Source organism: Erigeron canadensis, chromosome 1 (assembly GCF_010389155.1).
Source record: "Erigeron canadensis isolate Cc75 chromosome 1, C_canadensis_v1, whole genome shotgun sequence".
In the NCBI taxonomy this organism is placed as follows: domain Eukaryota; kingdom Viridiplantae; phylum Streptophyta; class Magnoliopsida; order Asterales; family Asteraceae; genus Erigeron; species Erigeron canadensis.
The window spans coordinates 1,796,255-1,868,343 of record NC_057761.1 but is presented as its reverse complement, the minus strand read 5'-3'; the positions used below and the strand labels follow the sequence as shown (position 1 = coordinate 1,868,343).

Here is a 72,089-nt window from a genome sequence, read left to right as displayed (position 1 = left end):
AAATATATACGGCTGGAGTCGGTGTTTTTGTTGACTTTATTATACCTACCAAACCAACAAAATGAACTAATTTAAATAGTATTCATGATTTCCCAACTTTCACACCTTGCAACACATTTTCATTTTTATAGCATTATTTTTTGTTCTATTTATATAGATGATATATCCTTATCATATATTTGTATATATATATATACTTTCTTGAAAACATTGCAATATTTTTTTTACTAGTTTCATGCAGACAAAAATGTGAATGAATAACATGCCATTATTTTGTTTTAAATCTTGAACACCTATCTAGTCTCAAGCTAAACAAACTTGCTTCCAAGATGGAGAAATGGGCACATACACTATCGATTTTCATCGTTCTGATCGTACTTCTACAACTAGTATCACAAATAGATGGTGAAGCCAGAACCCGAATTATTAAAATGAGTTGTGATCACGAAAGAGAGAACAATCAAACACAATTCATACCAAACTTTGTCCAGATGATGGGAGTCATTGGAACCATAATGCGAAGCTCACTTAACGGAACAGCACTTGTGGGTACAGGAGCCGATAGTAACTATGGGCTCGCCCAATGTTACGGTGATCTAACTTTTGAAGATTGCATCTTGTGTTATGCTGAAGCTCGTACGGTTCTTCCCAGTTGCTTTCCCAACAATGGTGGACGAATTTTTCTTGATGGTTGCTTTATGAGAGTTCAGAACTATAGCTTTTATAAGGAGTATACAGGGCCTAATGACACTTTTATTTGTGGCAATACGACAACGAAAAGTGGATTGTTTCAAGATACGGTTAAGCAGGCAGTGTCAAATGCTGTGACGTATATATCAAGAAACAATGAATACTTTGCTAGGGAACAAATGCTAGTGTCTGGTAGTGGGAACGAGTCGGTGTATGTTCTTGCAGACTGCTGGAAGACTTTGAGCCCGAGCTCTTGTAGGGCGTGTTTGGAAAATGCATCTGCGACAATATCAAAATGCTTTCCCTGGTCAGAGGGCCGTGTACTGAACACCGGATGTTTCATGCGGTACTCTGATACCAATTTTCTCAACCCTATACCGGTTGCAAGCACTGGCAATAGAGGTAACAATAATTAGTTCGTTACATTAAATCAAAGTATAGGGTTATTGCTCATTTCTTGATTTGAGATGACAAAATAGATGGGTTGGGTAACAAGTCAAGTTTCCCTTTTTATGGGTTTAAAACGGGCCGGATTGGGTTGACTGGGAACAGTTGTCCAATGTTCTATAATTAATTTCTAATAATTATTTAAATTTTCTAAATGAGATACATTTAGAAAATTTGTATTGTATCAATTATGATGTACTGTAATAATTTGACTAAGATTTCTTGGGACGTTTTTCGATTAAACTAAACCTTTTAGGATTGTTCGATCCATTTGATGCCTGTCATTTTTGTATATGTTAGAGCGAATAAATACCCTAACTTGACCCATATGCAAATAAATGGACCTCTAGCTTTGATAATCGTCATTACTATGATTATAAATTTTGATCACTTAACTGGATATTGTTTTCACTTTGATTATTCGATTGTTTTGTTGAATATGTTAAACTCGTATGAGTCACGAGTCGACTCGTACGAGTCGAGTCAAAATGAAGTAAAAACGAGGCGACTCGGTGGATGACTCGTATTTGGTCCAGACTCGTAACATGAATCGTTTTGTGTGGTGCGAGTCGGTCCGAGTCGTGTTCCGAGTCACGAGTCACAAAATAATTTATTATTTTTTGAAATTTTTATATTTATAAACTTATTTTTAACTTAATATATAATATAATACTATTTTTCTACAATAAAATATAGATTATCAAATATCCTGACTCTTACGATTCGAGTCACGTTTCGAGTCACGAGTCAAAAATTAGGATTTCGAGTCGAGTCGAAAACAACGAGTCGACAACTATGGTCACGAGTTAAAAGTTTGTAATGCCCTAGATAGATTCACATTAGCTATAAAGTCACACATCTACTTGTAAGGGTAAGGAGACTCTTTCAATTTGTTCATTTTTAGGAATAAGTTTCAAATTACACACTTCAGCAAAGTACAAGCTTTCTATATATCATAATTTGTATTTTCTTATTTATGGTCTTTGCAGGAAAGATAATAGCTATTGTTGTTTCAATTGTTAGTTCTGTGGCGGTTCTCACAGTTGCTTTGATGATTACTTTATATATCTGGAAACACAGATATGTACAGAAGAAGAGAAAAGGTAGAAGGCGTTTTACTCTAGTCTGGTTCTTATTTTAGAATGTCAAGTATATATCATTATGGAACTGTCTAAACGTTAGTAACATACAGTATCTACAAAGTTGGTGTGACAAACAAAAAATAATGATTACATAACATTTTTAGGTTCTTATGATGCCAAGAAACTGGCAAAGATGCTTAAAGACAGTAGCTTGAACTTCAAATACTCGACTCTTGAGAAAGCCACAGAAAACTGGGATGAGTCTAATAAGCTTGGGCAAGGAGGATTTGGGACTGTCTATAAGGTAACATTTTTGTGCATGATGAGTACAGCTGGGTCATTTCCGTTTAAACTAAATATTCGTTATTCCAGTCCAAGTCAAGGCTCTTCAGATAATCTTTTGGTTCCATACACATTATAGTAACAAGGGAACAGCTTGAGCAAATCCCGTTCAATTCTTGATAAAATTCAAGATCGACTTTTGCTGTTCACCCTTTTGGTAGCTAACGCAAACTATCATACTTTCAGGGGGTCCTTAAAGATGGACGAGAAATAGCTGTAAAGAGGCTCTTCTTCAACAACAGATTCAGAGCAGCTGATTTCTATAATGAAGTTAACATGATTAGCAGTGTTGAACACAAAAATCTGGTCAGACTGTTAGGATGCAGCTGTTCAGGACCTGAAAGCATTCTTGTATATGAATATTTACCCAACATGAGTCTTGATCGCTTCATTTTCGGTATGTTTATTGCTGGTGAATAAATGACATTCCTTATTCTGAGATCATGAAGCCGATTTACATATGATTGTTATTCTAAATTTTGCAGATGCAATTAAAGGCAAGGCCCTAAACTGGGGAAAGAGATATGATATCATCATTGGTACAGCAGAAGGCCTGGTTTACCTTCATGAGAATACCAAAAACAGGATAATTCACAGGGATATTAAAGCTGCTAATATCTTATTAGACTTGAGGCTTCGAGCTAAAATAGCTGACTTTGGGTTGGCCAGATCTTTTCAAGATGATAAGAGCCACATCAGCACCGCCATTGCGGGAACACTGTAAGTACCTTATATTCCTCATTTAGATCAACAAAATCGCAGGGCAATTTATTCTTTCTTTTTATATCAACAGGGGATACATGGCACCCGAGTACCTTGCCCATGGTCAGTTGACTGAAAAGGCTGATGTCTATAGCTTTGGCGTGTTATTGTTGGAGATCGTCACTGGTATGGAAAACAACAAAAGCAAGACCATGGAATATACCGACAGCTTAGTTGCTATTGTAAGTATTACAAATATTTTTACTTTTATGTTTTAGTTTTCAAGTTACAACTACACAGGTGCTCACTTTTGCACCAAATTAAGTTATTTGAAGTGAGTATTCAAGTATGGCCGGAGGTCCTTCTGAAAGTAGTCTCTCTACCCTCGGGTATCCTTGGGTAGAGGTAAGACTGTCTACATCCCACCTCCCCATGCTTATGTTGGGATTGAGTACAGTTGTTGTAGTATTCATGTTGTAATACTTTTGGATGAAACAGGCATGGAGACATTTCCAGGAAGATACGGTGCATGAAATTGTCGATCCAAACCTTATGATGCATCTTTATCCTAATAGCAATCAGCAAAAAGAGGCTATCAAAGTGGTACAAGTGGGACTTCTTTGCAGCCAAGAAGATCCATCTTTAAGGCCATCCATGTCAACGGTACTTATAATGTTAGCAAAAGATGACGAACCTCTTCCTACCCCCTCAAATCCCCCTTTTATAGACGAGAAAACCATGGAACTCAACGAAATCACACAAAAGTTGCATTATTATTTTAACCGGGAGGATTCTGGTTCAGTTGCCACTGTTGATCACACTCAATTTTTCCCAAGGTAATGTTAGTCATGAAAAATCAACAAACCACATTTAGGATGCAAAAGCGTTGAAAGCAACCAACATGGTTGTAATCAGAAAGTAGTGCAGAGATCTTGTCTACGAAAGGAGGTTCACAATTCTTTGTATTCTATCTCAAATTTTGATTTGCTTACATTTCTTCACATTATTTGTGTGTCCGAGCTTTCGGTTTGTAGAAAAGGATACTGACCGCGTTTCTGAAGACATGGAATATATAGGTATTATTTTTTGTATATTGTATAAGAAGATAAGGCCATTAGTATAATTCCTAGCTCAAAAATGACTATGATGTCAGTATGTCACGGTAGCTATGGATCAGTGTTGTCTTTATGAATCCACTGCATACATAACTATAAGGTTATATTAGTGCAGATGTTCTTCAAATCGATATTTTTGTTTTGAAGGCTTGAAAATGGTTAGTTACTCGTAATATATCCATGAACTATTAAGGTTATATTAGTGCAGATGTTCAGTGTGGCCATGAATCCATACACTTCAAAGACTGTAAATATAAATTTGTTTCGTACATTTATCTTAGAAACGTATGTTCGATATATAATAGCCATAAAAGTCGAAATGTGAGCTCACAAATGTTTGTTTTCTATAAGTTTCAAATTTGTTTTTAAGAAAAAAAAAATAATAAAATTCATGGGCTTTTATAGGAGATTCAAACTTGTATTTTCAACTAAATGGGCTAAGTCTTGACGGAAAACAAAATAATAATATTGATTTTATTGGCCCAGGTGTATAGAGCCTTTCAAAAGAATTGGGCTTAGTCTCAATTATATTTTAAACCAAAACATAAATATTTTCTATTTTCTTTCAGTTTAAAATTGCATAAACCAATGTAAATAATCGTGAATACAAAATCTTTCTAGTTAAGTAAGATTTTTTAACAAGTATGTTTTTTAATCATTTAATTGAAAAAGAAAATCTTTTATAATAACTTACGGAGACATGTTTTAGAACATATTAAATGAAAAATTAAATGAACAGTGTTATTTAAGATGACACCAACTAGATAATTTTCATAGTTGGTCAGGGCATTTTTTATCAACTACCTTTGTTTCTAAGAAAATGAAGATAACCAATAAACTCATCAAACGGCATATTAAATTACATCTCTCTTATTACAAATCTAGACCATCCATCTCCTCATACTTAGACCATCATATTCCGTCCTTTCTTATTGGTTAAGTGGGCAAAAAATAGTATGATGAAAGCAAGATTATCGACAAGGATGATATTATTATAGTATTTAAAGGAGTTCTACCTAATAATAGAATAGTTACTATATAAAGCAAATGATCCTTATTCAATCTAGTCATTTTGCTCATCACTTTAATTCAATCTAGTCATTTTGCTCATCACTTTACTTAATCACTTACTGATATACCAAAAATATTTTTTATAAAATAATGTACAACATCTATCATTTATTTTAAAAAATAACTACACTACCATCTTTTATATTACATCAATAATCTATATTAGTCGTCACTGTTGCTATCACTACCACTACAAACAGTACAAAATGAAATGGAGGACCACCCGATCTTCCAAATAAAAAATATTTTGGTTATTTGTATCGAATTGATTGAACTAATGCCCTGTAGGCATTTGCAAAATGTGTAAAAGGAAGTCGTATATTTTTAATAAAAACTGAAAAATCGTGTTAGAAATGGAAAGTTTTAACACATTAAATGTTTATTAGTTGCAAGATTAAGATATTAAAATACATTAAGATGAATTAATTGTTTTTAACAAGTGACTATATAAGACACTAGTAGGAAAAATCCAACAAAAACAAGACATAATTCGTACGTACATGCGAGATATGAGAAGAGGCGAGACATAGACAATTTTGCTTATATCCAAAGGTACAATGCCTGGGAAAAAAAAAAATATGAGAATATAAAAGCATAAACGGTTGCCAAGTTGCACTAGAAATGTAGGACAACGCAAAGAAGTAGAAGCACTCACACATAGTGTGAAGACTTTTTAACAATGGTTTCTTTTGACTAGTTACCAATTTAACATTAATAGGAAGATTTCAAAGGTCCAAAGTAAACTTGAATAATCACGTTGACAATCAAAACCAAAATTTCAACGTTTATGCTAGGAGTAATAAGTATTTAGGATTTCTTAAATGTTTTCTTAGGATAAAAAAACAAACTTATAATTTATAACCATTTTAAAATCGTTTTATATATTGTTCCCCCATCTAGAAGTCCGGTTAGAAAATAACTCTTGAAGAACTTGTTATTATTTTATAACGAACTCTACTGTATATATTGTTACCAGATGCATGCCTGCACATAACGACGATGATGATAACAGCGGCGGTATGTGGTGATGTGATGGTAAATGTAAAGGTAATTGATGTGATAGGGGTAGTGTAATTATTTTAAGCGGCGGTATGTGGTGATGTGATGGTAAATGTAAAGGTAATTGATGTGATAAGGGTAGTGTAATTATTTTAAGGGTTGTGACATATTTGATATAGGTATATCAAGTGAAAATGTTTAAATAAATTAAATAAGAGTAAAATAATTTAGGTATATCAACGGTTTTGTTTTTTTAAAGAAGGATGGGGGAAGGGGGTGGTGAAGGAGTGCTGTTTTATATAAAAACAAAAATTGAGCAATGCTAAACTTAAAAAAAAAAAATATTATGACTAAGATTATAAAATGATGTGACAAGATTCAAGTAAAAAAAATAATAATAAAGAACCAAATATCAAATTAAATCTATCCGAATATATATGACATCCATATGCGGTGTCGTGTCAGTAAGAGCAGCCATGAAAATTCAAGTATCTAGGCCAATATGGAAAAAAAGGCCTTAGCTCATACGAATATAAGCAATTTTTGTTTATCAATGAGTTTATAACAATAATAAAATTATAATATTTATAGTTTAGCCATTAACTAATTATTGGAATCAAATGTATCTATATATAACACATTATATTTATACATATGTAATACATTTCGAGTTCTGATGTCTAATTTTCAATATACAGATTTTTGATTCGAGTACATAGAATGTTAAAACTTAATAGTTAAATAAATACAATGAACACGAGTTTTAATTTTTAAGTTAAATAACTTATCGACCAATTATAATTCTCGATTTCCTCAAGTTGATTTTTGGTTCAATTTTGACTCTAATTTACATTTTTTTCCATTACCAATTTACACTTTTTAATCAATAATTCTAATATAATAAATGAAAAACATAACTAATATAATATAATAACAGATAATATATATCCTAATAGTATGTTTTATCCTATAAATATAAAACTAATTAATTAAATATAAATAAATTTCAATGAAAAATTAAGATTTTAAAAATAATTGTACTATCATTTTTTTTAAAATAGTTTTTTATATGATGCATATAAGAAAAAAAAACATGTAAAATTGTCATATTTATTAAAAAAAATCTATAATGTTGTCATATTTTAATTGAAATATTAGAAGTCTCCGGAGCTACTACAACCTTTTGATTTCCCGCTTTTCTTTTGTATTTAATAAAAACAAATTAACGTGCACAATATTAGATAATATCTTATATGTTAATATATTTTATAGATTTTTTATATATTTATAGACATGGCGAATAAATTCTAAAAAACTTGTTTTATAGTTAGGAAGAGTCTTGAATAGAGTTTAGATAATATAACACTGAGATGACACTTGAGAAGTTTCAAAAAGTTTTCTTCTATGCCTAAGACACGCTAAAATACTATATAGTAGTACTCAAAAATATTGAAAATCAGAAAAGGTGGCTGGTAGGAATTCACTGTTAATTCACAGACAAATGGCAAGTTAGAAAAAATATATATATATATATGTATTGAACTTGTAATACACTCCAAAATAGAGTATTAAAAACGTTAAACAATGTCATATTTCTCGAAGATCCAAAACAAAATTTATATAAGTAGATGGTGTAGTAATTAATTTGTATGTCAATATACTCGGTATTTTTGATCTCTAATAAGAAAAAAGATTTTATTTAATAAAGACGTAAAGGTTATAGTAAAAGTGCATTTAATAGTTATATATATATATATATATATATGGGAAAATGGAATATAAGGTTGTCCGACACCTAAGCTTAGGTGTGGAACCCCTCACATACTAATATTTTATTATTTCCTGTTTAATGAATAAATGTTTGGGCCTCCATGATTTTTATGGTTTAAAAAATTAATATGTGAGTGTCCGGCATTTAAGCTTAGGTACCTAACAGCCTTATATATCCTCATCCTATATATATATATATTGAACCTGTAATACACTCCAAAATAGAGTATTAAAAACGTTAAACAATGTCATATTTCTCGAAGATCCAAAACAAAACTTATACAAGTAGATGGTGTGGTAATTAATTTGTATGTTAATATACTCGGTATTTTTTATCTCTAAGAAGAAAAAAGATTTTATTAAACAAAGACTTAAAAGTGCATTCAATACTTAAAGGGTGGACTTTTAATATGAATGGTATAAATTATTTATAAGGGAAATGATTAATCCTCCTAATCAATTAGCTTAATAATCATCCTATAAGATGATGACATGTGGAAAAATCAGGGGCAAGATTAGAAAAGAGAATTAGTGGATACCACATGTCATCTTCTTAATGTATTAGGAGGATTATTAGGCTATTTGGTTAGTATCATTTATCATTTTCTTATTTATAAATATCAAAGTTTCCTTAGAATTTTCTTTAAAAATTACTCTCCCTGTCTCACTAAATGTGTATTATTTTATATTTTCAAAGTTTTTCTTTCTTAACTTTGACCTTAAATATCTTTTAATATATTATATAATACTTGATAAAAGTTATACAAAATAAAAACACATCTAAAACTCAATCAATTTATATAACTTTCATTGAGTATTATATAACACAAAAAAAAATAAAAAATTATTGAGTTAATTGCAAGATTGGTCCCTGTAGTTTGTATATTTTAGCAAGGGGGTCCCTATTCGATAATCATTGCAATTGGGGTCTCTATTTTGGAGAATTTTTTGCAAAATTGGTCCTAATTTGACAAATCCGTTAAAGATGGTCATCAAGTGTGCACGTGTGGGGGTATTTATGTACTTTCCACCCCACAAGGACCCCTATTGCTAAAAAGGAAAAACCACAGGGACTAATCTTGCGAGTAACTCTTCTTTATTTATACTATATTATATACCAAATTCACCTTTCACCTTTCAACTTTCAACATTCAATATCAACAATGTACACTTTATAATGCATGATGTACCATACATCAATGCATGCAACTTTATCTCTCTTCTATAAATCATTTTATTCCTCTAATTTTTTCAAAATCTTTTATCTCAAAAACCATACATCGATAATTTATAAAAACTATTTAGTTGTTCTTAAAATTTCATGCTCTTTCATTAGAGATGTTATTCGATATACTTTTGACGAATTTTTAAATCCGAGGGCGGAGCCCGTACGACTAAGGCATTCGGCTATGACACTCTATGATATATCACCTCCTATGACCTATCAGCCTCACCATCTCACCGCCGCAACACGCGAGTATATGCTCTCGTGTATAATAAAAGAAGATTGTTGATCTAATCACTTCTTAACAATCAAAAAAGTTTAGTTAACCTGTAACACCCTACTTTACAAAAATGTGAATTTCCAAAAATTTTAAATAATAAATCAAATTCCGTTAATAAAATGCAGAAGCGACTTTTCAAAATCCCAAATGACCCTTAACGGAATCTTAAAACATCATAATTTTCTCATAAAGGTGTTACTGACAAAGTATCATCACAGTAATTCTCATGAAATTCACAATCCACATATTAAATGCCAAACGACTAAGTAACGAGTCTACTAAAATAAAGAAAACTAAGGGTAACTAAAGCCATCATCCACTAGCTCCATTTATTAGCTACCCCACTCTCGATCAAGCCATCAAATGATCAATCAACGCCTAACCTGAGGGCACAACACAATTTCACAAAACAAGTGTCAGCTTTTAAAGCTGAGTAAGATAACAGGTTAGTAAAACAAAAAGATTGCCAGTTAAAATCATTTCAATAAAAGCGTCTCATGCAAATATATAGGCACAATTACACATATCAACAAATACTACTCAAATAGGATAATCAAATCCTACAATGTGCCTAGCAATCCTCAAATACTACTTTAGTTCCTTAACTACTTAGCTACTTAACTACTTAAGTATTCAAGGTTATGCAATTTAACTACTTAACAACAAAGATTTTGTGTGTAGGCGGTCATAAGACCTCACTGGGAACCTCACACCCGACATGATGGGTAACCTTTCAGGGGTCCATCAGCGTCGTTATGGAAAGGCATAACCAATCCACGAGTAATCCGCAAACTACTATAAAGGCCAATCACACCCAACGAAATTACTCAGCTACTTAAAAGATTGACCCCATCGGGAACAGTATACGTCGCCTCCGAATGGGCTACTTAACACAAATGATCCACGAGACCAAATGTGGGTTAAGCTTAACACTTGCTACTCAGTGCTCGAGACTTTGCACATAAAGAATGCTACTCAATGCTACTTATTTTCATTAGCTGCTTGATTATATTCTCCTTTAAAATTGCTACTAATTTTCACATATCAACATTAGGGCCCTTAACGTACACGTGACATGGCAACTTAGTTAAGTCTAGTGTACTATGTGTACAAGTCACAAATAATCTCATATCTACTAAAGCAACTCAATCACAAGCTACATTAAACAACAATACAACAATAAGCTCGTATCTACTAAAGCATGCATAAACAATGTCCCAATAAACCTCCCATATACAACCCATACCCAATATAAGCATGAGATATTATAACTTCATATTTGGGAGTAATTATTAAAACTAGGTTTTGTTGTGTCCTCAGATGTCAAAATAAGTTATCTTACCTCAATAGGATAATTTAACCTGTTACCTCTTCAATGTCCAAACACCTTCAGGTGATCTTGCCTAGCAACAACGTCGATATTGTGAATCTAATTTACAACAAAAACCTTGATCTCTCTCGGCAGCTATATTACTCTAGGGGTTTTATTATTACTTTTGTATTTGTACGTAATTAACGTAGATGAGCTGTATACAAAGTCGGTCACCTAAAGCCCATGATAGAACAAGCCCACTAAAAGCCGTATAGTCAGTACATTTTTCATCTAGTCACCTTTTCACACCACTAATTGACATAGTTAAGCTCACACTCATATTTATTTAAATAAGTATTCTTCTAGGCTTCTTCTTTTAATATCATTTAGTTTCTTTAGCACTAACAGTTACAATGACATATAATCAGATACTTAAATACATCAATTATTGGTCAAATGCACACAAAACACGCTTAGTAGCAAATTGTAAGAAAAACTTTTAATAATTTACATCTATAACATATAACTACCAAATAGACAAGTTATTTTACTAGCTACAAAATCAAATAAAAAAATAAAAGATTTCAGGATGTTACAATTCTTTTCTCCTTAAAAAGATTCTGTCCTCAGAATCACCTGTCAGCTAAACAAAGGAGGACATCTTCTCGTAACTTAATCTCTGTTATCCCATGACAATGTCTACTTGCATTTAAGCTTTTATTTAGCCACGTATCCCTCAAAACATACAAAAATGTAACTTAAAATGAATTTTTTTTCCTCCGCAAATTTAAGACACCATTATCCTAAACTTCCTTACTACTTATCACACTACTAAATAGTATTAGCAATTTCTACTTTAAATTGATAAATAGACATACTAGTAGGTACACTCATAAAGTAAATCAAAAGCTACCGGCACACAGCTCACACGAAATAATGCAATCTATCAACTAATAAGCACATTATTATTATTTACCTAGTCATTCACATCAGCTTCATAAGCAAGCATGTTAAAGGCACGAGCTTTAGTTTTGGGACGATCATCCTTCTTCTCATCATTCTTCAACTGTGGGCAATCTGCTTTCACATGTCCTGTCTGCTTACACTGATGGCAACGAGCTTCTTTTGTGCAATCTTTAGAGAAGTGACCCAACTTGGTACAATTTCCACAACGAGTAGTTTGAACGGTACACGGTCCAGAATGCTTAGACTTGCAACGATCACACCAAGTTCCCAACTGCTTATTGTCATAACTCTTTGAAGACCCATCCTTGAACTTTTTAGATAGACCAGAACCAGAAGACCCATCATATTTCTTTTTATTACCTAAAGAAGTATCTCTCCTATCATGAGGCTTCATATCATGCTCAATGGATTTAGCCATCTCAATCGCGTCTCTAAGAGTCTTTTGCATCCTAACCATCGGACGATAATCAACAGGAAGACCTGAAACATACCTATTCACCTGTGATATATCACTAGGACATAGGTGCTTACAAAAACGAAGCTTTTCTACAAAACTCCGAGAATAATCAGCAATGGTTTTATCGCCCTTTTTCAAAGCAATAAACTCCGATTCCATAGCTTGCGTTTCCCAATTGGTACAAAACTCCTTCTTAAACAACTCCACAAATGACTCCCAAGTCAAGCTAGCAATAAAACGGGAGCCTCGTGGCTGAATACGAGTATCCCACCAATCAAGTGCATCATTGTCCAACATTTTAGCAGCAAGCACAACTTTCTTATTTTCAGGGTAGCCACTCGCCTCGAAAGTCATTTCTATCTGTCGGATCCATCTCATACTAGCAATGGGACCAGTAATTCCAGTAAAGCTAGCAGGTCCACAGTCCTTGAAACTCTTGAATTTAAATTCCCGACGCCTATCACCGCCATCATAGTCATCATCCCGATGTCTGACATTGTCACCAACAACCCTACGTCTTCTATTAACCTCAACATCACCATCCATACCATCCCTATCATTATGAACCCTGTCATCCCTTCGGCGACTAGAATGAACCGAAGGAGTAATACCTGTACCGCTGCGAGTAGGAGATGGCTCTTCATATTGGCGGTTTCGACGAGGGTAACTCTCTACCGACTTTTCAGGTTGGTTCAACAAGAAATCCCTTTCGCCCCTCACTTCTTGCAACTCTTGTCTGGTCCGGGTCAATTCATTATTAACATATCGTAACAATTCAACCAACTCAGCTAGAGTAGGACCAGCATTCACATTGTTATTCGGGTTAGTAACACCCTCTTCATTACCATCATTTCGGCTAGTCTGGTTCCGTGTAGTCACCATACGTCTATAAAATCACACACGACTGAATTTAACGATGAATATAGAAAGAAGTAAGGAGACTAAGGTTACACTACATAAATATGCATATAGTCACAGATACACAAAAGGCTTAGTTCTACTCGCACACTTATCCCAAACCGTCCTAAAAGCAAGTCCTTAAGGCTAAGGTACAACTACCTAAACTCAAATGCGTAACAAACACTACTAGTTTAAGTCCATGACCTACACCTATGGCCCACGGTTCACTTAAACTACGGCTCTGATACCATCTTGTAACACCCTACTTTACAAAAATGTGAATTTCCAAAAATTTTAAATAATAAATCAAATTCCGTTAATAAAATGCGGAAGCGACTTTTAAAAATCCCAAATGACCCCTAACGGAATCTTAAAACATCATAATTTTCTCATAAAGGTGTTACCGACAAAGTATCATCACAGTAATTCTCATGAAATTCACAATCCATAAATTAAATGCCAAACGACTAAGTAACGAGTCTACTAAAATAAAGAAAACTAAGGGTAACTAAAGCCATCATCCACTAGCTCCATTTATTAGCTACCCCACTCTCGATCAAGCCATCAAATGATCAATCAACGCCTAACCTAAGGGCACAACACAATTTCACAAAACAAGTGTCAGCTTTTAAAGCTGAGTAAGATAACAGGTTAGTAAAACAAAAAGATTGCCAGTTAAAATCATTTCAATAAAAGCGTCTCATGCAAATATATAGGCACAATTACACATATCAACAAATACTACTCAAATAGGATAATCAAATCCTACAATGTGCCTAGCAATCCTCAAATACTACTTTAGTTCCTTAACTACTTAGCTACTTAACTACTTAAGTATTCAAGGTTATGCAATTTAACTACTTAACAACAAAGATTTTGTGTGTAGGCGGTCATAAGACCTCACTGGGAACCTCACACCCGACATGATGGGTAACCTTTCAGGGGTCCATCAGCGTCGTTATGGAAAGGCATAACCAATCCACGAGTAATCCGCAAACTACTATAAAGGCCAATCACACCCAACGAAATTACTCAGCTACTTAAAAGATTGACCCCATCGGGAACAGTATACGTCACCTCTGAATGGGCTACTTAACACAAATGATCCACGAGACCAAATGTGGGTTAAGCTTAACACTTGCTACTCAGTGCTTGAGACTTTGCACATAAAGAATGCTACTCAATGCTACTTATTTTCATTAGCTGCTTGATTATATTCTCCTTTAAAATTGCTACTAATTTTCACATATCAACATTAGGGCCCTTAACGTGCACGTGACATGGCAACTTAGTTAAGTCTAGTGTACTATGTGTACAAGTCACAAATAATCTCGTATCTACTAAAGCAACTCAATCACAAGCTACATTAAACAACAATACAACAATAAGCTCGTATCTACTAAAGCATGCATAAACAATGTCCCAATAAACCTCCCACATACAACCCATACCCAATATAAGCATGAGATATTATAACTTCATAAATGGGAGTAATTATTAAAACTAGGTTTTGTTGTGTCCTCAGATGTCAAAATAAGTTATCTTACCTCAATAGGATAATTTAACCTGTTACCTCTTCAATGTCCAAACACCTTCAGGTGATCTTGCCAAGCAACAATGTCGATATTGTGAATCTAATTTGCAACAAAAACCTTGATCTCTCTCGGCAGCTATATTACTCCAGGGGTTTTATTATTACTTTTGTATTTGTACATAATTAACGTAGATGAGCTGTATACAAAGTCGGTCACCTAAAGCCCATGATAGAACAAGCCCACTAAAAGCCGTATAGTCAGTACATGTTTCATCTAGTCACCTTTTCACACCACTAATTGACATAGTTAAGCTCACACTCATATTTATTTTAAATAAGTATTCTTCTAGGCTTCTTCTTTTAATATCATCTAGTTTCTTTAGCACTAACAGTTACAATGACATACAATCAGATACTTAAATACGTTAATTATTGATCAAATGCACACAAAACACGCTTAGTAGCAAATTGTAAGAAAAACTTTTAATAATTTACATCTATAGCATATAACTACCAAATAGACAAATTATTTTACTAGCTACAAAATCAAATAAATAAATAAAAGATTTCAGGATGTTACATAACCTAAAAATTAAATTTACATGTATCATAATTAAAATTATAAATCAAAAAATATGAAACTAAAAAACTTTTAAATATTAATTATATTAATAGTTGTAGAAGACCATACAGTTTTTAAAAATTCATCACTAAATAACTCTTTTTAACTTTTCCATAAAAAAAAAATCTTATTATAAATTTAACTTAAATATAATTTTTAATATTTTTTTAGCTTTTTATGATTATTTATATATAAGTCAGTTATCTAAAATAAAAGTATTTATATAAGATATTTATCTATTATTAAAATTTTAAAGTGCACATAAATTTATTATTAGAGACGCAAATACTTTTATGTTACAATCTCTTGAATTAAATCAAAAAAAATATCAAGGTGTTAGTTGCAAGATTGGTCCCTGTGGTTTTTTCATTTTAGCAATGGAGGTCCCTGTGCGGTGGAAAGTACGTAAGTACCCCCACACGTGCTCACTTGAAGACCACCTTTAACGGATCCGTCAAATTTGGACCAATTTTGCAAAAAATTCTCAAATTAGGGACTCCCGTTGCAATGATTCTCGAATAAGGTCCCCCTTGCTAAAACGTACAAACCACATGGACCAATCTTGCAATTAACTCAAAATTATTTAAGGTTAAAGTTGATAAAAAAGACTTTAAAAATATGATACAAAACATAGTTAATGGGACAGAGAGAGTAATAATTTTTAGTTATATAAGTCTAAAACTTATAAATGATTTTTCCTCTTAATAATCTATCACTAAATAAAATAAAAAATAAAAAAAAATCACTAACTATGATGATGACATCTTTAGATAAAATATTAGGCAAATCATCTTTAACTTTTTGAAAAATGTTAAATGAAGCCTTAGGAGCTTCATTTAATTGCATAAAAAATTTATACTTTTTTATATCTAAAGTTCACTTCTTAATTTTATGGTATGTGTACAACTATTTAATAAACCTTTACGAAGACCCTTATATCTTGGTTTAGCAAAACCCTAATAATTCTACAATTTTATCTGTTAATTTCTCTCTTTAACTCAATATTAATATGTTAAATTAAATAAACAAACAATAATATTAATATGTGCGCTCTTTAGCAAAACATGACTGCGGGGTTCTCATCTCAAAGGTATTTTTTATGAGGATGAGGTTAAAGGTCCAGAAAATTCAGGTTAATGTTGTTTCCAACACATCTGAATCGTAACTCACTTTGTAGAAAAAAGAAAGAAAGAAAGGGAAAGATAAATACCATCCGCTAGATATTATCTCGTTTATGCTGTCGTCCGTCCATTCATCGTGAAGCGACACTCAAATGTAGCTTAATTTGTTGCCATTTCAAAGAAGCTTAAAGATAATATTCTGATTTAAATGTAGAATGTTAGATAAAAATCTTTCATTAACCTTCTTCACAAAAAAACACAATAAACTATATATTTAGAGAAAAAAATATATTGGAAAAATATTGAACAATTGCCACATAAGATTTTATCCTATGTGTCAACTTCATATAATTTTTTTATATAAACTATATATTTAGCGGGGAAAAAAATGAACGTATATATGTTAATAAATAAATAAACAAATATATTGTAGAAATCTAAGATTTTCTCATTAAATAAAATTATATCTTTTCTTTAACTAAAAATCACGTCTATAACTAATGATCATTTCTTATCTTTTTTTTTTCTAACTTTTCAACAATAGTATACAATCTTTATATAGTAGTATAGATAAACTATGATCCAGAATAAATATTTTTTTCACATATATATATATATCTTATATTAATAAAAGAGAATTGTTTCTACAATTTTTTTTCCTATGTGGCAAGCTCATGTCCCTTTCTACAAGGCTACAAGTGCTTTTACAAAATTATGACATCATATTTGTTATTTCTTTTTTTTACTTTCTATAAATTTATTTAACCTTAAACATTATATATTTATAATTAATTTAAGAAAGATATATCTCATTAAATAGAGTATTGAATATATTATATTGTTTCTTAAGTTTAACGGAAAAAAAAATATAACCATATACAACTAATATATATCAATAAGTCACATAAAATTATCGTAAGTATTTAATTTACAGTGTTTAATCATTATTGCTTGATTCATTATTATTCATACTAAAATTCTATAACATATTTAAAAAAAAAAAACTTTAGTTATTTTTTAATAAACATTATTTATAAAACTTTTATTAAAAATCACGGGTTGAACCCGGGTTAATTATCTAGTATATATATGTAAAAACATCTAAAAACGATTATCCGTATTACTATATTAATTAGTATGTATGTATGTATCTATCTATATCTATCTATCTATCTATCTATCTATAACTCTAATAAAAGAGTAGTTAACAAGTTTTTTACAGTCCTCTTGCAACCTAAAAATATATTGAAAAATTGCCACATAGGATTTTATCCTATGTGTCAACTTCATATAATTTTTTTTATATAAACTATATATTTAAATAAAAAAAATGAACATATATATGTTAATAAATAAATAAATATATTGTAGGAATCTAAGATCTTCTCATTAAATAAAATTATATCTTTTCTTTAACTAAAAATCACGTCTATAACTAATGATATTTCATTATCTTTTTTATTCAACATTTACATAAAGTTCCTTTCGTTTTTTAATGATGATGATTTTATGGAAGTTTGCTCAGGTTGTTTTGTAACTTTCATCGCATTAATCATTAGTGGCAATATTTAAATTATATAAACTTTTTTATCGCCACTAAATTATATTCATCTTATATGAATTAGGAGCTTTGTATAATATCATAACTTTTGAATGAAAATGATATACAGTTTTTGGTTTAACTTTTTTGTCTTATTTTTTCTTTTAAATTTAATGATAATGGTTAATATAATCTCTTTTATTTGATTGTTTTTTATTAATACAATTACTTTAATGATTGGATAATGGAAATTTTATTGCTAATTTAATTAAGTAAAACTAAATAGATTGTTTGTCCATATGTTTTTTTCCCCGATCATTATTGATCCATTCTATTAACACATTTTTCACATATTAAGCATTTCATTAAATGTTTTTCTTAAGTAATTATAACTCATAATCTCACTTTATTGAACACTTAAAAACCATTGTATTAAATAAAAGGACAAATAATGATGTATAATCAAAGGACTGTTTTTTGTATGAGAGAATCTAGAAGCGGATGAGTTGAGTGTTAGTCAGTCAATCATGGTAGTTTGCAAAAACGTCGTGGTTGATTTTTCTAATTTCTTCTACTATTTTATCTTGGTCTACATGTACAATACATACAATGTATATATATTCATTCACCCTTCACCTTTCTATATTAATCGATAATGACGAATTCACTCAATAAATAGAAATTATATATATTCCATGTCACAAAAGTCAAATGTAAGGTATCAAGTATCAACCTCTCCTTTTCTAACAATTATTTTTTATAATCTATAATTTTAGGATAAGTTAATTAAGTAATTTTATTGATAATTGTCAAATATGTATGCATGCCTTCATCAAAAACTTATATATATATATATATATATGTGACAATTGAAATTCGCCGGTAAATGTCATATTATTAGAAATATCAAATGATAATATCAAATGATAATACTTCATGCGGTTGTAACCTGAAACGAATTTTTTTTTTTTTGTTTTATAGTAATATACCAGCTAGGGGACTACTTATTCTTATTCCCAACTTCAAAGGCCCGTTGACGAAACAAGACGATGAAGAGAGCAGCAGACATAGCTATGATTTTCATTGGTTTGATAGTAATTCTACAAATAGCAACAAAAGCAGACGCGGCGGCCAGATCCCAAATCATCAGACAGATTTGTGATAATCAGTTAGAGAACAATCAAACTCAATTCGTCCCAAACTTTGTCAAAACAACGGATTTGCTTGGTGCTGAAATACGAAGCTCATTTATTGGAACAGCCCATGTGGGTACTGGACCCGATACCAACTATGGGCTAGCCCAATGTTACGGTGATCTTACTACAGAAGACTGCATCTTATGCTACGCTGAAGCTCGAACTGTTCTTCCCAGTTGCTATCCCAAAAACGGTGGGCGAATTTTCCTTGATGGTTGCTTTTTACGGCTCCAAAACTATAGCTTCTACGAAGAGGATTTAGGGCCCAATGACATTTTTATCTGTGGGAAGACAACAAACAATAATAGATTGTTTGGAAATACAGTAACGCGTGCAGTGACTAACGCTGCAACGGATGCGTCAAGAAGGAATGAGTATTTTGGCAGGGAGCAGATGCAGGTGCCTAATACTAGAAATGAGTATGTATACGTACTTGCAGACTGCTGGAGAACTTTGAATCAAAGCTCTTGTAAGTCATGTTTGCAGAATGCATCCGCAACGATATTGAAATGCTTGCCCACATCTGAGGGTCGTGTATTGAACACGGGCTGTTTCATGAGGTATTCTGACACCAATTTCCTCAACCCTCTAGCAATCACGAGCAGCTCTAGCCAACGAGGTAAACATATTCCAGACAAATTAGGAGTTATACATATGTAAATTCTGATGGATTTTTATATGGCTTTTGCAGGAAAGATCATAGCTATAGTTGTTTCCGTTGTTAGTTCTGTGACGGTTTTAACAGTGGCTGTAATGATTGCATTATGTATTTATAAACGAAAATATATACAGAAGAAAAGAAAAGGTACACATCCTTCTACATTGTTTAATGATCCGTTAAAATGCATAGCATATTGGGTCAAAATAAAGTTGTGTAATATAAAGCATAGAGAGCTAATTGTAGCTTAGCGACTTAGAACATCTTGGAACAATCTGATTATTGCTTAATATATCAGGTTCTTTTATCGATGCCAAGAAACTTGCAAAGATACTTAACGACAGTAGATTAAACTTCAAATACTCCACTCTTGATAAAGCCACAGAAAACTGGAGTGAGTCCAATAAGATCGGGCAAGGAGGATTTGGGACTGTCTACAAGGTATACTTTTTAGCACAGCACATGTTGCAAAATGAGCAACCTGGGTAACAGGTCGAAATAGCGGACTTTTATGGTACAGATGGACACGCAACACTTTAAGCTATCCAACCATTTTAGAAGGTTTTTTAAAAATGAGCAACCTGGGTAACGGGTCAAACATTTTAAGCTGTCAAAAAAACGTATTGTACAAGTTTTTTTTTTTATATAGATAATTAGTCTTTCCAAAATGATTTTACAAAATTTAGTTACCTATTGCATGACAAGCCTCTTCAGATGAAACCCTTTGTGACGTATGAATTTTAAACTAACACCCGTTAGATAGCTAATTCAAACTGTGATATATTTATTAATTAGGGGGTTCTCCCAGATGGACGCGAAATAGCTGTGAAGAGGCTTTTCTTCAACAATAGATTCAGAGCAGCAGATTTTTACAATGAAGTTAACATGATTAACAGTCTTGAACACAAAAATCTGGTCAGACTATTAGGATGCAGCTGTTCAGGACCTGAAAGCCTTCTTGTATATGAATATTTACCCAACATGAGCCTCAACCTCTTCATTTTTGGGGGTATGTTCAGTAATTTTAAAATTACCCAGCATGTCAGTAAAATTAAAGTTACCGCCGGGCTAGATCATATGAAATTGAGTAGTGTGCAAGTTAGTCATTTTAGATCAACTGAACTTAAACTTTAGATGGTTTAATTTTTCTAACAAGGTTGGTTACTTCAGAATAAATATGGTATCAATTGGTTCTCTTTTTGTGCGATTAGCCCATCGTTGTATGAATTTCTTATACAGCTGAATATATGGTATGTATATATAAATTTATCTACTATTGCAGATGAAACAAAGCGAAAGACCTTAAATTGGGAGAAAAGGTTTGATATTATCATTGGTACAGCAGAAGGCCTGGTTTACCTTCATGAGAATTCAAAAACCCGTATTGTTCATAGGGATATTAAAGCTGCTAACATCTTGCTGGATTTGAGATTTCGAGCTAAAATAGCTGATTTTGGGCTTGCCAGATCTTTTCAAGATGATAAGAGTCACATTAGCACCGCCATTGCAGGAACACTGTAAGTACTACTATATAGTTCTTCACCTTTTCAATGTAACATTATTAATTTGTCAAATGATATCCATGTGTAATAGGAAAAGAGCCAAAACATGAGCACTACTTTTGACAGCTTTCTAAATCGCTAAATTGTTCTGTAAACCATATGCTAATACTAAAACAGTCATGAGGCAAGAAAGTTTGCTAATTTGTTGTTTATCATTTTTACTAGTGGATATATGGCTCCAGAGTACCTAGCCCATGGTCAATTAACCGAAAAGGCAGATGTCTATAGTTTTGGTGTCTTACTGATGGAGGTAGTCACTGGAATGGAAAACAGCAGAAATGAAACCACAGAATATACCGACAGCTTAGTGTCTATTGTAAGTATAAAATGCAACCTCATAAATTTATATCGATTTCCATTTATAATGAATTTCTAAGTCACTCATATCTGGTTACAAGATGACACTATGATCAGTTGGGTCGTTAACGATTTCATTGTCAATTGTTAAAACATATAGTGAGACTAAGCAAATCTTTAAACAAATGCAGCTTAACTTAAAACATAATTTTTCCCAATGTTTGTTGTGAATGAACAGATATGGAAGCATTTCAAGCGAGGGACAGTAGCAGAAGTTTTCGACCCGAATCTAATGATGCATGTTTACCCTAACATAAATTTCCAAAAGGATGCCTTAAAAGTGATACACATCGGACTACTTTGCATTCAAGAAGATCCATCTTTAAGACCATCCATGCCAAAGGCACTTAGAATGTTAGCAAATGATGATGAACTGCTACCTGTCCCCTCTAATCCTCCTTTTATAAACGAGGAAACGATGGAATTCAACATTACACAAAAGTTATTGGGTGACGATGATTCTAGCTCAGTTGCCACGATTTCCCATGACCTTTTTTACCCAAGGTGAAACCAGCAGAATTAGATGTTGGTTATGCATGCAAACAAGAATTTACTGTTTTCTTTATATAGCTTCTCAAATTTTGGTTGAATGGCTACCATCCCCTTGCTTTTGGTCATTTTTGGTTTGTTTTGGCCATAGCACATGCCAAGTTGTAATTAGGTGTGGTGTTGCCAAAACTTTGGTACACTGCAACCACATCCTTCACCCTATGACCACTTTCAGTGGTGACGTAAGTCATTACTAATCAATTTGTCACGCCACATTTTTAGAAAACCTGCGAACAATACCTAAATCTTCTCCATCATTTTATTCCTTTTATTTTATAAACAGAATATAATATAATATAAGTGATATATGATATGGAACGGATGTAAAATAAACATCCAAAAATCTTCATTCAGCTGTGACACATACTCTCTGACAATGACAAACCAAGCAAACAAAAATCTTGAGTGACATTGTTACTAGTCGTGATAAAGGAAGCATGAGCACCATTTTCGTCTGCAATACTTTGACAACGAGTAACATCGTCTAAAGCAACCATAATATCATAATTAATGAAATCACACTCCTCTTCATTTAGACAAATTTTGAAATTCATGATAACATTATTATAGGAGTCAATGCAATATTTGAGAGATTCCAACACACCAGGATGATCTGTTTTCACTCCCTTGAAGTAATCTCGTGTCTTGGTTGAACTTTTGGTTGCCAAGTCGACCGCAATCTCTGTAAGGGTCCTTGTGGTTTTAGCAAACTTGCTCCTGTTATCGGATTTCAAAACCTTCAGGCAGAAGTTGGCGTTGCTTTGCTTGATACAAAATTTGCCAACCAATTCAAATGGTTTAGAAGAATCTGCATTTGAAGAAAAGGATATCAAAATAAGCAAAATAATTGAGAAAATGATGATTAAAAGGTTTGCAAATGGCAAATAAGGCATTGTGGATGTATGTTTTCAAGGATATTAGGCTATATGACTCGATTTTTACAAGTTGTTTTTAAAGGTCGATTTATATAGAATTAGTAACAAAGTGTATATGTTTGTCTAACTATAAGCCCAATATGGCGTTTAATGGGAATAACTTTTTTTTATGTTGTTTTTCTTTTTGATTCTTATCATCAAATTACTTTTTTAGGATGAGATGATGGCATTCATGCCTTCATTGTTGCTAATTTGGTCTCCACATTCCACATGACCAACATGTGTATGGTTTTTGAATTATTGGCCGGCTATATGATTCACTTATGTAGTTGTGTGTCATTTTCAAATTTGTACAGCTATGAGTAAAAGTGCGGTGGTAACTGGTAGGTAATGGGTCTGTTTGGTAGAGGCAAATGAAGGAAAATAAATGGTAACAGATTATTTCGACAAATCTCTTGAAATAGGACAAATCTTCCTATCTTTTCCTTTCTTTTAGAACAAACTTGAGAATGCAGACGCGGCTGTAGCTAGTCGCTAAAATGGAAAATAGCAGAAATAAAACCACAGAATAATATACCGACAGCTTAACTTTATTGTAAGTATAAAACGCCACCTCATGTATATATACTAGATTATTGTCTCGCGTAATACGCGAGTAAATATATTTTTATACTTATATATATCTAAAATACTATTTTCTTAATTAATAGTTAACAAATTAAACTATTCAATTTCACTTTATTAACATTTTTTTTTTACCTTGATAATTTCACAAACACTTGTTGCTCATTAAGTCTTACTGATTAAATAAATTATTCAATGCCAAAAGTTATTGCTTATCCATGTCATCACAAATATCTCAATGTCATTTGAATTTTCATTTCAAATCATAAAAAATATCACACATGACACATTCTTTAGATGGTGCCAAGGCATACAACCTTCTAAACCGAGTTGCAAGATTGCCACCATCAAGCCAATAACATTCCAAAATCTTGTTTTATTTTCACTCTCAACTGTTCTTTAATAACATCCTAAGGGGGCTACCAATCGGGTGTGTCTCAGAGAATGAGGAACATATATTTTTCCATATATTATTACCATTTGTTTACACGGGAACGCAGACTCAGAACATCGAATCACATTGATGATTTTAAACCTCACGTAATTCAGATTTTAAACCACATGTCATATTCATTTGTACATATCAATGCTAAATTGAGAGTGTCCAGACCACCAAAACCTAAACCATCCACTTTTTTACCTGACAATTATCTTCTAGTAGATCCATTACCTTTTCCGAGTTCGACCCCCCCCCCCCTCCTCCCTTACCCCTTCCACACAAAAAAATGAAGTTTTGATCTTTATCAATCGAAAGAGAGAAAAATAATATATCCTAAATACTTTGAATTACCGAGTTAGGATATATATCATAAACAACGCATTAGTATTGAGTTTAGATTTTATTCTATAATAACTTTGCAAATTTTTGAAATATAACCTTGGATGGAGTCCCACTCCAATTTGGTGAATCTTGTCTTATTTTCACTCCCAACTGTTTTTAATAACATCCTAAGGGGGCTAGCAATCGAGTGTGCCCTAGAGAATGAGGAACATATATTTGACCATATATTATTACCATTTGTTTTATACATGAACGTAGACTCTCAGAACCATGAATCACATTGATGATTTTAAACCTAAGTAATTCAGTTTGAACCACATGTCATATATCAATTTGTACATATCAATGCTAAATTAAGAGTATCTAGACCACCAAAACCTAAACCACCCACTTTTTAACCTGACAATTGTCTTCCAGTATATCCATTACATTTCATTTTTCGAGTTCGACTCCCCCCCCCCCCCCCCCCCCCCCTCCCTTACCCCTTCCACAAAAAAATAAAATGAAATTGTGATCTTTATCAATCGAAATAAAGAAAAATAATATATCATAAATATTTTGAATTGCCGAGTTAGAATCCATCATAGATAACACATTAGTATTGAGTTTAGATTTTATTGTATAATAACTTCGCAAAATTTATGAAATATAACCATGGATGGAGTCTGACTCCAATTTTTGTACAATGTAAACTTTTTTAAGGTTATATTTGTAATTTTGTTCCTGCAAAATATTAATAAATAAAGAATACATACAAACGTTGACTTTGTTGTTATAAGTCTTTTCTTTAAAAATACATCACTTGGTTGAAAACAATAGTCTTGAGATAAACCTCTCTATTGGTAGAGCAAAATTTTTAAGTTGTTTTGATTTTTAATAGAATAAGAAAAAAAAACAGGTTGGAAAATTGTTTTTTTTTGTTTGGGTGAATGTACAGTACATTGATGATATAGTTGTATATAAAAACTTTATATTTTTTCAAATTCTTTTATAATATTAATCACAATAGTCACGCATATTTACAAGCTAAATTATATATCATTAATTTCGATAATTTATTTTATTTTGTTTAATAGAGTGCAACTTTTCTGTCACCACATGCTCCAAAATTGCAGATCAATGTTAAAGTTGATGTTCTCAAAGTTGTCACTCACCTAAGCTAAACTCGGCCTTCTAAACACTGTCGTTGATAATTTGACTAAACCAGACATTATATATATATATGTATAATATAATATTGTAGATACAGGGTGTTACAACATTATTAATATATATATGTATAATATAGTATTGTAGATACAGGGTGTTACAACATTATTAATATTCAATTTTACCTTTTCATGGTTTAAAATATACTCCCCCATCCCATTAAAAGTGTCCACTTTTATTTTGTCAAAGTATTTCTTTTGTATCTTTGGCTAAAAATATTCTTTATTGCATTATATAATATTTGATAAGTTATACTCAATGAAAACATATCAAAACCTCTATCAACTCATATAACTTTCATCAAATATTATACATTATAAATAAAAATATTTAAGGTCAAAGTTGCGAGACAAAGACTTTAAAAATTCAAAAGTGGACACTTTTGATGGGACGGATGGAGTAGCTTACTATTTTTATAGAAAGTTGATTTATATATTTTAAATGAAACATATCTCAAATATTTCAATTAAAATATGCTGACTATTATTTTATTGAAATATATAGATTGACAATTAAATTGCTTAGAAATTTTAGTGTATAACTAAACTATTCGAGCAAAACGTTAAAACACAAGTGCATTGACAATGCAGACATATCCGGATGAATAGAAGTTATAAAAAAAAAAAAAACAAAAATTTTACTTAGCGAGACCTATGATAGATGATGTATCTCTTTTTCAAAAGTGTGGTTAAATAACACATAAATATATATGAGAAACAATGACTAAGGTTTGTTACAAAAGTGTCTGGTCACTGTAAAGAGTAATCTAATCGACGATTAATGTAACTTCATGTTTTCTAGTGGTTTAATTCTTACCTGGTTAAAATTTGTCAACTTATGATATTATAAAAATTTAAAATGTCATTAATTATATATAATATAATAATATATTAAAAAAATAATATTAACAATTATTCTATTAGATATATAAATATTAGCTACTATTTTTTGATTTCTTGATTAAAATTATTGGGTAAAAATTATAAATTTGTGATGGAAAACCAAAAAGTGTAAATTAAATTTAAAGGAGTATATATATATGTGTTAACTATTATTTTTAATTTCTTGATTAAAATTATTGGGTAAAAAATATAAATTTGTGATGAAAAATCAAAAAGTGTAAATTAAATTTAAAGGGGTATTTTTTGTATAATCATAGATAAAATAATTAAATTTGATCTAATGACTCTAAATCAAAGATGAAATCCATTCAAAGGTTCTTGTTTGTTTAGGAATGAATTTATCACCTTGTTATATATATATACGTACTGATTTCCATTTATAGTGAATCCTTAAGTTACTCGTATCTGGTTACAAGATGACACTATGATCAGTGACATTGTGCCTGTTGTCAATTGTTAAAACATATAGTGGGACTAAGCAAATCCAAAATCTTTAAACAAATGCAGCTAAATTGAAATCATAATTTTTCCCAATGTTTGTTGTGGATGAACAGACTGGATGCATTTTAAGCGAGGCACGGTGGCAGAAATGTTTGACTCGAATCTAATGATGCATGTCTACACTGACAAAAGGGTGTACTCCATTCAAAAAGATCGAAGATCCCTCTTTAAGAATGTTAGCAAATGATGATGAAAGGAAGGAACTCAACATTACACAAAAGTTAGTGGGTGACGATGACAGAAATTACTATTTGCTTATATAGTTTTTAAAATTTTATTTTATTTACTTTTGAACACTTTGTTTCTGATCATCCAAAGCATAAATTTACTGGGAAGTCAAGAGACTTTCAACCTGTCAATAGCTACTCATAAAAGCCAACGAATTATTTCCCCAAAGGCATGACTAGGAAGTCCATGGGTCAGATCTGTTTATATCAAAGTCCTGCACTTGCCATTATTAAGTTCCCTAAAGTAAATGTTAGTAAAAAGCATAATACATTGTTCTCGAATGTTTGGCCCGAGTTAACTTTGAGGATAAGTTGAGCAGCAAGAGCTCAATTTCTAAATTTCTTAATCATACACCATTTGCAAATCACAATATTGAAATGTTATATACAAGTATAAATGACTCACTAGTTCCATACGAATATAGCAACTTCCTCAACTCAACAATTTCTCCACCACTAAGAGTTCCAAACCCCCTTTCATTGGAATCCATAATGAAAATCTCTTCCAACAGCGGAAACTCGACAGTGCAACCCAATAACTTCTTTAACCTATCAACCACATCCATCAAACAACAGCAAGTCTTGTAATATTTATTTGATTTGTTATCTTTTTCTTCTTCGTCTTCATCTGTGTCTTTTCGTTCTTCATATGAACCCTCTTCTTCTGTATCTAAAACACCGTCCGTATTCAGTGCCTGAATTACCAACGAGTCAACTCTAGTACCAAGCTCAATCTTCCACTTGAACAAAGAAACGCCATCAGGCACAACATTAACATAAGACGGGAAGCACATAGACTTTAGCTTCATAAACCTCTTGATAAACTTAATGGCAGACGCAAAGGAATCTGATCCTAAAACAGGAGCAGGATCAGAATCAAGATCACTTGCGGAGGACTCCTCTTGATCGGGTAAGCAAAATAAATCGAATTCGAGTTTTATGTCATTACAAGTATTCATGTTTTCATAGTCAACTGGAAGAGGAACATTGAATGAAATAGTGTCAGCCTGAAAGACCATCGAACCTAAATGTTTAGAAATGAGTTGACAATAGCATAGGGTTTTCAAATCCATTATTTTGTTATAAATCTGAACAACAATATCGTCTGGTAATTGGCTGAATGGGGAACCGGAGTCTACGGCTTTCTTCATTCTTAAACCCTTCAAAAGTTCAAAAAAAAATAAAATTCAATCGCAATCAAACCCTAAAACAACAATTACTTCAATGGCGGAACCACATAGTACATAGGGATAGCCCGGGCTACGGGTCCACTAATCCAAGTCAGATAAATATAGGATACGGTTAATGTAACTAATGTTAAACTTTCAAAAGATTTTCCTAGCAACAAAACTTATAAAGACATACTAGTGAAACTAAATTAGAAAATGAAACTACCAAAAGTGTGGAACTCTTAAATCCGCTAAAAGTAGCCAAAAAATCCTAACAAGTTGCTAAAAATCGTAAGAATCTAGCAGCTATTTCTACTTTACGCCAATACAATCATACAAAGCTAGTGAAAAAAAAATGTGATACAGGTCACTTTCGGTCCAAGTTCACCATCGACTTCAGGGGCATATTATCTATATCTATATCTATATCTATATTATTATATAAAACATCAACCCTCCCCTTTTTTCACATTACAACTTTGAACTACCCATATTACCGCTTTTCTTTATTCATAATTTAAACATCTCTATCTGATATCTATAATAAAATAATTTACAACATAAACCTCTCAATCCTTCAAATAACTACACTACATCCTTTAACATCAATTACTTTTACATTCACCACCATTGCCGCCGCCACCACCTGCGCCACTACCATTATCGCCGCTACATTGCGGGGCATATGACTCGTACACACACAAAAGGATCTTACTCACACAGGCATAAAATTATTACATATTCAGAATAACAATTCTAATAATAGTTATAATAATAAAATTAATAAATAATAACAACAATAACACATTTCCCGAATGTAGGTGTTTCGACCGTCGTTGTATATATGTATATAAACACATGATATATAGAAAGATATATAGAATCATGTATACATCAAGATTTAAAAAAAATTACCAGATGACGTCACCGCAGAAGAAGACGATGCTGACGACGACACGCCGTAGTGGTGAACAGCGGGATTTGAAAGAAACAAATTGCTGGCGTCTAAATGAGGAAAGGTGAAGATGATCAAAGTTTGGTAGGTGTATATGACTAGCTGGCAAAAGAAAAAAAAAAGTAACTAAGTCCCAATGCTGTATTCCACAAGTTTTGGGTCTCAATACTGTCTTTCATGGTGTATGGAGAGGTTGAGATGTAGGCAGTATTACCCCTATCAAATATAGAGAGACTGCTTCCATGTTCTAGCATAAGTAGAAAAAGACCTCCAGCCTTATTGGCATGAGAATCAAACTCTTAACCAATGTCTACAAAGGTTCTAGTCAAAATGACCCCCTTTTTTTTATTTAACCGTAGTCAAAATGACCTCTTATTTATCTTTGTATATATACATAAAAAACAATTAATAGAAGTTATATTTTAGATTTAATTTAAGTTAGAGGATAAATGTACCATATATTCTGATCAATTTATCAAGTGTATACTTTTTTTCTAACAGAATATATAAACGAATAATGTGATAGTGTGGTAAATTCATTAAGTTGTATGATATTAATATCATCTTTTTTTTAAACCCTCAATCACTAATTCACTATTATGTATACAAAATATTATCTATATATTTATTGTGAATATTTTTGTAATATAGTTTTTTTACTTTTATAAGAACATTTTAATATTGTAATTAGTCATATCACGTATGATGATATGATGTGGCTCATATAGTCTTGTGATCATACAGTTTCATCCTATATGTGTAATTCAAATTTTGTGAAAGATTATTAGGAGTATTTGGTAGAGGTGAATACAAAGGAGAGAAATGAAATGAGAAATATGTCTCCTAATAATGAGAATGTAGAATCAAAATTTCCCCACGATTTCAATTCCCTTTTAAAATGGATGGAAATGAGGAGAATGGAAAAATAAAAAGGGGGACTATTCAGCTTTCTTCAACTGTGAATAAAAAATAAAGGGGTATAAATTTCCATCATCACGTGCAATGCACATTTGGGCACAAATCAAACAAAAATTCCTAAAGCCACCCAAAAGCTCTCTTTGGAGATTGGATAAAATCTAACGTTGATCTCTTCTTCATCTTCTCATTTGTCATAATTAAGGTAATTCTTATATTTCCTTCTCTAAAATAAGAGAATATTTAAAAAAAAAAAAGAAAAAAAAATTCTAAAATTGGTTCTTTTCTTTTATTATTATTATTTTTTTAACAATAGTTTTATTTCTAACAAAAAAAAGTCTGACATAACAAGAAGCTATAACCGGAACCTTCAAGTCCAGTTACATCACCATTTAAAAACAAAAGAAATTACATGAATAAGTTCATTCTATACCACCTATTCCAACTAATCTATATACAATTTATTATGGTAACACTTAGAGGTCATTAAGAACACAACATTTAATGAAGTTCTGTATCAATTTATGTTTAGATGTTCACTATTTTTATATAGTTTTAAAACAACTATAATGTTACCCGCGCGATGCGGCGGTGACGACGGCAATGTGGTGATTACGGGTGGCGGCGACGAATGGTGGTGGTGACGACTAATAGTGTAAGTTATTGATGTAAATCTAATTAATTATAATTAGTGTATATACGTTAAGGTACGTGTATTTATTTCATTAAAAGTATTTTTAATATATTAGTAGAGGTAATTAAATTAGTAACTAAAGAATAAGGTGATTTAGAAAATAAAAAAAGGGTATTTCTGTCATATCGCATAGAGTAGCTTTCAACATTGTCAAAAATAAAAAGGGCTATTTTTTTATAATATAGTATAGAAGTATAGATAAATGGGGAAAAAAATAGTTTGATCACGTTTGACATGAATTTTTTTTATGTATCGACCACTTTGAAGCCATATATTGAATCATTGGGTATTCAATTTTGTTAATATTTACCAGATTCAGGGAGCTCAAGTTGCATTCATGGGATCGATTGATTTATCCAAATTTATTCATTTCCATTACTTACCAAACTAGAGAAATGATTATCTTGTTATTTTTAATATTAATTCTCTAGTTATTCCAAACAAAATATTTATTCCATTTATCGTTATTTCATTCTTTTTCCATTTTTTCTTTTAATTCCATTCTCCATCATTCACACGTACCAAACGTCCCAGTATCAAAAATCAAAGGTAAATCTAAAAATTTGATTTAGGAGGAAAAAGAAGTTTGTAGAAGCCAAATGGCAAAATTATATCGATCTATTATCATCTAAACGAATTATTAATAGTGGAGAAAAGAACCCAGAAACGACTACACCGTAATAATGCCACAAAAGTAATAAAAAATTTGTTTGCTATCTTGATATTATTAATAGAAAACGATATAACTACATAACTTATATAATAAACGGTAAACGTTTGATGAATTCATAACTTATAGATAATAGCAAAACTTATATATTCTATAACGAAATTAATATACAAAAATAAATCCATAATAATAATATCACAAATGTAAAGCAACATCATATACATAATTTTCCCCAGAACTAGCATGATACCCGCGCAATGTGACGGTGGCCGTGATGGTGGTCTCGTGGTGTCGGCAATAGGATGCTAATTGCGTTAGTTGTAACTACTAGTGGCGGTGGTGGTGGCAGGTGTTGTAGGTTGATATAAATGTAATTGATCTAAAACAATAGTGAAAATATTTTAAAAAATAAAGGACTAATGATGTAATCATTTCATTAAAGATATAATGGTCATATTGCATATCTTCTTTTATAACTTTTCAACGAGGTTGCTTAATACTCTTTATATAATAGTATAGTATAGATAACACTAAATTTGAGCTAAAGTCAATTAAAAGCTAATCTTATATTGTTCGATTAGGAGAAAAACAAAGCTCACTAAAAATAAATTATTACGGAGTATTAGAGGAAGCTCACTAAACTTATGTAAAAATAATTAAAAACAATAATTTTGTGACTTTACGAGTTTTTATATTTTTTGCATCCCACATCTTTGGTGTAGAAGAAGTTCACCAAAATTAAATATTACGTATAAAATTGAGTAAAGAACTGAAGTAAACATTACTACTAAAGAAAAGATTCAACTTAGACTTTTCACCCCAAAAACTGAAGTAGTTGAGGTCTTGAGGGCACTCACATTTGAGTGGAGCGCACTGCGCACATAACAATTTGGGCTTTAAAAAAATGATAAGATTACTTCATGAGAAGTTGCTGGGGGCCATTACCCTCCGTAAGTAATAAGCTATATCCACCCCTGTCTGAAAATTTAAGTCTTAAGATGCCTTGGATTGATGTCAAGTGCAGATGGGTAAGGGCGTAAGTAGTTCTTGAAACTTCACTAGTAAAATTCGGATAACCTGATACACAGGTGCTTATAGTTAGGGGGAGTAATAGATTTAGACAAAATACCCATGTGAACTGCTACCCATCCCCTCTAATCCCTCTTTTATAACCGAGGAAATGATGGAACTCAACATTACACAAAAGTTACTGGGTGAGTAACGATGATTCTAGCTCAGTTGCCACTTGCCACGATTTCCCACGACCTTTTCTACCCAAACCTGCGGAACCAGATGTATTGGCTATGCATGCAAACAAGAAATCTATTACTATTTTGAGATCATCCAAAGCATAAATTTACTGGGAAGTTTAGATACTTTCATATTAATTTGTCAATAGATGCTCACGCTAAAATGAAAAGCCAACTGATTATTTCCCAAAGGCTGTCTAGGAAGTCCAGAGTTCCAATTTATTAATATCAGACTCCAGACTTGTTTATACCAGACTCCTAATGGGGCATTACCATTTTCCTATCATATTGCCTAAAGTAAATTTTAGTGAAAAGCATAAAAAGGTGTTTGAATGTTTAGCCCGAATTAACTTTGACTAAGACCTAAACAACCAAATTTGGAGAATTTGATATGCAGTTTCTGTATCCGGAAATGATCATTGAAGATCAGTAAAAGTGGGATCAGTAAGCCCCCCTCACTACAACTCACGGATATTTTGAGGATATGTGGAGAAACAAGAGCTCAATTTCTAATTTTCTTAATCATACGCCATTTGCAAATCACATTGAAATGTTGTATTTAACAACTAATTGCTAATTGCTAAGTATATTATCCTGTCAATAGACATGCTAATACAAAATTAGTAGTGCAATAGTAAAGCAACTACTACAAATTAATCATTCAAAACGCAAGACCTCTAGGAACCGACATGAATTACCTTTCATACATTCCCTAGTGTCGATGTAACCAAAAACTGACAATCCGAATATAGTTATAAGCATCAGGTAATAAGAGCAAAACATATAGGACTGCACATATTTAACAGGTTAGATTTTATGGACATAGGTTACTCTTACCCCGTGTCAGACATCTCACCACTATGATACACCAGATGGTCACTAGCACTAGTTCCATATGAATGTAGCAACTTCCTCAACTCAACAATATCTCCACCACTAAGAGTTCCAAACCCCCTTTCATTGGAATCCATAATGAAAATCTCCTCCAACAGCGGAAACTCAACAGTGCAACCCAATAACTTCTTTAACCTATCAACCACATCCATCAAACAAGAACAAGTCTTTTCATATTTATCTGAATCATGGTCTTTTTCTTCTTCGTCTTCATCTGTGTCTGAACCCTCTTCTTCTGATTCTAAAACATCTTCCGTATTCACTGCCTGAATTACCGACGAGTCAACTCTAGCACCAAGTTCAATCTTCCACTTGAACAAATAAACACCATCAGGCAATATATTAACGTAAGACGGGAACTGAATGCACATAGACTTTAGCTTCGTAAACCTCTTGATAAACTTAATGGCAGACTGGAAGGAATCTGATCCTAAAACAGGAGCAGGATCAGAATCAAGATCACTTGTGGGAGACCCCTCTTGATTGGTTGAGCAAAATAAATCGAATAGGATCTTTATGTCATCAAAACCATTCATGTTTTCATAGTCAACTGGAAGAGGAACATTGAATGAAATAGTGTCAGCCTGAAAGACGATCAAACCTAAATGTTTAGATATGAGTTGACAATAGCATAGGGTTTTCAAATCCATAATTTTGTTATAAATCTGAACAACAATATCGTCTGGTAATTGGCTGAATGGAGAACCGGACTCTACAGCTTTCTTCATTCTTAAACCCTTCAAAGGAAAAAAAAAAATCAATCAAAAACAAACCCCAAAACAACAATAACTTTAATGGCGGAACCATAAAGTACATAGGGGTAACCCGGCTACGGGTCCAATAAATCCAGGTCAAATAAATATAGATACATGTCAATGTAACTGATGCTAAACTTTCGAAAGATTTTCCATGCAACTAAATTAGAAAAAGAAACTACCAAAAGTGTCGAAATCTCTTAAAAGGAGTCAAAAAATCCTGAAAATTTCTAATCTTGCCTTTGCCAATATAATCATACAATGCCAATGAAAAAAAATTGTGCTATGGGTCACTTTTATACACACAAATAAAGGGATTTTACTTACACAGGCATAAAATCATTACACTTTTATAATAACAATCCTAATAATAATAATAATAATAATAATAATAATAATAATAATAATAATAATAATAATAATAATAATAAATAATTTCGGCAGATTTTTTTTATAATAATAATAATAAAACATAATAATAATGATAATAATAAAAAATAATAATAATAATAATAATAATGAGTGTCGCATAGTATCTGGGCTTCCCACTAATTTCTTGTAAACCCTATAAATTTCTAATATAAGTGAGGTTTTTATTAAAAATAATAATAATAATAATAATAATAAAGATAAAAAATAATAATAATAATAATAATAATAATAATAATAATAATAATAATAATAATAATAATACTACATTTTCCGAACGTACGTCGGCTTTTCAACCGTCGTTGTATATGTATATAGAATTATTATGTATACATCAAGATTCAAGATTTTAAAAAATTACCAGATGACGTCACCGCGGAAGAAGATGATGATGAGCGCCGGCGTGGCGGAAGAGAAAAAGAAGTGAAGAGTGAGATTTGGAAGAAACAAATTAGTTGTGTCTGAATTATGAAAGTGAAGATGATCAAAAGTTAGGTGTAGTAGATGGTAAAAGGTTGGTCAGGATGACCTCTTTTATATGCATAAAAAAACAATTAATAGAAGTTATTTTCTTTTCTTAATTAAGCTTTTTATTTTAAACCTTCAATCATTGCCATGTATACAATAGAATACTTTCTAAAATAAGATTAAAAATGTATACAAAACGAGCATAGTATCTGCATAATTCGACGATAGTGGTGAGAAGATGGTCTAGTGGTGTCGGTAATGGTACTATTCATGTTGGTGGCGGTGTCAATTATTAAAATAAAAGTTTAGAGTGTAAATTAGTAATTTTTTAAGGACTAAACATAAAAAGTCAAAGGTAATTCATAGGTAGAATTACCTAAAATAAAAAATGAGCTCTTTCTTTATAAGGGATTATAGATAGTTATATTTTTGAGTATATGTTTATTATGAATAACTTTTTTAATATAATATTTTACTTTAATAAATAAATATTAGTAAAAGAAAAGGTTTGAAAGATAATTTATGTGATATATACAAGTTAAATATACTAGTCTAGTATACACGCAATGTAGCAACGACAATTTACAACGCACGAGATGTCGTGATGACAATAAGTTACAAAGTGATACTCATATTACTAGTTAGGGGTTTAGTTGTCAGCTTTAAAAAGTCATGATATGCGATTTAATATGAAATTCACTTATTGGTTTTGAGATTTAAGATCGAAATTTAAGTCATATTCATCTTTTAAGTGTGGTATACGTGTTATCATCTTTAAGTTTGCTTGGATTACAACTTCCATAATATTGTCCACCTTGAATATCCACTTTAGATATTATTGGTAGATTCAAATCATTAACATATAATACTTGCCGTTTAAAAAAAATATAAAAATTAATAAAATGAAAAATAATAAAAAATAATCAAATTAACCATACCTGTTTAGTTCTAATCTTTATTTTTGTATATATACTGATAGACAATTAGCCTAATCACAACTTTTTATTCTTCAAATTGAGCATTGATGATGTTATTAATAATATAATTAAAAATAAAAAATCCTAATAAACATTATCTATATATATTAGTATATTAATTAATATTTATATTAGCATTGGTAAAAGAAATCTAACTAATTTATATTTTTTTTTGTTTTTCATTAATAGTTACACTTTTTTGCACTAATTTACTCTAAATACTTTAATTTATATCATTTTGTAGCCATCAGCTTGAATTATTTATTTTTTTTTTTTATCATTTAAATAATTTAAAATTTTCTAACATATTTTTTTTTTGTCATTTTTTTGCATTCATGAAATATTAACACTATATGTTAACTCATTCTAATACATATAAATTTCATTATAAAATGTTAATTTTTATACTATTTTTGTGTCTACCCGAGTATATATTTAAAAAAATATACTTAAACGACCTATTAACCAATTAAAATTCTTGATTTTTAGTAAGTTAATTTTATCGTAAACCTAATATTTAATATGATTAGCAAATATCAGTGACGATTCTTTGCATAACCCTATAAGTTTTAAATTAATTATTTTTTGTTTTAGTTTTATTAACTAATAAATAATTAATTGATATCGGTTTTCATTTATTTGAATGTCAAACTCTATCTCTTAATTCGATCATAATCTCAATTATTCTTTTCCAATCAATATATTCATTTGTACATAATCTCAAGTATTCTTTTCCAATCAATATATTCATATATTCTGTTTAAGGAATTTTATTTATTTATTTATTATTATTTTTTTTGCAACAAATTGATACAATATTTTGACTAAAACATAACGGGTACAATGTTCATGTAATTTTCTAATAAGTTTTTTTGTTTTTTTTATCAAGAGTTGGTTGGTAGTTACAACGTCTGACTTTTATAGAGTTTCTAAGTTACACAATCATATTTGTTTGCAAAACGGCAAAATATATTCTCGTGTCAGCAGTCAAGTATTAAAATGATAGTGAATTGCTATGAATTTCATGAACCAAATACCCCTTAAGCAAGGGGCAACATGTGGAGTTTGCGGTTTTTTAAGAGCAACATATCAACCACTTTGGCAAGTACCAAAAATTCTATCCATATGTATGGTAAAAGGTAACAGGTGCCAAAATCTTCTAATCACAACAACTGTATAACAAACAAAGACCATAACAACATGCTTTAAGATACAGCAGGTGCACAAAGTCAAGAATAGTTATCTACAATAGTGAACAATTGAATTTTATTTAACAATGGAAGGGAAGACTAAAAGAAATTGGTTACCATTAAATGGGTTCGGTGGTCATGGTGATGCCCTGATTGGGCTGCGTAACAATGAGTCAAAGACTCCCTCTTCCGGGTAATCAGAACAATGAAAAGGCTCAGAGGACATATGCATACAAAACCAAATCTTTTGGTATATAAATCTTGACATATCCGTCCCAAACCTTTTACCATACATATGGCTAAAGCAGAACAAGAGTGCTGATAAGGAATAACTACCATTTAAATTGTTTCTTGAGTGATCCCTTTTACATACAAATGCAACATTATTCTACTCAACATATTGCATTTCGTACATATATATTTAGGTAAACAAACCTTCATACAATTGCAAGAAACTGTCAACCCTATCAAATGAGCCCCAAATCAAGGATCCCAAAACCATTACCCGGACATGATTTCTCTTTCGCTTTCATAACCAAAACTCAATAACAAGATATCCATCCTTCCCATGACATCCTCTTATCCCATGGACTTCCCCGTTCCAACAAAAGCCTTAGCCTTTGTTCGCCTTCTTTATCCGCCTCTTCAAACCACCCATAACTCAAAGTCTCGAATAGATTTGCCTCAAAGCCACATGCGGCTACACAACATATGGATTTTTCTCCACACTCCTTTTCAACACCTCTTCACATCCATCTAATCCTATCTTTGATACATTACAAACACCTTCCCAATACAAATTCCTTCGCTTCAATCTGATCTTTGGCACTCAAAACCTTTGTACAGTTGTCAAAGATCGGCGGTATCGCTAGCTCGATAATTTCATCATCCAGATTATCATTCTTGGTACTACCTCTTGACTAGGGGCGGAGCCACATTGGCATTAGGATGGGCCAAGGCCCACCCTAGCAGACTACTTATACTGTAATTCTATGTAGATGAATGATAAAGTTTTAGGTTTATAATGAAGTTGGCCCATCTCACCATAATAAATGAAAAATAACATTGGTCCATCCCACCAATGTCTCTTACTTTGCACAACATGACAAACATGTTTTTATCCGCCATTCTTTCTTGGACTAACAGAGCCTCAACTATGAAAGTTTAATAGTTTTCATTCTCTTTTTCTTATTTCAATCTAACAAAGGTATTTTAATTTATTCATTCTATTTCTTTCTTCTTTTTTACTACTTCGTAATACCCCTATTCTTTAATACCTATAATAACCTTAAATTTCAACCATTCATTTTTTTCGCCTCTGTCCTAAAATCTCACCCACCAATTTTTTTCTCACTCATCTATAAATCATTTTATTCCTCTAATTCATTCAAAGTCTTTTAACTCAAAACCGTGCATCGATATATTATAAAAATTATACGGGTGTTCTTAAAATTTCATGCTACTGTTTATAAACTAAATTGATGTTATTTCGCAGCCATTTTTCGACCACTCTCCAGATAAAAAAAATTTTTTTTTGGCCCTCCCCGTATCAAATTGCTGGCTTCGCCACTGCTCTTGACCCGATTGACGTCCTTGTTCAATACAGAACAACTCTTCTCTCACAATCAAAGTATAAATCTCTGCCATACTAGATAGTGAATTCATCCATAACCTCGGCTTTCCATCACCAGGCCACAAAGAATTTCCCACATCACTTTCTGAAAATTTCAACCGCACGTCTTTATTCTCAAACAAAACATCCTTCAAACGAAACAACTAAGCAAAAACGTCGCCACAACTCTCCTAGACAAGACCACATTTTCACCTATTTTAATATGTTTTTTCAACTCTTAAGGCCAAACCAAAAATAACTTCTGCGAAAAATTTCTTGAAATGGTAAATTTTACCATCACTTTTGTCAAACAAGTTTTCAGCCAAAACAATTTATGAAATAGGGTAATCCGGCATTGCCAAGGCTGGACTCACTATTTTTAAGCGAGATCGGCGTTGCCAAAGCCGGACTCGCTATTTTTAAGAGAGACCGGCGTTGCCAAAGCCGGACTCGAGGCGTGTGTCAGAGAGAAAGACAGAGAGGATGAGCGCAGAAAGGAGCAGGTGGCAAGGTCTAGCATAGACATGACTTGACAATTTTATGACAAAAGTCACATGAAAGTTTTCATAGTTTTAAGTTATATATAGATGTAGTGCTATCATTCATAATCACGCATACTATCACTACATCTATTATTTTCAAAAGCAAACATACCATCATCAATAATCATCAAAAGCAAATAGAAGAAGATGTGCGTCCGCGAAGAAGTCGCAGAGCTCCTCCCGGACCACGAAGTTGTGGAACGGGTGGCCTTAGATAGATTCTACTTTGTATTATCTTGTATGTTTTAATGTAGATTAATAAATATTCTATTTGTCAATAAAGTAAATATTCTATTTTGTATTATCTTGTATGTTTTAATTGATAGTTTATAAAAAACACGCAAATAAGTTACATTAAAATAATACATACTCAAGATAAAAGATATAAAACTTAGATAAAGAAATACATACTCAAGATAAAAGATTATTGAAGTTACTATTCTACCTGTGCTCGTCCTCTCTGCGCTTTTTCTTTCTCTCTGACACACCTTCGAACCGGTTTTGGCAACGCCGGTCTTGGTCTAAACCTGACACACGCCTCGAGTCCGGCTTTGGCAACACCGGTCTCGCTTAAATATAGCGAGTCCGGCTTTGGCAATGCCGATCTCGCTTAAAAATAGCGAGTCCGGCCTTGGCAATGCCGGATTACCCTATTTTGGCTGAAAACTTGTTTGACAAAAGTGATGGTAAAATTTACCATTTCAAGAAAATTTTCAACTTCTACCTACATTCCTCATGATTTCCAGCATCCAACAACGTACTTTTATTACTTCTTGCATTTCTTAACGAGACTTCAGAATCCTGAACATGTTTCACAGGTCGAGTCTCGTCGGAATACCGACCAAACAGCTTATTATAAATGAGCTGTTGACGGTTGACGATACAAAACATATTTATCAACTTTTCGGCTGCGACACCTACGTGGCCACGTACAGTGTCGCAGCCTGTGGAAGGGTCAAATATAGCAAGATTTACGTAGGAATTGGGATAAGCGGAATGGAAGAGGCCACAGAGACATACAGCGTCTGGGCTTGCCATAGTTTAAGAATGAGATAGATATCTATAAGGTAGTCTAAAAAACTGCCATGGTTGTGCCAGAATTTGCCAGCTCCGACTGATATGAGGACGGCAATGAGGGATGGGAGGTTGTTATCGATGGTTTTGAACTCGCCACAGAGGAAGAGACGGGCGGATTCTAAGATTGTTTGGAGGTTGAGTTGTGGTGGCTGATCAGAGGTGGTTGTGGATAGCGGCATGGGTTGGTTTGTTGCGAATGATGACATGTGGTTCGCTTGTGATCAGATCCATATATATAAATATATAGGATAAAACTTGTAAGACATCTTTTATGGATATGGTACATGCATCACGAACCTAACTACTGCTGTTAACATCAGGTCATCAGCCAGCAAACCAGGAACAGTAGCAGAAATATCTGACCCGAATTTTAATGATGCATGTTTATCCTAACAATAATCCTTAAACGAACTGCTTTGCAAAGGACTACTTTTGCATTTAAGAAGATCCATCTTTAAGACCATCCATGTCAAAGGCACTTAGAATGTTAGCAAAAGATGATGAACTGATAATTAAAGATTGTAAGGGCAGGAGACTGATAATTAAAGATCAGTAAAAGGAAAAATAGGAACTTAATAATTGTAAGGGCAGGAGACTGATATCAAACAAACAGTATGTTTTTTGAGGATAAGTGGAGCATCAAGAGAGCAATATCTTAATTCATATGCCATTTGCAGATCACATTTAAGTATTGAAACGTTATATTAAACTACTAAGTACTAACTACTAAATCAGATTATCCTGAAACGTAGTAGTGCAATAGCAACTAATAAAACACTTGATGTAACGATATATCAAATCAAAATGTAAGCAGCTACTACAAATGAAACATTCAAAGTTCAATACCTCTAGAAATCGACATGAATTACCTTCCGTACATATGTGAGGTAACCAAAAACCGACAAAAACTGAAAGATTTCACAATTCGAAGATTGATAAACTTATCTGGTAGTAAAAGCAAAACATAATTTACCCTGATTCGGTGTCAGAAAACTCGACACAACCAATCCGCAGATACTTACTAGTTCCATATGAATTTAGAAAATTCCTCAACTCATCAATTTCTCCACCACTAAGAGTTACAATCCCCCCTTTGTTGGAATCCAAAACGAAAACCTTTTCCAGCAGAGGAAACTCAACAGCGCAACCCAATACCTTCTTAAACCTATCAATCACATCCATAAAACAAGAATATGCCTTGATATACTCGTCCGAATCTTTGTCATTTTCTTCTTCGTCTTCTTCCATGTCTTCTCCTGCTAAAACGTAATTCAGTGCCGCAATTATGAAGACGTCATTGGTAATAGTAATCACAGTCCTCCTCTTGAACACATTAACACCAGCCACGACATTAACATAAGACGGAAACTGAATGCACACAGACTTTAGCTTCGTAAACCTCTTGATGAACTTAATGGAAGACGGAAAAGAATCTGATCCTAAAAGAGGACTGGGATCAGAATCAAGAGCACCTGCGGAGGACACCTCTTTTATGGGAAATCTAAATGATTCAAATAGGATCTTTACGTCATCTAAACGATTATCGTTTTCATAGTCAAATCGAAGAGGAACATTGAACGAAACGGTGTCAGCTTGAAAGACGATCAAACCTAAACGTTTGCAAATAAGTTGGCAATAACATAAGGCTTTCAAATCCATTACTTTGTTATAAATTTGAACAACAATATCGTCTGGTAACCGGCTGAATGGAGAACAACTGTCCTCTACTGCTTTCTTCATTCTTAAACCCTAAAAAATAAAAAGGAGAAAGCTTGTATTTAATTAGATACAGCAAAAGTGAAAATCAGGGGTCTGGGTATTTAATCACGTTCCAAAAATTAAAGAAGATGAATGTGAGAGCAGTATACAACATTTAGTTTTTCTCAAAAATTGAAGAAGATGAATGTGAGAGCAGTATATATAACGCTAACAACATTTAGTATTTTCCCAAATAAAAAATGTTCAAAATTGAACCCCAAAAGAACAATCAAGTTCCAAACATATTATTAAAAAGAAAAAAGAATAATATGTGAAAAGGGTTTTAGTCACTTAGGCATAAACTTTTTACACATTCAAAATAACAATCCTAAAAATGTTTATGGGTATCTTAACTAGATTAATCATTATAATGTTAGAAGTAAAATACGGAGTATTATATTTAATTTAGATTAAAAGCTTAAATAGAAATAGTTAGGGTTTAGAAAAATACCAGCAGAGAGAAAAAATGTTTATGGGTATCTCTAACTTTCATTTTTGATTTTTACCCTATGAAAAATGAACATAGAATGTAAAAAATTAAGTACTCCCTACTAAAACAAGGTATGGGCCGGGTTTTGTAGAAGGAAAATGATTCAACTTAAAAACCTAAAACTTTAACGATTTGAAAAGTGGATATCATTATTTATTTATTTTTTTTTACTTTGATTTTTCTATGTCATCATCCTTATAATTAGGTTAATTATTAGACATACAAATTAATTTTTTATCATTATCCTTATATAAATATTTTTGGCCCAATGTCTATAAGTTTTTAATATTCAGAAGATGTTACAAATGATCCTTATAATTGTTTATATTAGCATATTGGCTTCTGATCCTTATAATTGTTTATATTAGCATATTGGCCTCTGTATTTTTCAATATCATTGTTGATACTATCTTCCATTAATTAATTAAGGATAATGATAAATCAATCTAATTGGTAATGACCGTTAAAGCCATGTGAGGACATTTTAGCCCTTACAATAACCAAAAACCTGATACTATCACCAGGGGCGGATGTACTTTGCTTTAAGTATGGTACTACCCCTTATAAATGTTAAATTTATAATACAACATATAGTGAAAGTTTTAATATATAACATTCAGGCATTATATAAGATATCATCCCTTCAAATTTTTGATGCCCTCAGGGTGGGGGAGGGCTTGCCCACTCCTCCCCTCCCCTCCCCCAATACTAGGAGCACTTCGCCACCCCTTCCCTCCCCACCCTTTTCTATTTAATTTAATTTCTATTTATTTTTAAAACTAAAACATTTTATTTAATAATTATAACACAAATAAAACACACAATATTATTCAAACACACGAAAACAAGTAAAACATACAACTTAATCAACATAAACATACAACTAAGGCGTCGGCCATCTGTGCTGCTCACAAAGGGCGCGTTTCTACGTCAAAACCATCTCCAACATTGGCCCGCTGAGGTGATCGTGTGGCCTGATCACGAAGTCCATATCATTCTGTCGCTGCTGACTCTGGACCATCCGTGTCATCTCCTCCTTCCGTTTCTTCCTAGCCTCCTCCGCCGCCATATAGCTATCCATCATCGCCTCCTGCATCTGCATCTTCTCCTCCCGAGCTCGTTTCTTATCCTGATTGTCGCATTTCAACTCCGCGACCATCTTCAAGAACTCCTCAGATATAGTAGAGGCGGAAGTAGCAGCCTGCTTACCCTTAGCTTTATGGCGGGGTGGCACGGGTTTAGCAGGATGTACTGGTGCATCATCCATGTCGTTCCCTCCCTCCTCTTCTTGCTCCAACTGGTCCTCATTCAAGTCAATATGGACCGATGCCTTCCCCGATGAACGTACATGGACAGACCCTTCCGTTCTTTTTCTTTTGCTACCCGACTCCTCACAAATCCTTTCCAAAGTAAGAACCTCCTACCATTTCGGCCCTTTCCTCAAAACTTGCCACACCTCTGCATGCGGAAACCCGGACTTGTTATTGTATTTCCGCATATACAATGCCACGGCCGCCTTAAACACATCCTCGTCACTTTAGACACTCAACATCTTACTTTTCCTAACATTGTAGATACCATAAAAACCCGACACCTTATGCTTCAAATCCTTCCATTTCGACCGACACATTTCCGGGGTACGTCCTGAATCACGTTTCAAGTATGAGTCCAACTGAAACTTCACCTTCTTCCAAAACGAACCCGCCGTTTGGGCGTTTCCGACGTATGGATCCTTGGAAACGTTTAACCAAGCTTTTGCCAAACACGCCTCTTCATCCTTCCCCCAATTTCGACACTCTCTTTTACCTTTAATCGAGACTTGGGTCTCGGGTATTGCTTCCTCTTCTTCCTCCTCGACCTCTTCTTCTTCCTCCTCGACCTCTTCTTCTTCTCCTTCTTCTTCTTCTTCTTAAACCTATTGACTTTGACTCGCGAAGTGTGATGATGAACCACCCGCGAAACCCGAAAACCCGGCTTGATTTTCATTTGTGAAATTCATAAACCCGGTATTAATTTGTTGGACACTTGACGGGACGTATTCGAAAAACAATGGATCCATTCCACTCAAGAAATCATCAACGGGTTGTGGCGTATACACATTTTCGGTCGTGTTTTTTTGCGAAGGAGGAGGTGGCATAACATCGCGATTGTTTGGCGGTGGTGGGTTTCTGTGTTTTTTTGGAAGATTTGATAAAGTGGGTTCTTTTTGGTTCTTCCCCCTATTCATTTTTGATGGTTTAGATTAAAAAAAAATTAAGAAGAAGAAAAGGAAAGGTGCTGCGCACAGAAGAAGAAAAAGAAAAAAAATGAAGAAGAAAAGAGAAAGAGAGAATGGGTTGTGAGACCGTTTGATTGTGGACCCCATTCTTTTTTTTAATGGTTGTAACGTTCAGATTGTGAGGCAACGAAACCGGCACAGTGGTACCCAAACTCTTCCCCACCCAACCGATACCGGGGGTCGGCGCGGTGTACCATCCGGTACCGGTCCCCTCACCTCACCACTCCGTCCACCCTCATAATCTTAGACCCAGTATAATTTCTTGCCCAACTAAAGTCTAAAAGCACTGATAAAGTATTATTGTCATGGACTTCTTTTTCTACTTAAAATTCACTACCATTATACAAATTTTATGTTATCAATTACCCGCTATGAGTTCGCTAAAATAACTATTTATTATATAATTTATGTAGTTTAAAATTTCGAGTTATTGATTAGAGTAATTGATACAAATTGTCCTTGTGGTTTACTTAAACAATCAGATTTCGTCCTTTAACTTTGAAAACCCCAGAGACAATCCTTTATAGGCTGATAATGTTCACGTTTTATCCTTTTGGATAACGGACATTATCTCGAGTCCGTTAAGCCCCTCACGTGTAAACCACGTGAGGGTATTTTTGTATTTTGCCAGCCTTTTGACTCAGCTTATAATGAAAACCCAGATTTGTATACACATGTATACACGAAAAACTCATTGAAATCCAAATCTGAATATCTGATCTTAGAATTCATTGGGTCAAACTCAAAATTTCTAGATTATATACTCGTTATATACATGTTTTGTATTCACTCATCTAAACAACAACAAAAAGAAAATCAATAAAAGTCCCCTTTCTAGATTATAATCACCAATAGTTTCATATATCAAAAAAAAAAAAAAAAAGATAAAAAATTACATCAACAATGGTTGCTGCTTTAGCTTCTTTGATGAACAATATCATCTTTGAAATTCATTGGAATCGTCACATATTCTCTCTATCTTCACTTTCTTTAGATTTTATACATACTATCCACCAGCATCAGCGCCGCTACCGCCGTCGGTGGCCTATTCAGTTCCGTCAAGAAGGGCACAGATCTCGATGGTTCAACAAATCACGGTGGTGGTGGTTTCTTCTGGCGATACAACAGACTGCGGTGTTGGCGACAGCTTTTTCCGGGCGATGAAAAGTGAAGGAGGTCGGTTATTCGGGTCTTGGTGGTCACCTTCCAAATTTTTAGTAGAGATATATTGAGATCTATGCTTTGCTATATCTACATATATTGATATGGGGGTTTTAGATCTTCTTTTAGATCTGGGATAAAGATACAAGCCAGACTAGTGTATATAACTAGATAGACAACTAGCACCATACTTTTTTTAAATTGGTTCTTTTCATAAAAAAATATGAGATGTGAGAAACGGGTACAATTTATAAATATAGATTGATCATACTTTTCCTTAAGAAAATTATAGATATAAATTTAGTGTTTCATTTCTTTTGTCGAAAGATATGATTTAAATCATAGATATCGATACAAATGGAGAGATTGATATAAATTGATAATATATATCTATATTTATTCATATATATTTAGTTTTGCAGGTGAAAAAAAAATCAAATTTGGTCCTTTATCAATGATAATGACCTTAATACCCTCACGTGGTTTACACGTGAGGGGCTTAATGGACTCGAGATAACGTCTGTTATCGAAAAGGATGAAACGTGAACATTATCCGCCTATAAAGGATTGTCTCTGAGGTTTTCAAAGTTAAAGGACGAAACCTGACTGTTTGAGTAAACCACAAGGACGATTTGTGTCGATGACTCTATTGATTACTTGTTGTCTTAGTTTTACTCCATGCGTTTTCTACAAATAATATATAAATAATAATTTATTTTTATATTATTTTTGTCGCAATTTTTTTAATGTAGCTGTTTTGTTGTTGTTTTTCTCGGCATTAACATTTTGTTTAGATAATATTATGTCAATGTATTTGACATTTGACTACTACAAAAAAAAAATTTGCCCCCGTTAAAATGAATTCCTAGATCCGTCTCTCGCTATTACTTCAACACCAACAACCAAACACTTAACACGAATTATTTAATCCTAGCCAATCAACTCAAGTTTAATTTGAATTTTTTAAAAATTTATATTACAAATGAGGTAATAGTTGAGGTAATGAATGATCTTGATTGTACTTGAAAAAGTACAATGTGAACGAAGTAAATCGATCAACTAATAAAAAATGAAAAAAAATACATACAAAACATAATTTTACCCGAACTTCATTGTGGCTTGGATATATTATCAATACACTTCCTTAAATTAAAAGTAATGTTTAATTGTAGTTACGAAAGTGTAACATAACTACATAAGTATATCGGTTCATATTTTCTATTATAGCTAACTAAGTTTTAAAAAGAAGTAATAAAGTTATAAACCAAAAAAAAAACAAATATTAACATTCAACATTGTAAACAAAGATATATAGTGAAAGAAAAGAAAAAGTACAAGTCATTTTAATGATCTGCAGCATAATGGTTTAAAAGAAAGTTGTGCATCATAAAGCATAGTGAGCTAATTGTATCTTGGTTATATCACTAATCATGTATATATACATCATGGATCAGTCTGATAATTACTTAATATTTTAGGTTCTTTTTGTTGATGCCAAAGAAACATACTCCAATAAGGTAGTTCTTTTTAGCACAACCTAAACGTTGTTATATAAGCATCGCGGGTAACGGGTCAAAAAGTGCATTTTTATGTATAGATGGATATATATGAAATACTTTATCTCTCTCTAAACATTTTAGAAATTTTTTTTGAAACAGTCATATTTCAAGGGTGTTTTATCAAACAAGTTTTGGAAAAAAAAAATTTCTAAAACCGAATAAACCGGTATTAGAAATACCGGTTTCAAAAAGTTGGCTCGAAACCAGTATTTGTATTACCGGTTTCAGAAAAAAGCATTTGAACGTATTTGTATTACCGGTTTCATTTTGAAGTGACAACTTGAAGAGCATCTTTGTCTGGAACAGTGGGACGTGACTAAAGCCTGAAACCGGTGTTTGAAATACCGGTTTCTGCCCAAACCCTAACACAACTTGTAAACCTAATATTTATATATAGTACATGTGATGTATGTTGATCAGTATCTCAAACAAATATTTTCAGATAATATTTTAAACACTTTCATAGTTATATTTTACAAAAAAAAAATGGCATCTTCATCATTTAACCCAATTGTAGTTCAGTTAATATGGGATGATTGTGTATCATTCGTAAATGGGATCCTTCAAAATGCAGATCCATCGAAAAGAAGAAGTTTTCCTGTTTTTCACGTAATGACTTATTCTGAAATTTGTGATATCACTTACAGTTGTTTTGGTGTTTCAAAACAAAAGTTCAAACTGCAATTATATTTATGGTATGAATTTAAGGGTGTTCCTTTTAGAAGTTTAATTACGGGTGATAATACTTTGGCAATAATTTATCATCTGGGTGAAGCGCAATTTGAAGTGAAGTTCGAGCCTACTTTTACAAACCAGTTGTTAAGCTTGACTCAAAGCCAATGTTTTTTTTAAGGGAGTAACCAGCCACAATATCAAAAAGATGATGAACATAACGAAGATGATGAAGACAATGACGATGATGAAGATGACAATGAAGATGATGAACATGTTCAAGATGATGAAATTGACCCAGTGGGTTTTGGATCAAGTGACGAGGCACCTTATACAAGCGATGATACCATCGACGAATATAGCGTTGATGGGGATGTATCTGGAGATGAAGAAGAAAAAGGGACCCATGCACAAGGTCATTTGGAGCATGAACAACATCTTAATCTTGTCGATGATAATGAAGATCGTCTAATGCCATTCAATGAAGTTCAAGAAGATGTGGTATTTTTGGTCGAAAGAAAGATATGTGATAGAAAAAGGAATGTTTTTTGAAAGCAAGGCGGAACTTGTATACGTTGTTAGGCTTTGGAACATAAGAGAAAACAGAGAACTTATTGTTATGGATACGAGGCCAATGTTTTGGAAAGCACAATGCATGACCAGGGGGAAGAATTATCATGGTGTTACACTGTTATGGACCGGGTCCCGTGTAGGTGGGTTGTAGTTGGATCTAGGAGAAACAGTTTAGGATTGTTTCAGATCACAAAGTGGGTGGAGAGTCACAATTGCTATGGAGAAGTGATATCTAACAACAACCGATGTATGACAACAAGTATGATTGGTTCTGAAATTTTGTCTAACGTGCGGGAGGATTTAACTTATAAAGTCAGACAGATCCAGGCTCAAATAAAAACAACTATCAATGTCGATGTGAGCTACGCCAAGGCGTGGAATGCATGCGCAAGAAGGATAGCAATTGAAAGGTTGTATGGAACTTGGTCGAGTAACTTTGATGCATTGCCCAGGTATATTGCTGAATTACAACGTGCTAATCCGGACACTGTTGTGGAATGGCTCCATTCTCCAACCAGTTCAAGCCATATACAAACATTCAAGTTTGTATTTTGGGCATTTGGACCGGCAATTAGGGCATTCCAACATTGTATTCCAGTGATCTTTGTCGATGGCACTCATTTGAAAGGCAGCTACAAGGGTAAGTTGCTAAGTGTAGTGACGAAGAACGCCAATGGACAATTATTGCCAGTTGCTTTTGCCTTGGTTGATGAAGAGTCTAATGAAAGTTGGGGATGGTTTTTAAATCTTTTTCAAGAGCATGTCGGATCTCAGTGGCAGGGTGATTTGTGTATCATTTCAGACCGTCACCAAGGCATACTTAATGCAATGAACCAAATTGACGGGTGTTTGAGGCACGTTTGTAGCAATGTCAATTCACACTTCAAGAACAAGAGAATCAAAATTTTGGCTTGGGTAATCTGTTCCACATCCCAACCATCCAAGTATTCTTGGGCGGTGAATCAAGTCAAAGGTGAAGATGATGTTGTTTGGCCGTATTAGAGAAACATTGGTTTGGATAAATGGACTCTAAGGCATGACTTGGGGCTTCGTCGTTAGGGTAACTTAACGACAAACATTGCCGAGTGCCAAAACAATATCATTGGAAAGGCTCGAATGCTACCTATTAGAGCTTTAATTGAGACCACTTTTACTTGGACAAGAGACCATTTTGTCAGTTAATACTGGAAGGCCAGCAATTGGAACCCAGCACTAGCTCGCAAAATGTGGGAGGTTTATCAGATGCGTGAAAGAGCCTCAACAAGCCATAGGGTGGAAATGTTTGATGAACGAACAGGAAATTACACCGTCAGAACAAACCAAAGAAATGCACAAGGCGAGTACACGTGCAATGTTGTCATGGCGGAGAATAGGAAAAAAATGCTCTTGTGGAGCTTGGCAACATCAAAGGTTTCCATGTTCTCATGCCATTGTTGTTTGTGGTTATAGACGAGAGAGAGCTGCTAATCTTCCTAGTAAGAGGTACACAATTAGGACGTGGATACATTAGTATAATGTTGCACTTGCTCCCCTCCGAGACGTGCGTTACTGGGCGGAGGTAGATTGGCAGATCCAGGGAAACCCGGAAAAACTGGTAATGCATAGGGGTAGGAGACGCACCAGACGGTACCGGAACGAGATGGATGAGAGTTCTACCAACAGATCTTCAACCTCAAGACAATAAGCTAGATGTGGCGTTTGCGGCGGATTAGGCCATAACAGGAAAACATGCCCTGATCTTTGAATATCACAATAATGTTGTCGCTTATCTGTTTCCGTTATTGTGTGTTGTTTTAATCCGTTTATTTCCTGAATTCCTAGGCGTTTTAATGTAACATGTTTGTTTTAATCTACTTTTTATCCAACTTTCAATATGAAATTTATGTTTGTTTTTTATCCTTTTGTCACTTATTTTAAAACAAAAAAAAACATTAAAAACATTATAAAACGAAAACAATTAAATAAAAAACATACAAAACAACGTTCAAAACTAATTAAACAACTTATTTTATTTAAAACGAAAACAATACACAAATCCTAACAATTAAAGGTTGCAATCGTTACGGTGAACCAAATTATATGGTGAACCAAATCGGGAATCTGAGGAGGACATGTCATTGTCACCATCATTACAGTGAATGTATTCACCGGGCTCAAGGTCAGGTGAGGCTGCAGCTTCGGGGTCTTCTGTTACGTATTCTTCTCCCGGGTCAGTCACGTAGCCGCTAGGTCGCCTCCTAACCGAGCCAAACTCATGACGATAGCTAGTCTCGTGCTGAATCGTGCTAATCATTGAGGACTCGACAAAAGTAAGATGGTTAATGCTTAATTGCAACCATTGGACCTTCTCCTGTAGGTAGTCCATGTACCTGTTGTCTATTTTGGACGGTTGGACCACTGTGCCATGTTCACCAATCTCAGCCTCGTACTCCGACTTTTTTGCCTTCAAATGATCAATTACCGTTGTCACCTTATTTTTACACTTGTTATCATCAACACCGTGAACCCGAACCTTCTCTTGTGATCCAAACCGTCTAAGATTTGGAGCACAATTACCATCAGAAGATGATTGACCTGCCATTTTAGATATGTTTTTTTACTGGAAAATGTATATGTTTTTTAAATGGTTTTGGAGGATGTTTGTACTTGGTACAAAAGCTAGTAAACCGAATTTTATATATATATACCACATTTAAAACCGGTATTTCAATTACCGGTTTTGAACTTAATGCGCACGAACCCTGTAGCCCGTACATCGCCACTGTTCCAGTCAAGATCGCCACTGTTCCAGTCAAAGATGCTCTGCAAGTTGTCACTTCAAACTGAAACCGGTAATACAAATACCGGGTTCAAATGCTTTTTTCCAAAACCGGTAATTCGAATACCGGTTTCGAGCCAACTTTTTGAAACCGGTATTTCTAATACCGGTTTACCCGGTTCTATAAAAAAAAATTTCCAAAACTTGTTTGACAAAACACCCTCGAAATATGACTGTTCCAAAAAAAATTTCGTTAGATGATTGTATATTCTGATAAAACCTCTTTAGAGAAAACCTTTTTGTGATGGATGAATGTTCTTGTAAACCCCTTTAGATAGCTATGAAGAGGCTCTTCTTCTACAATATGTCAAGTTCCATTCCAGATTATTTTAAAATTGTAAATTGTGCAAGTTGGTCATATTAGATCAACTGAACTTAAATATTAGATGGTTACTTCAAAATATAGGGTATCAATATGGGATTATGGCAGGAGAATGTAACCAACTATGACTCAATGGTTATGTAATGTAGTGACCTTTGAAATTGGCTATCTGATGTAAGTACCTTTCATTTTTGTTCTTTTAATGTACTGGTTGACCTGTTTTACCGGTAGCTTGGTAACAATGTTAATTTTACTTTGGATTATGACACTGGAGTGTAACCAACTATGACTGAATGATTATGTTATGTAGTGATCTTTAAAACTAGCTATCTGATGTAAGAACATTTCATTTTTGTTCTTTTCATGTACTGGTTGACCTGTTGTACGGTCATGGTTACGCTTGTGGGTTGTTAACTCCGCGAGGTTGTAGTGGGTGGTCTCGGTCTCATTTTTTCTTCCCTTCAAGAGGTGCGGCTATCTCTCCACCATCTCCACATCCGGACACGTGCCACCGCTGACTGCCACAAATAAGATAAACAAATGTCAGCCTCCACCCAGACAACCACCATCGTCATCCTCTGTCAAAATCACCCCCTTTTACCCCCATTGTAAACCAACGTTGATAGATGTTGATGGTGGTGGAGATGAGATAGATGGTCGGATCTTTATGGTTAACGATGACAGGGTAATCATTACAAAATCCGATTTGGGGATTAGGGTTTGTCACAATCAAAAAGTCAAAGATGGAAAAATGGTTGTTATTATCTTTAACACTTCCGTATACATCAAGTGAACAAAACCGGGAGGTTCTTACATCAATTTAACACTTTTGTAGGTCACTACATTACTTAACCATTCGCTCATAGTTGGTTACACTCCGGTGCAAAAATCCCCATTCTTTTTTACCTCCAACGTGGCATTACCGGTTACAAAGAGGGTGTTACCTGGTAGGATACATTAAAAAAACAAAAATTGAAGGTACTTACATCATATAGCCAATTTAAAAGGTCACTACACTACATAACAATTGAGTCATAGTTGGTTACACTCCGGTACCATAATCTCTATCAATATTGGTTGTATTTTTGTGCGATTAACCCATCATTGTATGAGTTTCTTGCATGTAGAGCTAAATATATGGCATGTATATATAGAATTTTATTTACTTTTGCGGATGAAACAAAGTGAAAGAGCTTAAACTGGGAGAAGAGGTTTGATATTAATATTTGTACAACAGAATGGCCTGCTGGTTTACCTACATGAGAACCGGATTATTCAGCGGATGTTAAAGATGCTAATATCTTGTTGGATCTGAGGTTTCAAGCTAAAATAGATGATTTTTGGGCTTGCCAGATCTTTTCTAGATAATAAAAGTCACATTGCAGTAACATTATATGCCGTAGGAGATGTCTATTTACTAGGAAAATAGCCAACTTGCTCTGTAAACTGTATGCCATAATAGTAGTACACATAGAACTACTTAGCATTCAAGAAGGTCCATCTTTGAGTTAACTTTGACTAGGACCGAAACAACCAAATTTAACTAATAATTCAAGACCATTAAAAATGATCCAAGTATTCTTCCCTCCCTCCCTCGTCTCATATAGTATCTTAATTCATACGCCATTTGCAAATCACATCGAAAATTTATGTTTACCTACTAATCAGTAAAGTAGATTATCTGGTCAGTAGACTAGCTTGCTTAATTCAGATGAAACTTAGTAGTGCAACGGTATTTAGAAAAACACTTTGTTACGAATATATAAATATACAGTATAATATATCAACAGTGTAAGCAGTTAATTGCTTCATGTTAAACCATCAAAACTCAATATCCCTAGGAATTGACATGAATTACCTTCTATACATTCCCTAGTATATGTGAGGTACCCGAAAACTAGCTACAACTCAAAACATATAGAACTAACTTGACATATTAACTCGTAGATTATGGGTATACGTAAATCTGCATAGTTCTACCCTTTAACATAAACTCAACAGAATGAGTCAGCCGATGCTTACGAGTTCTATATGAATTTAGAAATTTCCTCAACTTATCACCTTGTCCACGAATACGAGTTACAACCCTTCTGTCATTGGAATTCATAATGAAAATATTTTCCAACAGCGGCAACTCAACAACGCAACCCAAAACCTTCTCTAACCTTTCGGCTACATCCTTCAAACAAGAACGATTCTTGAGTTGAATTGCCAACGAGTCAGCTCTAGTTGGCAATTCAGCTCTAGTACCAAAGTTAAACTTCCACTTGAAACAACAAACACCAGCCACAACATTACCGTAAGACGGAAACTGAATGCATATAGACTTTAGCTTTGTAAACCACTTGATGAACTTGATAGCAGACAGAAAGGAATGATTAGTGTAATGTATGCAAATTGTGTAGTGAACTTTTAGATGAAATAAAGAAAAGTAGGTATTTGAGGGAATGTAGGTATTAGAACTACTATTAATATTGTGCAAAAAGGTTACAAATTGTGGAGTGGTGGAGGGTTTATATACACCTAGCAATTACACTTAGCACCCTAGCTAATTTCAATACAAGCCCTTAATTAATTATCAAAACAACCCTCCAACCATACTTAATTAAATACAAGGACAATACAAATAGGAAATACAAAACTAGCACTAATTATTATAAAAGCTAACAATCTCCCCCTTTAGTGCGGTTTTGGAGTTGGTCCTTGTTGGGCTTTCTTCTTTTTCCTTTGCCTGCGGTTTCTTTTCTTCGTTGATGATTCGGGCTTGTCTTTGAAAAAGGTTTGTGGCTTGAACGCTCTTTTCTCATATTGGCTCTTGGCTTCCTTCCAGTACTTTCTTGGTATGAAATGGTATCTTGGATCAGCAGGCCGGTTGGGTGGTTCAATGATGTTGTCGGCGAAGTTGACAGGAGGCATGTTGTGTAGACCAGGCTTATTGTTTGGCGAATAAATTACCCAAGACCCTTCTGGTACGTGAATGACGTCTGTTTGTTCATTGGGAAGCCTTGCCGCAATGATTGTCCTCGATCTTTCTCTATGTTCAAGCCATGATTTAATCTTTTTAATCACCTTCAACAATCTTCTCTTTTCTTTATCCGACTCTTCAAATTCATGGAGACTTTCAATGACTCTTAAGCATTGTCTGAGGGTGTCATCAAAATACTTGCATAGCTCGTCGAGTCGGATGAATATCTTATGCCCCTGATCGCTGACAAATACGACTCCTTTAGGGTTATCAAACACAGCCCCAATGTGAAAATTATCAAGATTGATGCCTCTTATTCTTTGGTTTGGTGTGGTGAGGTTAACTTTCTTCCTTCTCTTTTCGATGCCCAATTGGAAGTCTTTTTGTGTTTGACTGAGGATAAGACTATCCATGTATCTCTTTATCGTATAATAGGCCTCTTGATTCTCTGGATCTGGCTGGAGGAGCTTTTGGGCGAAGTAGTGGAGGAGAAAGATGAGATCTTCGGCAGACAATAAGTTGAAACGAGCTTCAGTAATCATGTACTTTCGACCATCTTCCCTTTTAACAATTAACCAAATCAGACCAGGTGGTCTAGCAAATCCCGGTTCGCGCCATTCTTTGAAATGAATGCTATCAACATCAACAATCTTCAATTTAAACTGTTTCTTCCATTCTTTGTTCACCTTTTTACTTTTGGCATCAATCAAGTCTTTTAAGTACTTAGCACGTTGATTCTCAAGATCATATGCTCTTCTAGCTCTTAATTCGTCAATATCGATCTTTTTGAGTTCATCTTGATTTGAGAAGATCTGTGAGGCCTTTTCTTCAAGGAATCTTGTAAGACGGAATAATTAGGGAGGGATGGCAAGATAATCTATTCTGCTTCTTTTATTAGTTCTAAAGCCTCCTTCATTGATTTGAACATGGGGAGCAGCAGTGGTGTTTTGAATGCGAGGATGGTTGAGGTGGTGAATGAGTTGGTGAAGGTTTAAGTGGCTGAGAGTTGGGTTTGGTTGAGGAACAGAGGAATAGTTGTCAAAGCTGTGGGGAGGTAGATCATCATTATCTAGGGAGTCATTATCATCATTTGGATCAACATCGTTGCCATCGATAAAAGGATCATCAAACTCATCATTTTCATTTACATTATCGACCATCACTGATGAATCAAGGTTAAAGCCCTGAGATTGAGCATCATCTCTCAAGTCCACATCTTCTACAACTTCAGTATCATTCCTTGCTTGAACCTCTGTGATTTCTACATTTAACTCCTCGGTCATCACAACATCATCATTGGCCACATTTTCATTGACATCTTGTTAAGCATCATGAGGGGCATTTCGTGTCTGTGCTTCAGCTCCAGCATCCACATTGTCGCCAACAACTTCAGTGGTAGCACTTGCTCTTACTTCAGTCCTCTCAGAATCTCTGTTCTCCCCCTCGTGTTGATCCTGATCATCAGGATCATCACGTCTGCAATGGACGACTGTAGCTTGTTTGCAAGACTCTTCTAAGTCCGCAATTCTCTTTAAAGCTGCTTCAAGTTGTGCATTATTAAGAAACTGTTGCTGTTCGGCTTCTTGTTTTTGGAGTAGTAGTTGATGCTGATGGTCAAATCGAGCTTGAAGGATTGCAAGAATGGCTTTGTCAAAGGTATCGGTTTGATTGTCGAGAGAGATGGGAGCTGCATATAAGTCACCATACAAGGTATTGACATTGGAGCGAAGGGATGAATCATGATGTGGAGTTGAATGATGAGGGGTATTGTTATGGTGTGAGGATGAGACGGAAGGTGAAGAGTGTGGTGGTGATGGTTGAGGATTTGTATGAGGAAGAAGTCCAGCGGCTTCAAGATCTTTAAAGAGTTGTCTTTCTTCAGGATTAGCCTTAAGCCTAATGCCATCTGGATTTTGGAGGAGGACTAGAAGTTGATGAGGATGATTGAGATGTGGTTGGGGCATTTCCTTTATCAATCGGAGGACGGAGCACTACGGTGGGTGGCGGTTGAATTGAAAGAACAGGAGCGGCCGACATAGATGTCGTTTGCACACATGTAGGCTCCGTTGGGTTTATAGTGTGGCCTAAAAGGTGTTGGCCATCAGGACTTCCCAATGATTTATGAAGCAAAAGATCTACATTGGTTGTTTCAGAACTTATTGGCTCAACACAAGTGTCGGGCTCAATGTTCCGGATGGTGGGACTTCTGGGATCTCCAAGATTGCCCGTCGTACTAGGAATTGTATCCCCAGCGCCTGTCATATTAACATGAGCAGGACTTCCAGACACTCCTTGAAAAGGTGGAATCATCGACTCTCGGTCTGTTGTTGCATCATTCAAAGAATGTGCATGCTCAGAAAAATGTGATCTTACTGGCGATCTAGACTCGATATTGTGAGCAAACGAAAGTGGGAGAGGGGCAAGAGTCTCCGCGGCTTCAATATCGACATCCTCCGAGTGAGGAATTGATAGTGGACGTGGTTGGTGCCTGTGCAATAATGAAACCGGATCCTGTAAAGAGAACCCAGAGTGGCGAGAAGGTGAATCATGCGAGGGTGGGGAGTCCTCGGCTTCTATCCTATTGGTGGCATCCCGGCTAGTTGTTTCAACTATCGGAGGGCCATCGTTTTCTTTTTGCCCTATACTTAGCCCAGACCTCACATCTTCTCCATTTTGTTTTTCAACCCCTCCCTCAGGACCACCTTGTCTCTCTGGAATATCAAACACAACGTCATTAAAAGGATTAGAATCTTGAGAATCGTCATGACGTATGGAAGGAACAAATTCTGGAACATCCTCAGGAATTGGATTAAGAGGAGTCCTGACCTTTAGGGTGATTTTTGGAATTAGAGGGCGATCAGCAGATGATGATGAGGATGAAGAAGATGAAGAAGATGGAGTTAGAGGAGAAGGAGCAGTGAAGGAAGCAGAACGAGATTTTGATTTTGATTTGGATTTTCTTATAGATTTTGCGCGGTGGTGAGTTTTATGTTTCTTTGGTTGAGGCTCAGTAGGAATGTCGGTGGATTGAGATGGAGCTGAAGTACCAAGTGCCGAAACATCAACAAACCCCTCTTTTCTTTTTCTTGACATTGTACCCTCACTAGGCGACCTATGGGGGCGTGGGGAAGGCACAACTCGGTGTTGAGCGGCCATACGCCCTTCTAAATACACTCTATAGATCCTAAGGTTAAGATCATCTAGGGGCACCCGGCGCAGAAGAGATTCAGGAATTTGCATGAAAGGAAGATGAGAAAGACGATCGTTTGCATAAACAGATAGAAAGCTTGATATAACGATGCGTTGAGAAGCGGGGAATCTCTGGATGTTGTGATTGTTGGTGATGAAATGCTGCAAGATTACAGATAAGAAACGAATAAAAGCTATATACTTCTTATTAGCAGTAAACTTCCCATTTACTTGAAAACGTAGATGATCAAAGGCCACGGCAGCAAAATCAATGTGGAGATCAAATGCGATGCCAAATAAGTATGTAATGGTGGCCTTTGTGAAGTCGTCTTGCCCTTTTCTTGAGGGAGTGAAGCAATTGTTGATGATGGAACATAAAGTGTGCCACAAGGGATGAAAATTCTTCTTCTTTACATCTTTAAGTGTAGAGATGTTGCCATCATATCCCAAGTCCTGGACTCTATGCAAGATTTCAATCAGTGGTGGAAGTTCGATGAATTCATTGAAGCCTTCCCTTGAATCAGCAGTAGGGAACTGGAGAATTTGTCTGAACTCTTCAAGATTGAAGGTGAACTCTTGTCGGTCACCATCAGTTGTGAGCAGTGAGAACTTAAAGAAAGGTACAACTCTGCCTCGTCCAGGTACAAATTGAATCGTGCGCCATAGCTCAAAAAGTAATTGTTCTTCGATTTCCGAAGCAGTAATGGTGAAAGCACGATGTAATGGATGATGCACGATCATTACTGGGATGATACCATGTTGGCAGGAGAATGGTATCATTAGCTGTAGATTGTTTGGCATATGTACAGTGGCACCATCAACGAGGAAATCCATTCTGCGATTAACAAGTATGCGAATAGGAAACATTGTTTCCAAGGTTAATTTTATTTCAAAAAGATCTAATCGTACACCGTTTTTCACAAAAGATGTAAAGATAGTACAACAAGGCGTTCTATATCTTACTTCTTGGGGAAAAACAATGTAAGATTGATAAAAACTCACTGTATTTGAGTGAAAAGAAATTAAAGAAACAGATCATACAACTTGTTTTGCAGAAGATGCGAAGGCAGTACATCAAGGCGTTCGATGCCTTGCTTCTAAAGAAAACCCGATGTATGATAAGTTAGAAAGAAAAGTATTTCAAGTAAACACAGTTGATTATACACCGGTTTTCACAAAAGATGTAAAGGTAGTACATCAAGGCGTTCGATACCTTACTTCTTAGGGAAAATCAAAGTATAATTAACTGTATGTAAAAACATAGAAAAATGAGGTAACAGCTGTTCGTGAGTCCAATCAAGATTCATGAACATTAGATTGTTCATAAACGCGAAAGATCAAGGATGCACCAATTTATATAAGAATTCATGAAGAAATAAGTTTAAAAGAATTTTCTAAGTATTTTGTTCAAGAATTTTCTAATTTATTGAAGGTTGTTATTTGGTTTTGAAAATTTGTGAAAAATGGTATCTGGTGAGAGAAAAATTGGGCAGAGTGTCGTTTTAGGAAAAGTGGGTTTTCAAGAACCAATATTGGTATGAAATGGTACCAATATTTGCAAAGCATCAAGAAATCAAGTGAAAACTTGAAATCGATGCACTTGCTTAGTTTGGGAAAACAAATTTTAATATCACGACAGAATATACGCAAATAAGCACATATATCAGGCAAGTAAGCAAGTAATTCATGTATACCATAAAGAACATATAAACGATAAACAAGCATGAAGTAATATGAAAAGAAATAGGAAAATAAGATACCCGAATACGTGACACAGTCAGATAAAAGCACACGAAAATGACACGAAGTCAACCCTGAAAATGAAAGTTACAAGTTCTAAACATATAAGAGAAAACCGGTATTAAAACAATAAAGAAAAAGGGAAAACCGGTTTTTGAGAAAGAAAACCGGTATCTACACAATAACTATGGAAATGCCGATTTTGGGGTGAAAACCGGTATTAAAACATGTAATGTCAAGGAAAGACGGTTTAAGTAAATGTTATACCTGAAAGCTGGTATTAAATGAAAGGAAGAACAGAAACCGGTAATCAACAAAGATGTTCAGAAAGTAAGGGAAAGCCGGTAGGAATGCCGGTTTTTGAAAGAATGTCGGTATTAGTGAAGAAAAGAAAAACTTAGAAAAATTTTGGAAAGGTTTTATTGGGTTCAAAGTCCGGTATTTATAGTGGTCAATACCAGGTTTTGACTACCGGTGTTGAAATCCGGTATTCTTTTGAAACCCGGTATTGGTTTGAAATCCGTTTTTTTTTTTTTTTTTTTTAATGATTAAAGGTTGTAAGTGTTGAGTGTTGGAAAGAAAATTTGGAGATAAACTTGCAAACCAAAGTGATTTGGAAAAATGATAAAGGAATACGAGCAAGAAGTTCATGAGAATGGTAGATAGGCAAATAGAACAAACTATGCACAAGAACACAAACACCCCCTAGACAGAAGCATGCAGTCAAGAAAGAAAATAGTTAACTCCCCCAAAATTCATGCATTCTACCCTTTTTCTCCCCCTCAAACATTGCACGTAAGATCATAGAAGCATACATCAAATGTTTGACAAGCAAAATAAGCATAGAATGTATGGCACAGAAGCAGTTAAGTATCTAAGTTCAACATACCAAGCTTGGTTTTCAACAGATTGAACCTTTGTTCGTCCAAAGGTTTAGTGAAAAGGTCAGCAAGCTGGTAGTCAGTCGGGACAAAGTATAGTTCGATGTTACCTTTCTCAACATGATCTTTGATACAATGGTACCTCACATCGATATGCTTCGTCCGGCTATGTTGAACTGGATTGCATGAAATAGCAATAGCACTTTTGGAATCACAGTATATGGGAATACGATCATAGTTGAAGTCGAAATCAGATAGTTATGTTTTCATCCACAGTACTTAAGAGCAACAACTGGCAGCTGCGACATACTCAGCCTCTGCGGTTGAAGTGGAAACACAACTTTGTTTCTTGGAAGACCATCCAACAAGCTTATCTCCCAAGAACTGTACACTACCAGAAGTGTTTTTCCTATCAAGTTTGCATCCTGCATGATCTGCATCTGAATAAGCTGTTAGTTCAAATCCAGTATCTTTTGGATACCATAAACCAAGATTCATGGTGCCCTTAAGATACCGAAAGATGCGCTTGACAGCCTGAGCATGACTATCCTTAGGGTCCGCTTGGAATCTTGCACACATGCAAGTGGAGAACATAATATCGGGACGGCTGGCAGTTAGGTACATTAATGAGCCAATCATGCTTCGATACAGTTTTTGGTCAAAGGGTTTACCATTGAGGTCAGCATGAATTTTAGTTCTGGCTTCCATTGGTGTACCAATTAGTTGACAATTAAGCATATCAAACTTTTGCAACATATCTTGTATGTATTTGTTTTGACAAATAAAAATCCCATTTGAAAGTTGTTTTACTTGTAAACCCAAGAAAAAGTTTAACTCCCCCATCATGCTCATCTCAAATTTGTCAACCATAAGGGCAGAAAAGTTTTTGCAATATTTGGGGTTGGTAGACCCGAAGATGATGTCATCAACATAAATTTGAATGAGAATGATGTCACTTCCTTGTCGTTTGATAAACGACGTCGTGTCGATTGTACCTTTTGTGAAGCCATACCGCAGAAGGTAAGTAGATAGAGCATCATACCAGGCACGTGGAGCTTGTTTGAGACCATATAATGCTTTATCCAATCGGTAGACATGATTCGGGCATTTGGGATCCACGAAACCTTCTGGTTGATCGACAAACACCTCTTCTTTTAGAACTCCATTAAGAAAAGCAGACTTGACATCCATTTGGTAAACTGTGAAGTTCTTGAATGCCACGTAAGCAAGAAAAATGCGAATGGCTTCTATACGAGCAACTGGAGCAAAGGTTTCATCATAGTCAATGCCGTCTTGTAGAGAATAACCTTTAGCTACCAATCTAGTCTTATTCCGGACAACAATTCCGTTTTCATCCTTCTTATTCTTGAAAATCCATTTTGTTGGAATTGGAACTTTGTTGACATTTGGACTGGGAACCAGTTTCCACACCTCCAGACGATTGAATTGAGTTAATTCCTCTTGCATTGCACGAACCCAGTCAGGGTCTTTCAAAGCTTCGTTAACTGTTTTTGGTTCAACAATGCTTAGAAAATTGACGAATAAACATTCGTTGGCGGAAGCTGAGTGGGTTATCATTTTGGCATTTGGGTCACCAATGATTTGAGATGGAGGATGTGGAAGCATAGGGCGGGACCATTTACCAGAGTGAGAATGAGGTGTAGTAGGTTCATTATTTTCATCAGGATTCAAAAATCCTGTAAAATGTTGATCAAGAATTTGTTCAAATGAAGGTTCAGTAGGAAGGACATAATCAGCATTAGGATCAGTGTTATTGTCAGAAGGATGATGAGAATGGTTGGATGAACTTTGTTGGGAGGAATCATGAGACGAACTAGTTGGTGCAGGGGATTCAGAAGAAGAGTCAGGCGAAGATGGTGGAGATGATTCAGAAGATGAAGATGTTGATGGATTATGCTGATGGAAGCTGGATGAATCTGACTGAGATGTGGTCGTGGTTGAATCCTCAGGAGTGACCAAATTTGTTGGTTGACTTGGAGGATGATCGTGATAAAATTAATCAAACACAATGTCTAATTCAGCAGGTGTAGGAGTAGGGAAAGATCTATGAGTAACAGATGGAGTGGAAGATGCTGAATTTGATGGACAGTTGTGGGAAGAGTCAGAACCATGTTGTTCAAGAACCATATCAGTTAGTTCATCAAATTTGACATTCATGCTTTCGATGATATGTTTTGTTTGACGAAAGTAGACGCGGTATGCAATGGATTCTTTTGAGTACCAAATGAAGTAGGCCTCGTTCCCTTTGGGGTCAAACTTACCAAGATTTTCACGATCATTCAAAACGTAACATACACATCCAAAAATATGCAGAAAATTCACGTTAGGCTTCCTTTTGTTGATCACCTCGTAAGGAGTTTTGTCGAACCACTTGTTGATGATTGAGCGGTTTTGTGTAAAACATGCGGTAGCAATTGCTTCAGCCCATAGATTTTGTGGTAACTTAGAGTAAGCAAGCATGGTGCGTGCAACTTCGACAAGAGTTCGATTACGTCTTTCAACAACTCCGTCTTGTTGTGGAGTTCTGGTGGCAGAAAACTAATGAGTAATGCCAACGGAGGAACAGTAAGCTTCAAGAGTGGCATTCTTGAATTCAGTACCATTGTCAGAGCGGAGGATTCGAAAGTTTGATTGGATGTTGACTTGCGTCTTTTTTATGAAGTCGATGATAACTTAAGGAGTTTCACTCTTTTCTCGAAGAAAGAAAACCCATGTATAGCGAGAATAATCATCGACAATGACAAGAATGAGGAGTTTCACGCTTTGTTGAGCAGAAGCTTTGGACACAAGACAGATTTCGGATGAAGGAGTGGGGAGTGAGTTGAGATCAATGGTGAACAAACTGTCATCACGGGTTCCGGTAAGAATATCAATACCATCTTCCGTTTGAACTTTGCATTCATATCGACGGAAGAGAACTTGAAGATCATTATCACAGAATTGACCAATACTAAACAAGTTATGTCCAAGTCCTTCAACATAAGAAACATGTTTGATGGTAATCCCATTTTGAACAATATCTCCATACCCAAGAATAGGAGCAATGTTATCATTACCAAATCAAACAGTTCCCAAGAATTTCTCAACAAAGTTCCTTAGGATAGATCGTTTTCCAGTCATGTGTCACGAACATCCGGAATCGACGTACCAAACACATATAAAGTATTCCTGAGCAGTTTGAGAATATGGTTTTAGGTACCCATGGTAAATTGGGTCCATGAGGGTTAGGGAAGCACATGCAGAGCATTTATTAAGAAAGAAAAGAATCAAGAGAGAAGATACAAAATAAAAGCAAGCACACACAAACAAGAAAAGATAAAACACTTAAGCATAAGAGTACAGTTATTGAGAATAAAGGAAACATCATACAGACAAGTTCAAAAATAAAAGACAAATTACAGTCCTCCAAAGTACTTATGGTTTAGAAAAACTAGTCCTATCAGATCTAGAACTAGAAACATAAGGTCCACGAGCAATCCATTCTTGTTTCACAGAGGTGGTTTTTCCATTAGTCTTGACTGTCCTAGTAGCATGCAAAAATCTATCTTTAGGAAGCCACCTACTCATAGTGTCTAGGCGCAAGTCACCTGAAACATGAATATGTTTGTCATTAGTAGGGGTTTTCTTATGAGAATTAGCCACAGGTGTCTTTCTAACGGGTTTCTTCGAGGTAGTTGTAAACCAACCATATTGATCATGGTATCTAGCTGATCCTAAGGTCTCGTCTCTAACAACAGTCAAAGTGCATTTAGGGATGACAAACGATTCCTTAGGGAAGCTAGAGTACTTGTGATACATAGGTTGTGTAGGAGCAGAATTATCAAGTGGAACCTATGATGCACCGAAACGGGTACACGTTTCGGAAACGGGAACGTTACGGGAACGGGAAACGGCAAAAATCAAAAATCCAAGATACGGGAACGACAAAGAAACGGCAATAAATAATATATTGAAAACTAAAAATATATGAAATAAAATCCAAAATAAATATATGTAGATGTAAAGTTTAAACTCAAAAAAAAAAACTACATGCTATAAAGGTAATTACTCATCAATAATCAAATCATTTTCAAATTCCGGCTCATCTAGTGAAAGATCGGCAACCTCCAAAAACCCTACGTCTCCCATTGAATCAAAACCATCTCCACCCACATCCCACATCTTTACATCTTCATTTGGATTCCTTGACAATAGTCGGAGATTATTATGGATGTAAACCAAGTCTTGAGCACGACTTGTGGTCAACTTGTTCCTCCTAAGCGAGTGAATAAATGCGTAAGTACTCCAATTACGCTCAGCACAAGAAGAAGAACTAGGTTGTCCAAGTAATCTAAAGGCCAAAGTCTGGAGAAAAGGAGTTTGAGCACCAAAGTTAACCCACCAACTTTTGGGTTCCATAGTAGCCATCTTAGAAATGCTTGTTAAATCCTCAAAATATCCGTTCTTCATTGAAAACATTGTATACTCGTCAAGGACTTTGCTATACTCATCATCATTAGGGAACAACCTTCGAAAACATTTCATCCTTTCAACTAAAATTTCTGCATCCCTATGTGGAGCACTTCTTGTCAAATCCTCACTTAACCACTCATCACTATAATATCTACAATATTGAAAATTCAAAACATAAGTATATAATAGAAATCAATAAAATCAAGCATATAGTTTAAAACCGTATACCTTGGATTTAAAGAGTGAGCTAAACAATGTAGGGGATTTTTATTCTTTGCCCATCGAGCCACTAGAATACCATGCACAACATCATAAAAGATACTTCTTTGAGATACTTGAAGTTTTTCTTTCTTGTAGATCTCAAGCTTCACTTTATCAATCATTGTATCCCACATCTCATACACCAAGTGTAAACATGGCTTGTCGGTGTCACAAGCTCTAATCATATCATATATAGGCCTAGTAAAACTAAGAATATATGATACTTTATCCCACCATTCATCATCCAGTATCTTTGCTTTAACAAAGCTTGCTTTCTCTTTATCATCTTGTCTATAATTAGACCAACTTTCGCTTATGACCATTTCTTGGAGACCAGTTTTGATAAGTTTCAATCTTTTGAGCATCACAATGATAGAGGCAAAGCGAGTATCGGCAACCGAAAGGAGTTTAAGAGGACTAAACTGATTAAAAATCGCAAGCCTCATGTTATGGTTCATGATGAAGTTTTTGATTGCAAGCGCATCCCCGTGAACATCTTTTATCCAGCTACATTGTTCATATACTAGTGCATTTGTTTCCACATTAGTTGGTGCACATATGTTCTTCACAGCAAGGTTAAGAGTATGAACAACACATGGTGTCCAATAAATGTGAGGAAACTTACTCTCTATTATTTGTCCTGCAGCCTTACAATTTGCTGCATTGTCAGTAATGACTTGCACAACATTTTCATGACCAATCTCATTAATAACTTCTTGCATCAAGTTAGCGATAAAAAATCTATCTTTTGTTTCCCCAAAACAATCCACAGCCTTTAGAAACAGAGGACCTTTACCTGAGGTAGCCATGAAGTTGATTAAAGGCTTTCTTGTAGGATCACTCCAACCATCACTTACAATACTCAGACCTCTTTCTTTCCATGTAGACCTAAGTGGTTCCAATTGCCTCTGAACATTATCCTTCTCTTTTTGCAGCAATGTTGTTCTAAGCTTATTGTAACCCGGAGGTATATAACCATCAATTTTGTTGTTCGCAGCAAACTGAAAAGCCTTGACATAATGTGGATTTCTTGCAAGATTAAAAGGTAAACCTCCAGTATAGAACATCCTTGCTATTTCTTGATCAAGTTGGTCCCTAGTTTCAACACCAAAAGCTTTTTCAAAAGGTGATACAACACCTTTTCTTTTCTTAAATCCAACACCAGCTTCACAAGGCAACGCAACTTCTTTTGCTTTTAACTCTTCTTTCTTTTCTTCATATGCATCGTCTAACCTTTTCAACTTTTGTCTATCATCTGCTGTTGTTTTAGAGCAAGTAACAATCCCTTGACCTATAGAAATATATGTAGCTTCCAATAAATCAATAATAACCTACTAGATATTTTTAAATAAAGTACATATCATGATGTCAATATACATATATATATAAATTGCTAAAAAGAAACAAGAAAACACCTTACACATAAATATTAACATTACATGTCGACATGCTCATGTTCCATCAAGAAAGCAGACAAATTAACTTTACACACAAAACAATATAATATACAATATATTACATATGTTGACATTCTAGAGTTTAAAAGAAACATGAAGACAAAGAACTGAAAAAAGCTTACACATAAACAATACAATATATATATGTGTCGACATCTCCTGTGAAAAGACTATCCACCTACACTATTTTATATAACACATGTCGACATCCTTACATCCCAATACAACCTATATAAACACATAAAACAATACAATATAAAGATCACACATACAATACTACAAAGATGAAAGATTATGGATTACCTCTTAAACCAAGCAAATGTGCTTTGACCCTTGAATATGATACTTATCTAATTTCACTACAATAGCTGCACTTAAATTTCCATGCTCCACCTGATATATTTTGCTTTTCGAGTTTTTCGACATATTGCCACAATGGAGGTTGATCAGCTGATGCTGATGTATTTGATGATGACCCTTGTGTATCTTGTTGGTTTTCTTGAGAAGCCATAATAGAGTTTCGACAAAGATGAGAGAGTATGTATAGTCGTATATGTTATTATGTATAATTTTTTGTTTGTTCGACTGATGTAGGGTTTGAAGATCGTATCTACTAATATGACTATAATGTATAGTCGTATAGAAATTCGGTTTGGATTGGGATACGTATGCAGCAGCCCGAAAAGCCCATCAAAACCCAAAGTATAATTTCAAAAATCGAAGAAACTGCTTGGAAACTCCTTGGAAATTCAGAAACGGATAGGAAACTTCACATGAAACGTTTCGACGTACGAAGAAACGCCATCGATACGTTTCGGACGCGTTTCGCCGGCGTTTCCGTTCCCGGCGCGTTTCGAAACGGGAACGTGGAGCTTTTTGCCGTTTCGGTGCTTCATAGAGTGGAACCTTAAGTCTTTGATGAGAGAAATTACGGCCTTTCAGAGGTGGTCTATGTAATGGAGACTTGGGAGTGGTCTTAGTGGGAGGTCTAACGAACTTGGAATCTTGAACAACAGATGGAGAGTTGTTGTTCTTTGGTTTTGAGGATTTAACAGTTGAAGAAACCTCTTTCTTTTGAAAAATTTTCTGATATTTCTTAGTACCTTGTTTTGAGACAGAGGATTGCTTTGGTTTTGAGATAGACGGTTGCTTTTGTTCGGAAGAATGAACCTTTTCTTTTGTTCGTTCAAAATGTTTTTCGAAAACTGGATCAAAAACTAGGTCTTCCTCAAGAAAGTTGTTCAGATTTGGCAAGGTCGAAAAATCCATTTTGACAGATTTAGACCCAGACTTTGATTCCAAGTTTACAGTGGGGACAACAGAGGTAGAAGGACAAAACTTGTCATTGGTTGGGATTATTGGTATAGAAGGGGAAGGAGAAGCTTTGGTTGAGTTTGAAGAACTTGAAGACATTGGTTTAGTTACAACATTTTGCTTTATTGGAAAGTTACATGATTTGAGCAAATTGAAAGCTTTTTCATAGTTATTGTTAACAAAAGCTTGAAGTATGATGTTTTTTATACTCCATTTCCAATTTAAGTTTGTTGAAATCTAAAAGCAAGGTCAACCGTTTGTCTCTTTCATTTTCAAATTTCTTTGTTAAGGTATCAAGTTCACTGAAATAGGCTTGAGTTTCTTCAGAAAACTTGACTGGTTCATCAATATTTGGAAAGAAATGATCATATGAAGTATTTTGATTGACACTCTTCTCAGACTCAATCTCAACCAAAGGATCAAGGGTCTCACTGTAGAATTCATCAAAGTCAGTTTGGATGGCAATGCTACGAGTCTCAATGGGATTATCAACATCAGAAAATGGGTCATTTTTCTCACTTATTGGTTCATCAAATTCATTATCATGGTCAGTTTGGATGGAAATACTTCGAGACTTTACGGGACTATCCACATCAGACAAAAGATCAGAATCACTATCAGTTGCTAAAGTAACATCAACTAATTCACAAACAGATTTGATTGTAGAAGAGAAAGTAGAAGAGGTTTTCAGCACATCACAGACAGGACAATTAGGATCAATACAATCAGAAGAACTATCAGAAGAGGTAGCAGGTTTATCATGCATTCTTGAGTTACAATGGCCTTGAGACACCAGAGCATCTATCACACGATGTAGTCCAAAATGGTTTGTTTCAAGTCGGCCACTTGGTTTTCTAAAACTACTTGAGGAATATAAGGTCTTGGTGGAGCTGGTTTAGGAGTAGGAATGTCAACCTTGGGTGTTTGATTACTTGAAATGATAGCAAATTTGTTATCCTCAGACTTTTCATCAATTTCCTCAATGATGATAGATTTTGATTTGTTTTTAGGATGAAGTGGAAGATTGAAAAGATCGAAAGAGTCATTGATTTGATCATAATTCAAGTTAATTCTACAACCTTTGGATAGATGCTCATCAGTCTCAAAGTCACCATAACTTGGTCGAACATATTGAATGGTTAGGCCATATCGCATTAGATCAGCATCGTACAGTGAGGGGACTTCAGTTCTGCCAGTGAGTAGGTTATTGGGTTTCTCGAAACCCAACCCTTGAGTAAAGTTAGAATCAAAATCTCTAGGTTTATGAAGAAAAATTTGCTTGTTAGAACGATCAAGTTTGTAAACCTTGACTTGGTAAAATTTGATTTGTTCTTTTAATTCATCGATTTTACTTTCAAGCTTTTGGTTTAAAGAATCTTTGATGCGACAAGCATAATTTCAATAAGAGATTTTATCTTCAAACTCTTTGAGTGTAGGTTTGGTTTCGAGAAGTCTTTGTTGCAGGGTAACAAGATCCTCAGACAATGCGTCAGCACGGAATGACTCATTAGATTTGGCAATTTGTGCTTCTTTAACAGTCTGAGTTAGCTCATGAACTTTTAATTCAAGGTTTTGTTTTTCAAGAAGTAATTCAGATGAAGGAGTGAAAGAAACTGAGTGTTTTGTTTTCTGAAAAACATCGAAATCCATTTGAAGTTTTTCAATTTGAAGTTGAAATTCCTTTAAAAGGTTGTCTTTTTCAATCAAAACTTCATTTAACAAAGAGATGTCTAAGGTTAAAGAGTTGTTATGAGCAACAGTTTTATCACATTCAGACAGTAGACGAGTAATTTCCAGGAGAGGAATATCAGAATGGAGATTAGAATTTACCTCGTCATCTTCTATCTCTGAGCTGGCAGATCCTTCATCAAGAGCCTTGGATTTCTTTATCTTTGTCATGAAGCAGACATTCGCCTTCAACTCTTCGGTTTCTTCATCAGTCAAATGGAGCCACTGTTCATTCTTTGCAAGAAGAGCCATGCCACACTCTTGTTGTTTGACAAGCATCAACTTATTCTGATAATATTCTTTGTTCTTCAGAGTGGGCTTTGGGCAGTGAATGGCAAAAAGACCAGGAGCACCGCAGTTATAACATTTATTTGACTCGGGCTTTGGATCAGAAACCTTCTTTTCAAACTTTCTGGGATTCTGAATCTTCTTGTTAGTGGGAGCAGAGTTGTCATTGGAGTCAAACTTTGGAGCATTGGAACTTCTAGCATATGAAGACACAGATGAAGTGCGGAGTTGATTGTTTGTTTGTCGACGCTTGAAGTACTTGCGTTTGAAGGATTGGGTAAAGTATGCCAAGTCACAAGACATTTGTTTCTCTGTATCATCCAATTCTGGATCACTTTCAACAAATGGTTCGTCATCAGAGTGCATTTCGTCAATGGAAATGTTGGAGGAACGATAAGACTTTCTCTCAGCAAGTAAAGCAAGTGGGTCTGTGCTAGAGTTTTCAGGAGCCTTGGATTGTTGTTTCTTCATCACGTCCCTTGCATTCAATTTCAACTTTTCATACAAACTGTGGATGTCAAGTTTGTGAAAATTTGATTGGGTGTTGATCTGAGTACCAAAAGTTTGCCAAACATCTTCTAGGCTTCTGATGAACTTGATATTAAGTTCCATTTGTGTTTTCTTGACTTTTTCCTTTCTCAGATCATTGATGACATTGCAAAAACGGCCATACGCACTTTCAAGAGATTCACCTTTTTCCTGCTTAAAGGTTTCATACAAGTCAAGAACAAATGACAGACGAATGGCAGTGGAGACCTCTGAACCTTGAAATTGTTTTTCGAGTTCATCCCATATCTCTTTACCAGTGAAATAGGAGTCAACATTTCGATAGATTTCATTCGGAAGAGCATGGTAGAGATAGGACACAGCAAAATCATCAGCTTGAGAGCGGTTTTTCTGAGAAGCGCTCCAGCTTTCTGGAGGTAGAGGTTCCTTGGTAACTAGATTA

The 72,089-nt window shown here is 34.3% G+C and overlaps 6 protein-coding genes and 1 pseudogene across 7 annotated transcripts in view; 3 read left to right on the top strand and 4 right to left on the bottom strand.

The window, feature by feature from the left end:
• LOC122607468 (cysteine-rich receptor-like protein kinase 2) overlaps positions 1–4,551 on the top strand; it is a 7,789-nt gene extending 3,238 nt beyond the window's left edge. The window contains exons 2-8 of one of the 2 annotated variants that reach the window (XM_043780447.1): positions 302–1,092; positions 2,127–2,240; positions 2,384–2,523; positions 2,748–2,958; positions 3,047–3,281; positions 3,355–3,505; positions 3,762–4,551. In XM_043780447.1, coding sequence (XP_043636382.1) covers positions 330–1,092; positions 2,127–2,240; positions 2,384–2,523; positions 2,748–2,958; positions 3,047–3,281; positions 3,355–3,505; positions 3,762–4,103 — 1,956 coding nt within the window. In that variant the 5' untranslated portion in view covers positions 302–329 and the 3' untranslated portion in view covers positions 4,104–4,551. Of the gene's footprint in view, positions 1–191; positions 1,093–2,126; positions 2,241–2,383; positions 2,524–2,747; positions 2,959–3,046; positions 3,282–3,354; positions 3,506–3,761 lie in introns of those variants that run through there. The other variant, XM_043780456.1, reaches the window with a different exon arrangement.
• Positions 4,552–18,832: 14,281 nt separating this feature from the next.
• On the top strand, positions 18,833–22,754 carry LOC122584690 (cysteine-rich receptor-like protein kinase 2). The gene is made up of 8 exons (XM_043756737.1): positions 18,833–18,893; positions 19,157–19,990; positions 20,063–20,176; positions 20,328–20,470; positions 20,825–21,038; positions 21,312–21,546; positions 21,757–21,907; positions 22,127–22,754. The coding sequence occupies exons 2-8, from the start codon at positions 19,225–19,227 to the stop codon at positions 22,454–22,456; spliced, it is 1,953 nt and encodes a 650-aa protein (XP_043612672.1). The 5' UTR covers positions 18,833–18,893; positions 19,157–19,224; the 3' UTR covers positions 22,457–22,754.
• Positions 22,755–27,867: 5,113 nt separating this feature from the next.
• LOC122585572 (F-box protein At4g18380-like) lies at positions 27,868–29,814 on the bottom strand. Its single transcript, XM_043757699.1, has 2 exons — positions 29,701–29,814; positions 27,868–28,776 (listed from the first exon to the last, which is right to left on the bottom strand). The coding sequence occupies exon 2, from the start codon at positions 28,765–28,767 to the stop codon at positions 27,982–27,984; it is 786 nt and encodes a 261-aa protein (XP_043613634.1). The 5' UTR covers positions 28,768–28,776; positions 29,701–29,814; the 3' UTR covers positions 27,868–27,981.
• Positions 29,815–33,879: 4,065 nt separating this feature from the next.
• On the bottom strand, positions 33,880–35,836 carry LOC122585031 (F-box protein At4g18380-like). Its single transcript, XM_043757131.1, has 2 exons — positions 35,709–35,836; positions 33,880–34,900 (listed from the first exon to the last, which is right to left on the bottom strand). The coding sequence occupies exon 2, from the start codon at positions 34,889–34,891 to the stop codon at positions 34,103–34,105; it is 789 nt and encodes a 262-aa protein (XP_043613066.1). The 5' UTR covers positions 34,892–34,900; positions 35,709–35,836; the 3' UTR covers positions 33,880–34,102.
• A 2,613-nt stretch (positions 35,837–38,449) lies between these two features.
• On the bottom strand, positions 38,450–41,392 carry LOC122585061 (annotated as a pseudogene).
• Positions 41,393–48,945: 7,553 nt separating this feature from the next.
• LOC122585051 lies at positions 48,946–50,706 on the top strand. The gene is made up of 3 exons (XM_043757150.1): positions 48,946–49,195; positions 49,313–49,632; positions 49,714–50,706. The coding sequence occupies exons 1-3, from the start codon at positions 48,946–48,948 to the stop codon at positions 50,704–50,706; spliced, it is 1,563 nt and encodes a 520-aa protein (XP_043613085.1).
• A 14,978-nt stretch (positions 50,707–65,684) lies between these two features.
• On the bottom strand, positions 65,685–68,321 carry LOC122585009. Its single transcript, XM_043757103.1, has 3 exons — positions 68,204–68,321; positions 66,321–67,644; positions 65,685–66,243 (listed from the first exon to the last, which is right to left on the bottom strand). Exons 1-3 carry the CDS (start codon positions 68,319–68,321, stop codon positions 65,685–65,687), a joined length of 2,001 nt encoding a protein of 666 aa, XP_043613038.1.
• Between the last annotated feature and the right edge of the window lie 3,768 nt (positions 68,322–72,089).

Coding starts and splice junctions, on each gene's coding strand:
- LOC122584690 (XM_043756737.1), top strand. CDS start 19,225: ATGAAGAGAGCAGCAGACATAGCTATGATTTTCATTGGTTTGATAGTA. Junction 20,177..20,327: donor TATACAGAAGAAAAGAAAAG/GTACACATCCTT, acceptor TTAATATATCAG/GTTCTTTTATCGATGCCAAG. Junction 21,039..21,311: donor CAACCTCTTCATTTTTGGGG/GTATGTTCAGTA, acceptor CTACTATTGCAG/ATGAAACAAAGCGAAAGACC.
- LOC122585572 (XM_043757699.1), bottom strand. CDS start 28,767: ATGAAGAAAGCCGTAGACTCCGGTTCCCCATTCAGCCAATTACCAGAC.
- LOC122585031 (XM_043757131.1), bottom strand. CDS start 34,891: ATGAAGAAAGCTGTAGAGTCCGGTTCTCCATTCAGCCAATTACCAGAC.
- LOC122585051 (XM_043757150.1), top strand. CDS start 48,946: ATGGCATCTTCATCATTTAACCCAATTGTAGTTCAGTTAATATGGGAT. Junction 49,196..49,312: donor TTTTAGAAGTTTAATTACGG/GTGATAATACTT, acceptor GTTTTTTTTAAG/GGAGTAACCAGCCACAATAT. Junction 49,633..49,713: donor ATGAAGTTCAAGAAGATGTG/GTATTTTTGGTC, acceptor ATACGTTGTTAG/GCTTTGGAACATAAGAGAAA.
- LOC122585009 (XM_043757103.1), bottom strand. CDS start 68,321: ATGGCTTCTCAAGAAAACCAACAAGATACACAAGGGTCATCATCAAAT. Junction 67,645..68,203: donor CGAAAAGCAAAATATATCAG/GTGGAGCATGGA, acceptor ATATTTCTATAG/GTCAAGGGATTGTTACTTGC. Junction 66,244..66,320: donor GCTCACTCTTTAAATCCAAG/GTATACGGTTTT, acceptor TCAATATTGTAG/ATATTATAGTGATGAGTGGT.